The sequence below is a fragment of the Pituophis catenifer genome, unplaced genomic scaffold (assembly GCF_029215685.1).
Source record: "Pituophis catenifer annectens isolate HBS135680 unplaced genomic scaffold, rPitCat1.0.hap2 SCAF_7, whole genome shotgun sequence".
In the NCBI taxonomy this organism is placed as follows: Eukaryota; Metazoa; Chordata; class Lepidosauria; order Squamata; family Colubridae; genus Pituophis; species Pituophis catenifer.
Genome location: NW_027256887.1, coordinates 89316476 through 89386158, shown reverse-complemented (window position 1 = coordinate 89386158; position 69683 = coordinate 89316476). Strand labels below are relative to the sequence as shown.

Sequence of the window (69683 nt, the reverse complement as noted above, 5' to 3'; positions counted from 1 at the left end):
CCTCGTAGTGCGTTTGGCCCCCAACAACCAGGGGCCCAGGGGGTTCACGTGGAGTTGGCCTTAAAGTAGACCCCACTACAGGTTTTAGAAGGCTACTGTAAATTAATTGGTAAGTAAATTGCAACTGCCATAAGTGTGAGGATTGGCCATAAAGATACCTTTCCATCACTGTCATTACTGCGAATGGTTGCTAAGGAGGACACCTGTTAACCCTATGATTGTTGGCCTTGGTCCCACAACATGGATAAGACAAGAGCCAAGTTGCACAACAGGTTAAACCACACAATATCCAATACCACTTAAATGTAGCACTGCGCTGTCTCATTCTACTTCTATTTCCTTTATCAAATTTCACTCAGATATTGAAGTGAAGCCAGCCCATTAAACCCATTCAGATTTATTTTCAAAGTACTAAATGGAAGGAAATTCAACCTAATTAATAAAATATTATATTTCTTTTAGACTTCTATCATTCTTTTAAGGGACAGCAGGCGCTCTTCATGAAAAAAAAATGACACTTGGCATTGTGAAGTCTGGAAAAACTCTGGGCCAGATGAAGGGCATTCTTCCTGCTCAGGTGAGTTACCTCAGGTGAGTTACCTCAGGGTAGTTACCTCAGCCTCTTGAAAGGTGAAGACATCTTCATAGAATTTGTAGCAATACCACTGGCTTTGCTCTTTATTGGCAAAGCTGCCAGAAGGACAGGCAGTCCGAGCCTTTGGATCCTCTGGGGAAACAGAATGAGAAAGCAAAGGGAATGAGAGCAAAGGTGAAGGACACAGCAATGGCTCTTGGTGTCAGCCCTGAAGTTGGCCCAGTGTTGGCCATTTTCTGCTCTGTAGCCTTTCCTATGAGGGTTTAGTCTTCACATTGTTTCAGGGCTGACGCAGCCTGGAGCTGAGGGGCAGGGAGGGAGGTGGGGTATAGAGATAGCTGGGGTTCTGTAGCCAAAATAAAATTCTTTCCCCTGGGAATCAAGGACATTTCTGCAGGTTTTTGGAAGGTGGAGGTCACCTAGCAATTGGACTGTATGCTGATTGGACCATGTGACTGGAGACTCTGGGAGGAAGTGACAAAGTTTTACTTTTAATTGGGTGTAAAACCAGTGAGAATGTAGAGCCGGTTTTTCACCAGGAACGTGCCAATTTGCTCTGCTCACAACAAAATACCTTATGCTACCAGACTCGGAATTTTGGGCTTAGACAACTTAGAACTTCACCGTCTTCGGTCTACATAAAATCTTCTGCTACAATGTCCTACCAGCCAATGACTACTTCAGCTTCAACCAAAACAATACAAGAGCAAACAATAGATACAAACTCATGGTAAACCAATCCAAACTAGATTGCAGAAAATACAACTTCAGCAACAGAGTGGTCAATGCCTGGAATGCACTTCCTGACTCTGTGGTTTCTTCCCCAAACCCCCAAAACTTTAACCTTAGACTGTCTACTGTTGACCTCACCCCATTCCTAAGAGGCCTGTAAGGGGCGTGCATAAGCGCACCAGCGTTCCTATCGTCCCTGTCCTAATGTTTTCTTTTATTCGTATCCTTTTCATGTATATATAATTATGTTTACACTTATACCTGTCATAAAATACATGAAATAAAATAAAAAAAAATAAAAAAAATGATATGTTCCAATAAAATGTTCTTTCAGGAAATTGCCTGCCTCAGAGTTCTTATTGAATGGGATATATTACTTGGAATCCTTCTCTTAAGCTCACTTGATCCATTGCTCTTCTTGTTTGTCCTACGGTCTGTCTAAGGCATTGAAGGTTGCAGCTCTAGATCTCTGTGCTACCCTGAAGACTGTGAGCCTCTCTAGACTTCTTACCTTCTTCACTGAGCGAGAATCCTCAGACTAAGGCATTATCCACCTCCCTCCCATTGAACTGACCGCTGACGTTCCCCGGGCTGTTCACTGCTTAAAATCTTCAAGTCCCTCTAGAAATTAATGATTAATCATCACAGCTGCTGCTTGTACTTATTTATTCTGTGGATGTTGTTACTGTTTTAATTATTTTATAACCTTAGAATTGCAAGCCGCCCAGAGTCAACTGGTTGAGTTGGGTGGCTACAGAAATTGAATAAATAAATAAATTATACCAAGTAATCCTTTGATTGTTTTGCGTGTCATTAGCCTCTCTCTTAAAATGTATTTATTGGTTATTAAGAACAATTTTACTTTTGGACTTCTTCCATAATGAAAAGTTCCAATAGAAGAGAACATTTGTAGCTCAGGGTTGAACGGTGGGATCTTGAATGCTCTCTGAGCTTGGTGGTTTTCTTGACCCAACAAAGGAACATTGTCAGTGCTAGAAGGGAGTGGGGTTTGTGGAAAGGAGGAGAAAGAGGAGGACTGTGGGGTCCTTGGTGCTCTCTGAGCTTGACTGTGTCTTTGCAGATGGTCCTAGAAGGGGGTGGGGTTTGTAGTGAGGAAGAGGAGGAGGAGGAGGAAGACTATGGGGTCCTTGGTGCTCTCTGAGCTTGGTGGAGGGAGATTCACCAACTCCCACAGGAGCACAGAGCTCTTCCCTTTCTAAATCATAGCCCCCAAAGCACCCACAACCCAACAAAAATTCAAACTTGATATTCCAAGGTTGCAGGGACATCACCACTATCCCCATTTCATGAAATGTTCTTGGCAAGGAAATATTTATTTATTAACTTCGTGTGCTGCCCATCTCACTGTCAGTCAAGCTTACAACAATATTAAAAAACATAATCTAAAATGACAGGAGCATGAAAAACATTTATCTATTCAATTTCCACCCATCACGAGGTGTCCCTGAGAAGCTTACTATGTTAAAAAGGATAAAACAATCCAATCCAATACAGAGGAAGAATAAAACACTAAAAATCCCACATTTTTATTAAGAATTAAGGGATTAAAATTAATCAAGGACTAGATATATGGGGAGCACTTGCCTATAAAGTCACCAAGAGTTGAATATGGTTAAAACAACAATAAATATATGGTGACCCAGGGGGAAACAGGATGGAGGTGGGATATATCAACTTTGCTGGCAACAATTTACCTGCCCAGGTAAGGCTGCCCAAAAGGCCAAAGATGAAGCAAGTGATGAGAAGCATCTCCAGACCTGAGGAGGGAAACAGAAGTTGAGAAGAACCTTGAATGTCCTCCCACAATGCCTTTCGGGCATCCCTCCCCAGAAGGAAGAACCGAACACTCGTCTCAACCATGAAACCTGCCTGTTCATCTCTGGATTGCAGCCCCCTCCCCTCCCCAATACTACCCTGAGCAATTGGTAGAGACCCCCGTTCTGCCAAGAACCACAGCCTGTAATTCTCAAAATGTTGGTTCTGAGCTTCTGGCCCTCATAGTTGGTTTTCCCCCATTGTGACCATTAAGATCTGGGTCACAGCAGGGGTGATCCAGGATGTATGGATGGTGTAAAGTCAGAGCAGGCTACCTGGTAGAAGAATTTGGAGAAGGGACCTTTAGCTAATCCTCAACCCCAATGAACTCAATGCCTAAATGGAAGGGATTCAAGTTTTAAGGCCCCCGTCTTGATTTATCCTCTTCTGTTTCTCTTCATCTCTACTGTGGACAAGAAAAGCAATCCTCCCCTTTCACCCACCCACCCTTTTAATCCTGTGAACCACCTTGGCTGCCAAAAATGGACAAAGAAAGACATAAACACACACAATGCCAACCATCGATCTCTTATGAGAGATACAGGACTTTCAGTTGCTTTATAACACAGATCCTATGATGCCTCATCAGTCAAATAAATTATCTCTTATACCTTTTTTTCCTACAGGAATTCTTGCAAAGGAGATTGAAAGAATTCAAGTGATGGGGATTTTTTAAAAGGGCAGCGGGTGCTGCATCGGAATATTTCCTGATTTTGTTGAAACACCTTTCGGTCAGAGCAAGATTCATATGTACATGGGATCTGTGGGATCAGAAGTATCCCTGAAGCTATTGCATATAGTTTTTATTAAAACTTTCAAACAGGAACATTGAAAACTAATATAAACAAATATAAAGTAAGAAGGAAGGAAGGAAGGAAGGAAGGAAGGAAGGAAGGAAGGAAGGAAGGAAGGAAGGAAGGAAGGAAAAGAAAGAAAGAAAGAAAGAAAGAAAGAAAGAAAGAAAGAAAGAAAGAAAGAAAGAAAGAGGGAGGGAGGGAGGGAGGGAGGGAGAAAGGAAGGAAGGAAGGAAGGAAGGAAGGAAGGAAGGAAGGAAGGAAGGAAGAGGAAGGAAGAAAGAAAGAAAGAAAGAAAGAGAGAGGGAGGGAGGGAAGGAGGGAGAAAGAAGAAAGGAAGGAAGGAAGGAAGGAAGGAAGGAAGGAAGGAAGGAAGGAAGGAAGGAAGGAAGGGGAAAAGACTAAAGAAAAACAGAAAAGAAAAGAAGATAGGAGTTAGCAGTTTCTGATATTCTTCACAGCAGTTTTAAGTACAAATACGTCATAAACTCTCTTTCTCTAAAGTTACATCATGTTCCTCGTCTTTCTATAACGGGTCTTACCTTCAAAGGGTAATCCAGTCCGAGAGAAGAAGATTTAGACCCTCTAAATCACACCCATGGTCTGTTTTCCAGTTTATATACCAGAGCTCACATGTTCACACCCTGCAATGCAAGATAAGATGATACAAAACAGGTGTTAATATCCGGAAAGCAGGTAGAAACTCCCTCTCTCCCTGTAATGTGCTTGTATCCTGCTTCACACTGTAAGATATCCAGAACTGCTCTCAAGCCAGGTAACCCCAAAATCAAATCAATAAATAATAAATCAAGAATGACCAATAAAGGCGAGAGCTTACTATGAGGTCCCACTGGGCGAAGAACTCAAGGGGGGGCCATCACATACGTGACCCAGTTGAGAAACAGGATATGCTCACCCAAGGAAGAAGCTCCTTCTATGACGGGACCCACACCTGACCCATCACAAGACCCTCACCTGACATGACTCCCCATCACAAGGCCCACTGACCACACGAAGCCCTTTTAAGCAGAAGAACACCACCAACATTGACATTCCCTACATTCTGCTGAAGATGTTACCTAGCCTGGTAATGAAATATTTGGAAATCAACCCACAAGCTTGGAGAATGCACCCCCCTCTGCCTCTGCCCCCACCCTTGTCCTCCACCCACGCTACAGATATTCGCCACTATCGCAAACTCCTTCTATCTTTCTGGGCAGCTCGTGCTTGGCAAGAAGCCAACAGACTTCCTTAGAACTTAACAAGATAAGCTTTCAACATACCAATTAACAAATAATCCTGTGGTTATGTGGTTGTAGCAGCCACATGGACTGTTGTGACCCTGCTGGAGATCGTGTGAAGAAATCAAAATGAGTGAAGGAGGAAGGAAAGGAAGGAGGAGAGCGGAGAGATTGTCTGGTGGGTTGTGGGGGGAATGCACTCTGGCGTAGCAGGATGGAGGGGCCCTTTTCCAGGGCTCAAAGAGAAAGCAGAACTTGGAATGTCTGGTAGGCAGAAACAGAGCAAGTGGGACCCTCACTAGCACTTCACAGAGTAAATCTGTAGTCATGGCAGGGATTTGCTTTAGTCTCGCAAGAGTTTGTCTAAAGCAGGGGTCCTCAAACTTGGCAACTTTAAGACTTGTGGACTTCAACTTTCAGAATTCTCCAGCCAGCTGGAGAATTCTGGGAGTTGAAGTCCACAAGTCTTAAAGTTGCCAAGTTTGAAGACCTCTGGTCTATAGGCAAACAACAATAAAGGGACTTTTCAGAAGTAACTCCATGTGTGATTCTCAGTTCTTCGGGCCTGCCTTGGGTTCACATCAAAGAAAGAAAATAGCTCAAGAAAAATCGCCCGCAGGAACTTTAATGGCTCCAGCTAGACAGTGTGATTGGTTACACACCTGAAAAAGCTGAAGTTCAATTAACCAAATGCATCTTGCACTATACCCACCAACCTACTATACCTTCCTACCCCGCATGGGTGTTTTAGGAAAAGACTTGGTCCACAGCTGATCCCAGATTCAAATAATCCAGTCATCTCAGTCTAGGCTTCTTTGTTGTGTGAAGCCTATCTTGCCAAGAGTGGACTGATTGAAGCAGGTGGAAGGAATTTATCTGTTTATACATAGCGTAGATGACATGGCAATTAGGGGATACTTAATAAGTCCCAAGTGAAGACCATTCTGTTGTCATCTCTCTGAAGTGGTATTTCCGAGAGGGTTTGCTGCTTGGACAGAGGGTAAGGGTCTCAGGGTGGGCAATCAATCAATCAAAATAGAGCTGGAAGTGACCTTGGAGGTCTTCTACTCCAACCCCCTGCTCAAACAGGAGACCCTCTACCATTTCAGACAGGTGGCTGTCCAATCTCTTCTTAAAAACCTCCAATGATGGAGCACCCACAACTTCTGGAGGCAAATCATTCCACTCATTAATTGTTCTAATTGTCAAGAAATTTCTCCTTAATTCCAGGTTGCTTCTCTCTTTGATGAGTTTCCATCCGTTGCTTCTTGTCTTGCCTTCTGGTGCTTTGGAGAATAATTTGACCCCCCTCCCTTCTTTGGGGCAGCCCCTTTAATACTAGAATACTGCTATCATGTCCCTCCCCCCAGTCCATCTTTTCTCTAGACTGGCCATACCCAGTTCCTGCAACCTTTCCTCATATGTTTTATTCTCCATGCCTTTGATCATCTTAGTTGCTCTTCCTGCACTTTTTGATGGTGTGCTTTCATACAGTTTCAACTATTGTTGATTTTTGCTTGTGTTTGAACTGCACAATGGCTGCAATAAAGTTTTTTGTTTTTTGTTTGCAGATCAATTTCTGCACAGGACTGAACTTCTCTGCGTGGAAGAAAACACACCTGCCATCTCTGGCCAAATCTTGGGGGAAGTCCTTATGGCTTTCTGCACCTTCTATGCACACACACACACACACACACACAGACAAAAACACAGGCAGGCATCCTTTCTGTTTCAATACATATACCCTTTATATCTCTTAGCTTTTCATAAAGCTTTAGACTCTGTTGTATCTTCCTTGCTTTTTGGCCGTACCCCATCCTCCTTACACTGTTCTATACATTTAATTTAATCTACTTCATCATTGGTGACTTCCCAAAATAAAATGAAAATGACTTTCATACCACAAAGAGTCACAAGGTGTTCCATCACATTCAAATGTCCCCCCTCTCCAAGACTGTTATCCTGGCAAATTCTTCTGCGGGCTTGCAATGTAGCTCTGATTCGGCCCCCCAGATCTGAATTCTGCTCCAAGGAACCCAGTTATTCAATGGGACAATCAACTAGAACATCAAGACAGGTGGAAATCATGGTCTTTTTTTGGACTTTTGAGAAGCCTGGGAAGTTCCCGGTTCCTAAATTGGACAACTAGAGCTGGCTAAAGACTATGTCCTCATTGGACGTCTCATCCTAGTTACTTTCATATGCTTTGGATGATTATCCCTAGCCAGATCTTCACGTCATCTGTATCAAAGCCTAAGCATGAAGACCAACATCTTAAAGACTTTATAGATAACGTCTTTGTGGCAGAAGCATGACATGTTTTATCTCTGGGCAAACCTGAGAGGACCTCAAGAGATCAGATGGCTTGTAGAGAAGTACAATGTAGTGTTAGATGTCATGATCCAGAAATATGTAATTGAACAGCCTAACACCTGAGGGCTGATTGATTGATTGATTGTGTGCCTTCAACACTTAGCCATGAGATAGATCTCCTCCTTGATGATCTGTCCCCAACCAGATCCTTCAGGTCTTCCAATATCCACTCTCTGCTAGTATAACAGAGTCCATCCACTTGGCTGCTGTTCATCCTCTTCTTCTACCTGAATTGAAGCCTTGTCTGGAGAGGTAGATTTTTGCATAATGCCTACAAAGTAGAATAATTTGACCCTGGACCTCAACCCCTTATTCCATATAGCACACTGATGCCTTGGGGATTTCCTTAGGACCTTGATCTCTGATCTAAGAGTTCTTGGAGCTGACCTGTCCCACCAATGGGAAGAGGGAACCTTTTCAGGAAAGTAGTGTCCTTGCTCTGCAGCTCAAACACCCCGACAGAGACATGACCTCTGGCTCCCCAGAGGTGCCAATGAACCAGAATATGAGCATCATGAATGCATTTCTTTCTTTCCACTTTTGCTAGTTCATGTTTTGGTTTGGTTTGGTTCAGCAGTTCTCCAGCTACCCACCCTGCATGGATCTTTTTCTCTCCAGGGGGACATTATTCCCACAAATCCCTATTTCTCCTCTCATTAATCTCATATTTCTCTCTGAGAGAAAAGGTGGAAGAGAAAGGAGCTGATAAGGTTGCATTGTGTGTTTTGTGACCAGAAAGTCATCTGCAGAGACAACACCCTCTTCCCTCTGAGACTCATTCAGGGAGGGGCCCTGGACCCCCTGGGAGAGAAAAGCCAAACTCAAGACAAGGGCAGAGCAATAGACTTTATTATCAAGGGGGGGCCAAGTTCTTCAGAAAGAGGGGAAGAGAAGTAAGTCTAGAGAACAGAGAGGAACCAACTGCTTGACCTTCAGATGGTCTTTGTGGAAAAGAAGTTTTGCACATGAAGAAGATGGAACTGCAAGATCTCAGCTCAGCTTTCCAATCAAGGGGGAGCCCCCAACTCCATCTGCAGACTTGGCTTAAGAGGGTCTCCATTTGCAGAGAAAAGGAAGTTTGAGGCCACAATTTAGATCATTCCAAGTCAAGTGCCCTGAAAGGAAGGAACACAGGTGGTGATCATCTTAAGAGCCTGACGTGGCTTAGGATTCGGCTGCGTGCAGAGTATCTTTTCTCAAATACACCTGCCTGTCCACTCACGGGTGGTGTCAAGTACAACTAGCTCCAACACGCAAGAATCTAGTCAACTAACAGTCAGAGGTAAATTGGCTCTGGATAAGGGCCAGCAGACCTCCAGAGGACTGGACTGAGGTCTCCTGTGGTGACACAAAGACTCTAAAGAGATGACAAGCTTAACTCCACCTTCCAGCTCAGCTACAGGTGGGGTGGGGACATGCTGCAGCTCCCCTCATCTAAGCATTGCCACCTGATGGGAAGGGCAGGAAGCTGCCTCCCTACTCTAGAACGATGTTCCTGCTGAGCTACAACGGACTCGACTCTTTCATGAAGGCAGTTAAGACCAGGGTCTTCCCTCAAGCATTTGGGTCTCTGCTTGGGGAATTCTAGGAGTTAAAGGCCACACTTCTTAAAGTGACTCGTCTTGAAAAACATTATATTAATCTATTCTTTTTAGATTGCAGTTTTGGCACATCTGGATTACTTTTTAAGATGAAATACAATTGATGGTTTAGGTTGTATGTTTATTTTTGTTGCCACCCAGAGTCCCCTTGGTTGAACTGGGTGGCCATGGAAATATCAATGTCTGAAAGAAAATCAGGCATTCACAAACCTCTCCAGCTTTGAAATGGCAGAAAGAAGCAGTTAGACTAGGTTGCCTCTGCGACAAATGCTGAGATGAGGAAGTACCATTTTGTGAGACTCTAGAAATGTCTAACTTTTGCCTCTTAAGGTTCTCCAATAAGTACTTTAAATCAGCCACACCAAAAATTATCCTTCAATAGGAGCATTATTCCCAGGATGTGTATGGATATCTCCCTTTCCTTCCCTGTCTTCCCTTCCCATCTTCCCTTCCCGTCTTCTCTTCCCTTCCTTTTCTTTCCCTTACCTTTCCCATCTTCCCTCCCTTCCCCATCTTTCCATCCCTTCCCTTCCCATCCCTTCCCTTCCTTGTCTTCCCATCCCTTCCCTGTCCACCCATCCCTTCCATTCTCTGTCTTCCCTTCCCTTCTTCCTTTCCCGTCTTCCCTTCCCTTCCCTTCCTTTCCCTTCCCTTTCCAATCTTCCCTCCCTTCCCCATCTTCCCATCCCTTCCTTTCCTTGTCTACCCACCTCTTCCCTTCTCTATCTTCCCTTCCCTTTCCCATCTTTCCCTTCCCTTCCCCACATTCCCTTCCTTTTCCCCTTCCCTTTCCTTTCCTTCCCTTCCCTTTCCTGTCTTCCCACCCTTCATCTCCCCTCCCCTGCTTTCCTGGAATTACAGATGCAAACTCCAACCACCCTAAGGAATGAAGGCTTTTCATACTGACCAGATGAAGGATAGAGACCTACGCAAGCTTCATTGCAAGACAGTTTGTTGGGTTCACCAGAGCTCCACTTGGTGTACGTGGATCGTGATCCATCCATCCAGTACCATCCAGTAGTCTGTGCCATGCAGAAAAAAGCATGATGAGGTGGGTGAGTGGGGGACAGGGGAGGAGGGAGATAGAAAATTTTATTTTCCAATTCTAAATTTAGCTTAATTTAATTCAAAGGGGGAAGTCCTGTTAAATAGGTTTTTCTGAAAGCATGCACCATATGCCTATTACAGAGGCTCAGTTAGACTCTTTGGGTGCATGAAGCGGTATATAAGTCCAAGCGCTATCGCTATCGCTCTTGCTATGCCCAGAATCCAAGGTCTCTGGGGCCCCAAGGACACCTGAGCCTTTGAGTCATGACCCAGCTAGGAAACATTATCAGTGTTAGAAGGGAGTGTGGGGGGAGGAGGAGGAGGAGGAGGAGAAGGACTGTGGGGTCCTTGGTGCTCTCTGAGCTTGGTTTTTTTCTTGCAGACCTTTCATGACCCAACTAGGAAACATCATCAGTGCTAAAAGGGATTGGGGTTTGCTGACTTTACAATCAAGAAATAAACAATAGCCCAATCAAGGAACTCCCACCTCAGACAAACAAAGTAAACAACAGCCTAATCAAGGAACCACCAAATCCACTCCCACCAACCCTGGCAGAGTAATCCACTTGTACATAAACAGAGAGCAAATCCCCCACCCTTCTAGCACTGAAGTTATGATCTAGTTGGGTCATGAAACTTTTGCAAGAAAGGAGAGAGAGAGAGAGAGAGAGAGAGAGAGAGAGAGAGAGAGGGAGAGAGAGAGAGAGAGAGAGAGGGGGGAGATTCATCTCTGCTTGATGAATTAGACAAACAGTCAGCTAGACCGTTTAACTCATCAAGATCCTTTGAGTGCTAGTTCTGTCCCTAGGGAAGACTTTCTCAGCCTTGATCATCTTAAGATGTGTGGACTTTGACTCACAACTTCTAGGGAATTTTGAGAGTTGAAGTCTATGGTTCTTAAAATGGGTACGGTTGGGAAACACCACTCTAAGGTATTACCTTTGGGGAGGTAGACAGTGGAAGATGGGGGGAGGGGGCTAACATGCTATGGTCTGTGGGGTGGCAAAGTGATGGGCATGACTTAACAAGAGCAAGAAGGGTATTGTCTATGCCAGTTTAGCACTCTTTCCCCTTCTTCATTCACAGCAACAATGAAAATATTGATAAGCCAAAGATCCAGGATTAATTCTTGTGGTATCAGCTAGGATATTGTGCCCACTTCTGGCTATTGTATTTTAGGAAGGACACTGACAAATTGAAGGGTCTCCAGAGGAGAACAATCAAGATGATAAGAGCTTAGAAAGAAAAATTTAGGAGACACATGTTTATCTTTGAGAAGAGAAGAAAAAGTTGTAATGAAATATGATAGGTCTCTCAAAGAGGAAAAGACTGAAAGAAATATTTCCAAATCTCTTCCAATTTTATTTTCTGGGAGTATGATTGTCAAGATAACGATGAGTTTCCCATAATTCTTAAGATGCTGTGACACACAATTAGCTTGCTGGTTGGCAATTACTGGAGTACTGTATGCTTTTAAATGCTTTACTGAAATCAAGATATATTACGTCTGCAGCATGACCATAATCCACTAAACTGTCTGAGGAAACAGTGAGATGAAGACAATTGGGCAGGATTTATTCCTGACAAATGCATACAGATATCTGGGACTTATGACATTGTCTTCAAAGGGCTTATTGTGATCGATCTCTTTATTATAGCTCCTCAAGAATCTCCCCAGGTATCAACAGCAGGTATCAACATCAGACGGTCTACAACTGCATTTCTGCATCGTGCCTTCCCCCCTTTTAAAGACAAGGACGTCTTTTTTCCTCCTCCAAGTCTGCTGGCAGTTCCACCCATCTCCAGGATTTCTCAAATTCACAAAAGTTCATCCCAACCATCAACTAGTTCCTTCAAAACCTGAGGACTTGAAGTCCTTCATTGGATGAAGGTGTTTCCTGACCATATTTCCTTCCATTTCAGTTTTCAACCCTTCCCCTTCCTCCTACTCTTCATACTTCCCTGGTAGAAAACATGGTTTCCTTATTGAAAAACACGGAGCCAATCCATCTTAATTTAGAATAAATCCTATGAGCTATTAAAAAGCTCTAGAGAGAGAAATCCCTTGCTGACTATAGATCTGCTTCTTTGTGATCTGAAGGGGAATTGGAATACGAGGAGAGTGAACTGCTGGCTTTGGGATCTTTTGTCCTTGTGTTTCCTTGTGTCAGGAGCGGCAATGGGATGGTGTTGCATTTAAACTGACATTGGGACAACACCAACATCAGGGAATGGAGATGGAACACGTTCCTGGGCTTTTCAAGGATGACTCAAGAAACATCTATATGGAAAGAGCTGCTAATTGCTCAGAGACAGGAAGACCAAATACTCACCACATTAGAATCTTTATCTCGTAGGAGCCCAATCCAGACGAAACTATTCTCTCTGTTTTGTTTACTGACATAGGCACCAACAGTTTTTACCTGCTTGTCTGATTTGAAAGATGCTAAATGGCCTTTCCATTTGAACTGACACTCTTCCTGCAAAGAGAGAAGAACCAAAATTATCTTACCACCAACAAACCATGTTGTCCCTCTCATGTCTGCTACTATCCAGGTCTACCAACCCAGGAGTCCTGCAGTTTGGGCAGACAAGGTCCTCTCAGCTATGTTCCTGCAGTAGAAGTTCTCCTAAGAGGAGCTGCAAATGCGAGCATGACTCTCTTGCCCAACAAGGAAAAATAAAGAGAAATATATATTGGGGAAGATGACTCTCTTGCTTATGAGCAAGGTAGGAGAGTGGTGTCAGTGGTGGGATATCCATGAAAAAGTGGCACATAAAAGCAAGGTGTGGGAGAGAGAGGAGAGGGAAGGAGGTGTGCTTTTGTATGTGGAAAAAACAGTCTTACAGACAAGGGGCCACGTTGAAACAAAATGGCTTGAATTTTTGAGGTCCCTCGTTTAACAAGTACATTTTGACGTTGTGAAGTTTGGAAAAACTGGGCCAGATTAAGGGAATTATTCCGTTCAGGTAAATTACCTCAGCATCATCAAAGTTGAACCGATCTTCATAGAACTTGAAGCAACTCCACTCACTTCTGTCATTATAGGCAAAGGTGCCAGAAGGACAGGCAGTCCGACCACGCGGACCTGCTGGGAAAACAGAATAAAAATGGACTTTTGTCTTCAAGGACAATAACAAGGCTGAGAAATCCTTGAGCAAAAGAGACCTTTAGAACTACTTAATAAACATTCCAGAGAAGAAAAAGATTTTATTCCATGAAGAAAAGTTGGAAGGAGTGACTTAAACTCAATGAGTCATTTGGAATTAGGATGGATTTTTATCGGTCTGAAATTTGTAATTGAAAAAGTCATAATGTAAAGTGGGTTTGAAAATGTATTTTTTTCCCTTTATATTTAATGCTTAAGTCATTCCTAAAGCTTGTAAAATATTACTGAAAGTGTGTTAGAAAGTATCTATGTTAAGAGCCTTCTCTGTGGGGGCACCTACTATCTGGAACGAGCTCCCCCCGGAGATACGGAGGATCCCGGATCTGCGTACCTTCTGTCGCGCGCTTAAGATATTCCTATTTCACCAAGCCGGCCTGACCTAAGTCTTTCCCCTTTTTAAATAGAAATTTTAAATCTGGTTTTAAATTATTGGGGTTTTAACTTTGTTCAGCCAAATTATTTAATTCGTTTTAATCTATTTTAAATTTTGTATTTATATGTTTTATTCCATGGCTGTTCACCGCCCTGAGTCCTTCGGGAGTAGGGCGGTATATAAATTCAATAAATAATAATAAAATAAAAAAGAGAAAATTATAAAGAAAAAATGTATTAGCTTAAAGAAAAGTTTAGAGTTTTAAAATGGATAAAACAGTTTTTCCCCCTTTAAGGTTAAAGAATCTATAAGAATACAGTGAATTTCATGAATATAAATGGTGATAGTTTATAAAGATTATAAAATGCACACAGAAATATATACTATTCCCACTGCAAGGAAGATAAAGCAGAAATGGTTAAATTGAATGCTTTATTCAAAGAAGAGAATATATTTAAGTTTTTTAATCATCATCATCATCATCATCATAATTATTATTATTATTATTATTATTCTTTTATTTCTATACCGCCCTTCTCCCGAAGGACTCAGGGCGGTGTACAGCCTATTTAAAAACAGAATAAACATCAATTTAAAATAATTTTAAAATATTAAATAAATTTGGCTTAATTTAAAACCCCAAAAATTTAAAACATCCAATTTAAAATTATGTTGCTAACCCAGCCTGGCAGAACAACAGGGTCTTGAGTGCGCAGCGAAATACCCGGAGGTCAGAAATCTTACGAATTTCCGGGGGCAGTTCATTCCACAGGGCTGGGGCTCCCACAGAGAAGGCCCTCCCCCTGGGTGTCGCCAGCCGACATGACTTGGCCGATGGCACCCTGATATTTATTTGAATATCACTTCTGGATTTTGTGCTTGTGATTAAATTTTTTGGGGAGTGATTTGATAGATTTGTTGTTATAGAAACGGCTAGTTATATACTAATGCGTAGAAGTTAAAAGCTGAGCATGTAATGTTGCTATTTTGTACTGTGCTAAAAAGAGTCGGAAGTCCACATTTTTTTCGTTTTTCCCTTGCACCCCGTATTTTCTGTCCCCCTCTCTTTTTCCTTCCCCTGATTTCCTATTTTCATTCTTCTTTGTATTTCATACTTTGAGAAAACAATAAAAGTAAAAACTTGAAATAGAAACAGAAACACAGAATGAGAAAGCAAAGAGAACAAGAGCAGAAGTGAGAGACACCGAGATGGCTCTTGGGCTCAGTGGGCAATCAACTTTCCCCAGGGGCCACATAAGAAACTGGGACTGTTCTGGAGGGCCAAACTAACAGGGCTATGAAGGTCTGTAGGCACGCAGGGACCCACATACACAAACTGGAAATAAAAAGCTGCCTTCAAGATGAAAGCAGTGCATTGCATTGTGTGTATGACGTACACTTATTTGCATTTGATTTCCGATTTCCGACTGACCTCACATGGGCCAGACAGAGAGAGCCGAGGGGCCAGATGTGTCCCAGGGGATGTAAAATGCCCAGGTCCTCTTTAGTGGACAGATGCCAGCCTCATCCTGTAGGTACCAATATTTGGGGTCCATATAATGAGACCCGGAGGCCTTCTGGAACTCCATGCCTTTCTGGGTTGGTCTAAATGGATCATGGCTAGAAGTAGAGGCTCCCCCATTAAGAATAAAACATTAAAATAAGCCAAGGACTAGATAAATGGGGACCCAGGGGGAAACAGGATGGAGGTGGGATATATCAACTTTGCTTGCAACAACTTACCTGCCCAGGTAAGGCTGCCCAAAAGGCCAAAGATGAAGCAAGTGATGAGAAACATCTTCAAACCTGAGGAGGGAAACAGAAGTTGAGAAGAACCTTGAATGTCCTCCAACAATGCCAGGCCACCCCCTTTCGGGCGTCCCTCCCCAGAAGGAAGAACCGAGCACTCGTCTCAACCGTGAAATCTGCCTGTTCATCTCTGGATTGCAGCCCCCTCCCCTCCCCTCCCCAATACTACCCTGAGCAATTGGTAGAGACCCCCGTTCTGCCAGGAACCACAGCCTGTAATTCTCAAAATCTTGGTTCTGAACTTCTGGCCCTCATAGTTGGTTTTCCCCCATTGTGACCATTAAGATCTGGGTCATAGATGGTGTGGCTCATGTCTGGTATATGTTTGCCTGATCTTCTTAGGTGCCACTTTATAATGCCTTAATAAGACCACACCGGGAATATTGCATCCAGTTTTGGTCAGCATGATGTTTAAAAAGATGTCTTAACTCTAAGAAAGAGTGCAGAGAAAAGCAACCAGTATGATTAGGGGACCGGAGGCTAAAACACACCAAGAACGGTTGCAGGAATTGGGCAGGTCTAGTTTAATAAATAGAAGTAGTGTTCCAATATTTGAGGGGGTGCCACAAAGAAGATTCTCCAAAGTACCTGAGGTCAGGATAAGAAGAAATGGATGGAAACCAATCAAGGAGAGAAGCAACCTAAAACAAAGGAGAAATTTCCTGACAGTGAGGACAATTAACCAGTGGAACTGCTTGCCTCCAGAAACTGTGGGTGCTCCATCACTGGAGGTTTTAAAGAAGAGATGGGGCAGCCATTTGTCTGGAATGGTCTAGAGACTCCTGCTTGAGCAGGGGGCTGGACTAGGAGACCTCTAAGATCCCTTCCAATTCTGTTATTCATAGAAGAATTTGGAAAGGGGACCCTTAGCTAATCCCCAGCCGGAATGAACTCAATGCCTAAATGAAAAAGATTATTTTTTTAAGGCTCCTGTCTTGCTGTTCTTCTTCTGTATCACTTCTGTGGACAAGAAAAGCAATCCTCCCCATCCCCTTTTAATCCTGTGAATCACCTTGGCTGCCAACAAATGAACCAAAAAAAAAAAAAAAATCATAAACACACAAAATGCAAACCACCAACCTCTTATGAGAAATACAGGACTTTTTGTCATTTTATAACACAGATGCTATGCTGCCTCATCCATCAAGTAAAATACCCTTTTGACCTGGGATTCTTACAAAGGAGGTTGAGGAATTTCAACCTACAGGCCTTTTTAAAAAGAGGAGGGGGTGCTGCTGTCAGGATATTTCCTGATTTTGTTGAAACCCCTTTTGATCAGAGCAAGAGACGTACATGACAGTGAGAACCGACTGAGGTATCCCTGAAGCTATTGCATATAGGGGAAAAAAGAAAAAAGTTAAAGACAAAATAGAAAAGAAAAAATGCCTAGAAGTAGTATTCTTCACAGCAGTTATATATACAAATATGCTATAATCTTTCTCACTAAAGTTACATTAAACTTCTTTCTATAATCTATGGCTCTCACCTTCAAAGAGGGATCCAATCTGAAGGAGAAATCTTCTGAGCCACCAATGGTCTCTTTTCCAGCTTATATATCCAGCTCATAAGATCACCCCCTGAACGGCAAGACAACGTGATCCAAAGCAGGTGATCCAGAAAGCAGGTTGAAACTCCCTCCTTCCCTCCCTCCCTCCCCTCCCTCATTGTGTTTTCTTCCTGATTTATATTGCAAGGTGTCAAGAGTTGCTCTAGAAACAGGCAACAACAAAATCAAATCAAATCAAATCAAATCAAATAAATAAATAAATATTTAAGAAAGGCCAATACTTTTGAGTGCAGATCACCCATATCCTCTTGGCTTTGCAACTGGGACATTGAAACAGGTTCTACCAGATTTTTCTCCTTCTCCTTCTCCTTCTCCTTCTCCTTCTCCTTCTCCTTTTCCTTCTCCTTCTCCTTCTCCTTCTCCTTCTCCTTCTCCTTCTCCTTCTCCCTCTCCTTCTCCTTCTTTTCCTTCGCCTTCTCTTCCTTTTTTATTTATTTTTTATTTTTTTATTTTATTTGATTTATATGTCGCCCTTCGCCCTTTTGATCAGAGCAAGAGACATACATGACAGTGAGAACCGACTGAGGTATCCCTGAAGCTATTGCATATAGTTTTTTTTTTTTTTATTAAAACCTTCAAGTAAGAACAATGAAAACGAATGCAAACAAATATAAAATAAGAAAGAAAGAAGAAAGAAATCAAATCAGGGCGGCTTACAATGCGTTAAGCAATAGCCTTCATACTTTTGTATATTTATACAAAGTCAGCTTATTGCCCCCACAATCCGGGTCCTCATTTTACCTACTTCGAAAGGATGGAAGGCTGAGTCAACCTTGAGCCTGGTGAGATTTGAACTCGCAGTAATTTCAGGCAGCTGGTGCTACTTAACAGCACTTTAGTCTGCTGCGCCACCAAGGCTCAAAGTTGGCTTTGGGGTTCTTAATCTGCACTTATCTTTGCCCTTTTCCTTAAGCTTTATTTGTGCAGCAGATCAGTGTCAATAAGCTCTGATTCTCAGGGACAGTGATGAATGACGAATTGCCCAATAAATGAAGGAAACTGGCAAAATTTCCACCACCAACTAAGCTACCCAAATAAGAAATAAGGTTAACTCAAAGCAAGATGGGGAAGACTTCTGGAAGAAGGTTTTTAAAAAAAGAATAATATTGTAAGCTGCCCAGGGTTGCCCTGTGGGAAGATGGGCAGCCAATAAATGGCTTATACAAGACATGTTACACAACACGGAAAATTCAAACAATTAGAAATCAGTTCCTAGGAAAAGAGTTAAGGGACCAATCAAAACAATAAAAGAAAAGGCTAATTAGATGCTAACAATCATCTCCACAATTAATGTGCAAAGGACATTACAATATTTTTTTAATTTGATTTATATGCCGCCCTTCTCCGGAGACTCAGGGCGGCTTACAATGCGTTAAGCAATAGCCTTCATTCTTTTGTATATATATACAAAGTCAGCTTATTGCCCCCACAAACTGGGTCCTGATTTAACCTACCTTAGAAAGGATGGAAGGCTGAGTCGACCTTGAGCCTGGGGAGATTCGAACTTACAGTAAAGCAGACAGCTGGTGTTAATCACAATGCTATCAGTCTGCTGAGCCACCAGGCCCTTCCTTCTCCTCCTTTTCTCTGTCTCCACAGGGATAGGAGGGGAAGAGTCAGCAAGAATGGGGGGGGGAAGGGCAGGCAGGAACATCATGAGTATGATGGGTCTTAAGAAGACGAAGTGGCTGGTAAGTGGTGGACCACTCTGGGAAGGGGACCTGGTGTTAAGTCCTGGTGCCAGTCAGCAGTCCCTGCACTCATTCCCACTGCCTGGCCATCAGAGCTTTGAGTCTCCAGATTTCAACCTGTGGTTGCTGAATGCCAGTGAGTCTGCAATAAAGCTCCTTATCCACATTATTGTGAAAGAGAGAGCCATCATGGCGTGTTAACAGAAGAACATGTTTTGTGGTTCCTTCTCCTCTTCCTGTGGAAAGCAATTAACCCCACCAATTCTATAATGCTCTGAGCCTCTGAGCCTGTGATTCCAGGTGAGGGATGGGGGTGGGGAGCAAGTCCAAGGTCCCACTGAATGTTTGGGTTACTATTGCTCATCCTCTCTTGCATGGAGAACGTTTAACAACTGGGTTGACCCTGAGGGACATATTCCAGGGATGGGCTGCTGGGGGTTCACAGGGGTTTGGGAGAAACTCTAACTAAGATTCTGTGCAGTTCGGAGAACCCCAAAGTCCAGTCCTTGCTGGCCCTGCCCACCCCACCCCACCCTTCCCAGGAGTCCCCACGTGGCCCGTTTTGGATGCAGCTAAATGCAGGGTGTGCATGGAGGTTTGGGGAGGGCAAAAAACAGGCCTACCGGAAGTTCAGGAAGGCCAGAAATGGGCCCGTTTCCAGCCTCCAGAGAGCCTCCAGAGCCTGAGGAGGTTGTTTTCACCCTCGCGGAGGCTCAAGGAAAGCGTACGGAGCCTGGGGAGGGCAAAAACACCCCCTACCACCACCATGGTGCAGGAGGCCGACTAGGCCATGCCCACCCAGCAACCGGGCAGAGAACCCCTTGCTAAAATTTTTGAAGCCCACCCCTGACATATTCATGCGTGTGACAGATCAGCATCCAGCTGTGAGGTCCCCCTGGGCCAAGGACTCAAGGCATATCTGCCCAAGTTGAGAAACAGGACAAGCTCCCTCAAGGAAGAAACTCCATTTTTCTAGGCAGTTCATGCTTGGCTGGAAACGAATATGCTTAAAAAAACAACAACAAACATTTGAAAAGTTAAACAAGAAAGCAATTCTGTGGTTATGTGGCTATAGTTTCCATGTAGACTGGTTTGACCCTGCTGGAGATGGTGTGAAGAAGGCACAAATCAAAGGAGGAAAGGAAGAAGGACAGCGGAGGGATTGTGTGGTGAAATGCAGTTTAGGGTCACAGGAGGGAGGGTTTCTTTTCCAGGGGCAAAGAGAAAGTGGAGCTTGGAATGTCTGGAAGGCAGAAACAGAGCAAGTTGGATCCTCCCTAGCAGTTCACAGAGTAAATCTATAGTTATGGCAGGTATTTGCTTTAGTCCGGCAAGATTCTGTCTGTAGGGGAACAACAAAAAAGGAACTTTTCAGAAGTAACTCCATGTGTGATTCTTGGTTCTTTGGGCCTGACACGGGTTCAGATCAAAGGAAGGAAGCGGGCCAAGAAAGAAATGCTGGCAGGAACATTAATGGGCCCCAGATAAGCGGCCATATCTAAAGATTCATGATGGCACGCAAGCAGAGTGGACAAAGGCTAGGAAGGGACCAAGTTGTTAAGGAAACAAACAAACAAACAAAAGTCACCTGAATGAAAAAAAGGAAGTTGGGACTGAGCACCTGGGAAACCCCACCCCAAGTCCCTTCAGTCTGTCTGTGTGGAAAAGCAAATAAATATACACTGTAACCAGGAAAGTTTGCTGTTATTTTAAATTCACTAGGTCTCCATGTATTCTAAATAACTTTTTGTGCCCCAGGGTTGGTTGAAAATGATCTGAGCAATTTTCCAGGGCCGTGAGTGACCAAAAGCTGAAACCAGAAGCACATGTGTAACGCCATCTCCTCCAGCCAGATAGAGCAGCTACTTGCTTTAGGAAAGGGCCTGGTTCCCCACCACATCCCAATGTTCCACACATCTCAGACAAGGGTTCTATTAGTTGTGTGAACACAATTACGCAGCCTATTTTACTTGTTTTTTATGTAGCATAGATGCCAGGACAACTATGGGATTCTTAATAGGTGCCAAGTGGGGACCATTCTGTTTTCAGTTGTTCATTTGTCTGAAATGGGAGAGGGTCTCCTGCTTGGGCAGGGGGTTGGACTAGAAGACCTCCAAGGTCCCTTCTGTTATTTTATTATTGTGTAAATTTCCCATGCTTTTAATTATGTTTTCATTCACATTGTTTTAGATTTTGAATGACTATCTTGCAACTGCCTAATTTAAATTGTGTTTCCCATTTGCATTAGATTTTACTGCGTTGTGTATGTTTTTATTCAAATGGTATTTTTATTGATTGATTGATTGATTGTAAACTCTCCATCCAGAATCATTGGACTGTTTGAAAAGGTAAGAAACAAAATAGTAATGTTTCCATGAAGGTTTTGAGAAGAAGATAAACCTTGATAAATGAGTATACCACGAGTATATATTCTATTCTATTCTATTCTATTCTATTCTATTCTATTCTATTCTATTCTATTCTATTCTATTCTATTCTATTCCATTCCATTCCAAATAGATTCTTGATCAGCTCTAAGGAATATCTGTTTTTAACATAACTCACACTGCTTGGTTAGTTATTCTGTGGCTTAGTGTGTCACCCAAAACTAGCCAGGATTTGGGGGGGGGTTTCAGATTGCTGCAGCTGAACAAATTCAGAAAGGGGAGTCCAAAAGGGGAGATGTGAAAAAAAGTCATTGGAATAAGGAGGGGAAATTGCAGACAAGACTACCTAAAAACAGAATTAATCGATTTGTGATTCACCGTTCCTTCAAAACCCAGCTGTCAATTTAGCAGATTGTGTGAACAAACCCTCCACCCTTTTCTTAAGAGCAGCAATTCCTTTTTCTTAACTTGGTTTGTGGTCCTGGCATATTGTAGGAACCCAGATACTCCATTGCAACTTCAATTAATGTCTTGTGTGTTTTGGGAACCCAGCGAAATCCTTTTAACCAAAACATGAGAATGGGGGTTTATTAAACCCTTCAATTAATCTACTCCAAAGTTTTCATTGCCCTAATCAACATGTAAAAACCGAAACTATTTAGTGTTGATAATGTCTACATTACATGCCTGTACAGGCACAGTAAATATCTCATGGCCTGCAATGGTTGCATTGCTTTCAGGTGGTTTCAATTACTGTTGGTTTTTCAATTACTGTTGTGTTTGAGCTGCACCTTAGTGGAGATGTGCAATGAAAGTTTTTCTTTGTTTGCCTATCAATTTCTGTCCGGAAATTGTGCAGAAGAAAGCCCACCTGCCATTATCCCTGGGTAAACTCTGAGGGAAGCCCTTGTGGCTTTCTGCACATTTGTTAAGATATTTAATTTAATAGCGGGAAGAGTAAATTGAATGATGGGCCAGAACACACAGTTGAAGTTGATTGACTGGAGAGTGTGGGCTCCCGCGTGAAGCAATCTGTATTATGATTGGCTGATGGGTGTAAAGGGGGAGTTTCCTTGTTTTCCCGCCTTTTTTCTTTTATGTTTGCTCCGAATGCTGTTCTCTGATTTACCTGAGGATTTACCTCATGATGTAGCAGTGCTGTAAACAGAGATGTAAAATATATTTATTTGTATAAAACCACAAGTTTGTGTCAGTGTTTCTGATTTCATTTGCACAGTTGCTCTGCAATTCCCTGACAACCTTCTTAATTAATTCTTCTTATTTAATTCTTAATCCAAGACTTAATCCAAAACAATTTGCACTACAAATTAAGGGAACTGGCAGAACAGAGCCCATATGTGGAGGAGCAACAATGATGCAGGGAAGCCTGCAGAACAGCTTTGGGATCTACTTGGGATCTCTTAGGGAAGGAAGATGGAGGCATCTTGGAGTGGAAGACTGCAAGTTTGAACCAATGGAGCCTCAACAGGGGGAGCTGATGGCTCAATCTGGCTCTAGGCTCTGTCTCAGTTTACCTTTTCCAATAAGCAACCGAGTCGGAAGATCTTTTAAAAGCAATTTATTAGAGTAGATTAATTAAAGTGGGGCCTCCCTATGAAAAAAGAGAACCTCGAGACCCATCTTACATTCCCTTAAGAAAAGACTGTAATGCCTGGACAACCATTTGTCTGAAATGGTGTAAGGTCTCCTGCTTGTGCTGGGGGTTGGACTAGAAGACCTCCAAGGTCCCTTCCAACTCTGTTATTCTGTATTCCGATTCCTTTTATAATTTAACAGATTAACAGAGTTGGAAGGGACCTTGTGGATCATCTAGTCCAATCCCCAGCCCAAGCAGGAGACCCTACGCCATTTCTGACAGATGGCAGTCCAGTCTCTTCTTGAAAGCTTCCAGGGATGAAGTTCCCACAACTTCTGAAGACTCCCTTCCTCTCTGTGGCAGCCCCTCAAATATTGGAAGACTGCTGTCATGTCTCCCCTGGCCCTTCTCTTCATGAGACTAGCCATGCCCAGTTCCTGTAACCCTTCTTCATATGTTTTAGCCTCCAGTCCCCTCATCATCCTGGTTGCTCTTCTCTGCACTCTTAGTTAGAGTGAAGACATCAAAGAAAATGCAAGAGAAAAAGTGATTGGATAGGAAAAAAGTAACTTTGCCTTTGTGTAAGAAATCAGTTATATGTGGTCAAACCTGTTACTTATTTGCATCCCATAATACCACACATGTTCATTAAAATGAAGTGTGATAACAGAAGGGGCGTACAGTAGATTTTAGGATTTTAATAAGGAAAAAAGGTTGTTTGGAGTTCACGAAGGGACAGACCAGATGCCAATTAAGGCTAGCCAAGCTTTCTGTTATCGGGAGACATTGTCCAAACATTTCCTCCTCTAACTGAGCTTTTCAGTTTAGAAATGCTACAACCATACAGTGATAGGATAAAAAGTTTTCCTACATTCCAGTCTGTACTGGTTAGGTAAACCCTTATTACCATTTAAAAAGAGAGAAAAATACATCAAATTAAAATACAAAATAACTATTTGGCAAAGGGAGACACCTATTAGCCAGGTGATTAATGCCAGATTGACCTGCCCTACACTCACAGGTCAAGATCAGGTGCCTCCAGGTTGTGGCATCATGATCTCGATTTGGGGGACATTAACATGAGTCCCCTATTATGGATGGGCCACTCTCTGCTGGCCCTTGTGCTCTCCCACTCTCTCTCTCTTACACAGACACATAATGGTGGTTTAGTAGGTTTATTAATATTCCCCAGCAATTCCCTTCATCAGAAACCCAGAACCCAGAAACCCACTAAATCCAGCCAAAAGCAGACCGATGCTAGTCCACAGAGCAATGGCCAGTGAGTCCACAAGGCACTTGAAAGGTTCCCAAACAAGATAAACCCACCAAGCAAAATTAAATCCACTACACAAGAAACTTCACGAGGCAAGAAAAGTCCAGAGTTCACAAGGCATGATCCACAGTGTCAATCCAAACAAGGCAGGAATCACCATGACCAGAAAACACCCAGCTAGGAAACAAACACATTGCTCCCAGCATTATCTCCATCTATCTGTTGTGCTAAATAGCTTCTGGTGCAACTCACTAAGAGGGATGAAGCTGCCTCCGCATGAGCAGTTGGGTCGACCTTCGCTGCTGCTCCTGCCTTTTCTCTGCCCTATATGTTCTCAGATCAGGTACAGAAAAATTCTTTTAAAAAATCAAACTTGGGTACTCTATCAACAATTGAGATCTTCATCAATATAATCTATCAAATTGTTTACACCACACACCCAATAGATCCTAAAGTACAGAATTGCAAGGAAGATGACACCACAGAGAGAGTGCCTTATCCTTGCATTGTTGGGACTAAAAATTATTTCTGCTGAATTATGACTTTGTTTCCAGTAGCTATAGCTAGATACAAACCCATAAATTTGTTATTTGTGGAATGTTATTTAGAATCCATGTTTTCTATTTTTCGAGTCTCACGTGTCATCAATGTCTTTTATTTTTTGATCACAAGGCCATTATTTCATGGCAGTTGGGATCTCATTCCAAACCACAAAAAAATTGACAATTATCACTGTTCATGCATGTTCATGAAATGATTAGCGTTGGAGTGGCTCAGGGGGCTGCACGTCAACCCAGACAGAAAAGAAATGATTACATTTCCTATAATGTTTTGCGTGATATTTGTAGCTGCAACTACAGCTGGAAGGAAGGAAGACACAGCAGGAAAAGACAAGTGAAAAAACACAAGCTGCAAATGATGAAATTTGGAGACCCAAAGGGAAAGTAATTATTCCAAGTTGGCAATAAAACAAAATTATTAGCCTTCGTGTGGTACGGAAGACAATACCAGAGCAATAACAACACAGCAGGGAGTGATCTGGGCAGAAGCTGTCGCAATGACTCCGTTGGGTGTTGTGGGGAGAGAAAGGACAGGCGGAAACATCATGGGGATGACTGGTCTATGGTGATGAGGTGGGAGACATAGGGTGGGGGCCGAATCTGAAGAAGTGGGGCCCCGGCGTTAAGTTCTGTTCTGGTGCCACCTTCCAATCCCTGCAACTCACTCAAACTGCCTGGGCACTAGTCCCAAAGGTGCCTTTTTCTAACCACTTGTGCCACCATGGCTCTTCTGTGGTGATGTCTGCGTGATGAGCCGGTACTCCTGAGTATGTGGAACTTGTGTCTTGCAAGCAAGGCAGCTGCTTCGCTGGAACAATGTGGTAGGCTAAGATTGTGGAAAAAGAGGAATTTAAATTGTTCGCATATATACAAATACATTTATATGTTGTGACAGTTAGGCTGAAGGAACTAGCAGCTGCCCCTGTTGCTATGGCAAATGTGATGTGGCCTTCTGGTTCTAAGGTATAAAAGGACTGGGATGAGTTGTGAAAGGTTGTCAATCAGCCTCAAGCCGTCCCCTTGACTGCTTCTCAGATTGACCCTCATTGCAATGGGATCAATGACAGTGTTTTACGTTTACTACGCTTGAAATTCTCATAAACCTCTGGATGCTAAAGTGAGACTTCTTGTGGTGTTCAATTGTTATTAAAGGCAGCTATGCTCAATAACTAGGTTTTCCCCCTGACATCATAATCATAATCAGCCATGGACCTGCCCTAACATATTCATCTTCCTATTCACACAGGGCAATCTGGGGTTTGCCAGCAGGTAGCGGCATCCTGATCTGGATTTGGGGGACATTAACAACAGTCCCTGCCATGGAGGAACCTCTCACGGTTGGCCCTGGAGTTCTCCACAGCTGCCCCCCAAATGAACCTATCCAATTGGCGCACCCCAAAACCTGATGGACCCCATGCAGCTTCCATGGGAGCTCAGCATCTTTCCTGAGACTCTGCTACACAGTGGCTCCGATCCCAGCTTGGACGGAGCAGATGATGAGGGCCATGAACCCAACCTCACCTGTGCAGAGTCTCTATGTACCTGGACTCAGAGAGATAAAATGACATATAAAATGCCCAAATGCTGATGCAGGAGCACAAAGAGTGAGGCTACACCCTACAGCTATGTGGGCAAACTGTGAGTTTAAATATTAAATATAATATTTAATACTTAAATATTGCATCTTATCAGATCTTGAAAGTGAGCCTTTCTGGTGGCACCCCTGCCCTGTGGAACAACCTTCTCCTTGGGGTCCTGTAGGCCTCTGCCCTCCTAACCATCAGAAAAGCACTTAAGCCTGTTTTCTTCCCCAAGTGATGGGCTAGGATAGGGTGGGCGAGAGGGGCTAAGAGGAGCTAAGGAGGGCTTTCTTTTCTCTCTTTTCTTTTATTGGATTTGTATACCGCCCTACTCCCGAAGGACTCAGGGCGGTGAACAGCCACAGAATAAAACACATAAATACAAAAATTTTAAATAGAATAAAAACGAATTAAATAATTTGGCTGAGACAAATTTAAAATACCCAATAATTTAAAAACAAATTAAAATTTACATTTAAAAGGGGGAAAGAATTAGGCCAGGCCAGCTTGATGAAATAAGAAAATCTTGCATGAGGAAGTTCACTTTAGTGCCAGGTTGTCAATGTTTATTGTGTTAAAGGATGTATGTTTGGTGTTGCTTAACTTTTGACTGAGAATTCAACGTGAGGTGGGCAGCTATATAAAAGGTTTAAAGAAAATAAATAAATCAGGAAGTCCAATTCATTGCCAGGAAGTCAATTTTTGTCTTTTTATCTTTGCTAAATCTTTAGTGCAAACAAGCTACGTCCTGGGGAAAAAAGTCCCTTCTGAAGCAAAGACATTTCCCTTCCCCTTTGACCCCCCCCCCCTAAAAAGACCAACCCCATGTCTTATCTTGTATATAAATGCCTCCATTCCTGTTGCTGGAAGGAAGTCTGGAGTTGCCACTGAGCAGATTTGCTATCCCAGAAGGCAAAAGGACAGGTGAGTGGGGCTCTCCCACCTGTGGACACCTGACAGGTGAGCCCCTGCAGCAGATCTCTCTCTCCATCTGAAGGGACCTCTTGCAGGGGCTGCTGTCAACGTCCAGGTTGCAGCAGGGGGTCTGCAGGAGGCAGGGAGCAAGGGTTTTCTTGGGAAGAGAAAGAGATGCAAGGGAGATCCTTTCCAGGCAATGCAGGATCCACTGTGACCCACCAAGGCTGCTGGATGACCAAGGAGGGAGAAACGGGGTCCAGTGAAAGAGTGCAAACCAAAGTGTGGGACTCCCAGGTTGGTCACAGACTGGACTTCCCACCCATCTCACTCTCCTTTCCTCCCCGATCCTCTCTGCAGGGAAGGAAGGGAGACCATGGGGCGATTCATCTTTGTGACCCTCGGCTTGCTGGTCGTGGCTTTCTCCATAAATGGTGAGTTTGAACAGGGTCTCTCGTGTCCGGAGAGGCCAATTCTCTTGCCTCTGAACCCCTTCCTGATTCGACCCTCCCAGCATCCTTCCTCTCCCTGAAGTTGCTTTTATCCCTCTTTGGCTTTCTGTGCAATTTAGACCCCACCTTCCCTCTCTGCTCCAAGACTCGGGACTTTTGCCATCCCAGAAAATGAATTTATATTCCTTGCAGACAGCTGGTCATTTGCATCCTTCCCTTCTACACCACTCCTTTTGTCACACATTAAACTCGGCTACACGCTGGCCTTTCCCTTTTTGTTCCTTATATCCTGGTAAAACCTCTGAAAAGATAAGCCTACAACCTATACTACTAAGTTCATACCCCAAGCTCTGGAAATCCTTCTGCACAGAAAGTACAGCCTTTTGGGACAGATCATTTGTGCCAAGATGTATAATAGCATCAACCTCACAGTCCTTACTGGCATTCTTGACTATCTTAAGAATACGCTCCTTGTCTCTGCTGGCAGTAGCACCTGGAAGACACCTGACCTCTTTCAAAACCTCCATATCTTTTCCTAAATTTACATCCCTTACCATTGAATCACCAACCAGAAGGTGGCTTCTCTTTTTGGATACCGTGCTCTTCTTGATGTATAATACCTGATTCACACTTTCCCCTTTCCAAAGTAGAAATTCTCAGTCATCCAGATCATGGTGGTCCCAAAGCTGCTTTTTTTCCCAAAAGGAAAAAACAAGAAAGTCCAGTTGCCTCCTGAAAAAGCACCTTTGGGACAACCATGGTGCTGAGCCCTGGTGGCGCAGCAGACTAAAGCACTGTTATTAACATCAGCTGCCTGCAATTACTGTAAGTTCGAATCTCCCCAGGATCAAGGTTGACTCAGCCTTCCATCCTTTCTAAGGTAGGTTAAATCAGGACCCAGTTGTGGGGGCAATAAGCTGACTTTGTATAAAATATACAAAAGGATGAAGGCTATTGCTGAGCACATTGTAAGCCGCCCTGAGTCTTCGGAGAAGGGCGGCATATAAATCAAATAAAAAAAATAAAAAAAATAAAAAAGTAATACAATCGAAATTCAGACTTGGGAACCTAATGAATGGTTAAAGGTTTAATGAAAGACGTATCCTTTTCTCATTAAGAAGTCAGTTTAATAGTGAGAAGGGCAGCCTAAAAATTGATTAAATAAATCGGTAAAATGTTTAAAAAAATTAACAGTAGAGTGCCGCTCTCTACCCCACCATTGCTCTCCGAGGGACGCACGGAAGGCCTTGGAGCCATTCCCAGGGAGCTAAGAGCTGAGCATCTAGCAAGGGCATCTTCAGAAGGGCCTCTCCTGGGCAGGGGGCGGCAGGGGGACAGACCCCAATACACTCAGCTGTCATCCTGTTATAGTTCAGCACTTTTGGGGCATCGAGGGGTCCAGTGGAGACCCTTTAGGACAGAACCACCTGATCCCCCTGCTTTGGAGCCACCTGGCTGCTGCCTTCTGCAGGAATTCCCATCTCAGGAGGCTTTCAAGGGCAGCCCCACAGAAAGCACATTGCAGCGTTCTGGATGGATTACAACCAAAGTAAGGATAATTGTTGCTAAGTCTGACTGACTCAGGGAGGTTCACATTTGGCACCAGACTTCCAAGTGTGCAAAAGTTAAACCGGGTTAATTTGGTTCTTGAAGGAACCCATTTTCTGGTTTTGCATGGTTCGCTGAATAATAAACCAACTCAAGTTGATTGATTCACACCAGACATGCAGCTTCCAGAAAATTGACCAAGGCTAACCCTAACCAAGTTTTGGACCTTCTGCAAATGCAGCTGAAAGTCAGTTTCAATTTTTTGTCCTCAAAGATGTTTGCAACTCAGCAGATTCAGAATGGTCTGCAGACCCAGCTCTGTCTCCTCCTCCTCCTCCTCCTCCTCCTCCTCCTCCTCCTCCTCCTCCTCCTCCTCCTCTTTTTCTCTTGGCCATCTTCTCACTGAGCTTCTTCTCTTCCCACACAGGAGCCAAAGGCTGTTGTTGCCCCCATGATTGGCTCACCATGAAGAGGTTTTGTTACAAGGTCTTCAATGAGCACAAGAACTGGAATGATGCTGAGGTTAGAAGTGCTGAGTATTTGTGAATCTCCTATTTTAGGAAGAGGAGAAGCCTAGGCAGAGCCTTGAATAGCCCCCAAGTCCCTCTGGTTGGGCTGAAGTGCAGGGCCACTAGGCTGTGTGTGCAGAAGAAGTGGACTGGCAGATACATGGGCTCCTGCTGCACATGGCTGCTGGTGCTGCCACCACAAGGTGGGTATCAGGGTGCGGATGGCCTGGCTGTGGGGGTCCTGAGGTAAGCTGGTGTGGAACACATGGGGCAGCTCCACCATCACCACCGAGGCACCGTGAGCAACCAGACGGAACGGGCAAGTGGCTGGCTGCACAGGCTCTTAAGTAGGGCTTATTTTGGGGGTAGGGGTTATATTAGGCGCACACATAAAAACCATGCTAGGTCTTATTTTCAGGGAAATAGGGTAGCAAGGACCATTATCTTAGGACAGTCTGAAACACAAGTATTCTCTGGACGATATATTGGTCTGGACTTTCATGGCCGGCATCTGTTGGGCAGTGCTGAGCCTCAGGGCTGAGTGACCATAATCCAGACAACAGATTTCCTGATGTTTCCCTGGCAACCCTGGTGACATCTTCAGACCTCCTTGCCTCTGAAGTGATGGGATCAGAGAGTTTATCTCCTGAATCTAGAAATGTTCAAGAGCTGCAGAATCTAGCAGAGGCATCTGAAGGGAGTCAACACAATCATGACAGTGTCTAGGACCATGCAATTAGATTCCCTGGCTCTTCTCTCACTTTCACAAACTAACACACACATGCACACAAATTTGCTTGTCTCCTTAACAAGTGCCTTTCTCTCTTGTCCCTCTTTCCCAGATGTTCTGCAGGAAATACAAGCCAGGCTGCCACCTTGCCTCCATCCATGGCATTGATGAGTCACTTGAAGTGGCCGAATACATCTCCGACTATCTCAAAAGTGGTGGACATGTTTGGATTGGACTGAATGACCCACAGAAAGTAGGTGCCTTTCTATTGCTAACGTTCGTCAATTCATTTCTACGGTTTCTAAGGAGGGGTTTTTTTTTGAAGGATCCTCCAACAGGAATCAGAGTAGAATAGAGCTGGGAGGGACCTTGGAGATCTTCTAGTCCAACCCTCTGCTCAAGCAGGAGACTGTAAAACTTTTCAGACAAGTGGCTGTCCAGTCTCTTCTTACGAAGTTCCAGGGATGGAGCACCCACAACTTCTGGTGGCAAGCAGTTCCACTGGTTGATTGTCCTCACTGTTAGGAAGTTTCTCCTTCATTCCAGGTTGCTTCTCTCCTTGATCAGTTTCCATCCATTGCTTCTTGTCCGGCCTTCTGGTGCTTTGGAAAATAAATTGACCCCCTCCTCCTTGTGGCAGCCCCTCAAATACTGGAATGCTGCTATCATGTCGTCCCCCCCCCCAGAAGAGTCCTTCTTTTCTCTAGGATAGCCAGACCCAGTTCCTGCAACCATTCTTCAAATGTTTTTGTCTCATCATTATCATCATCATCAATTCATTTTCCAAGTGTTTTGCTGGTGGTCTCCTATCCAAAAAATCATTAATTTTTATTCATTAATTTCTTCTGAGAAGTTTTTTCTTGGATCATCGCCTATCCAAGAGTTCATCAGCTTTAACCCTGCTTAGTTGTTCCAGATCAACTAGATAGATAAAGAGAGAGGGAGAGGGGGATAGAGAGAGAGCCTCTAGCAGCATCAAAGTCCCCTCCTCAGTTGATTAATGTGGCTTCCCTGTCATTACAGAAACGCAATTGGGAGTGGACAGACAGATCCAGTAACAGCTCCCTAATGTGGAAACAAGGAGAGCCCAACAACCAAGGGAACAATGAAAATTGCGTTGAACTTTGGAGCCCATCAGGTAAGCCAAGGTGGAGAGAAGGGAGCCGAGTGTCAGCATTCCAGAAAAAAACCCAACTCCAAATAAAAACTTTGAAGCAAGCATTTTTCAAAGTTCTCTTTACTAGAATAGGTAAACTGGCACATCTGGGAAAACCCGAATCTGAGAGGTCCATATTTTCCCTCAGTAAATCAAAAAACCCCAAAACATCCCCTCTCTGCTCAGTCAATCACATGCTCCAATCAACGTCCGTCCCATCTCGAGACAGCACTCCCACCACTCCTTCTCCAGATGCAGGGATTGGCGTGACCTTGACCGAGAGGAAGAATGCTATTATGTCTACAGACAACCCCTCTACTAAATCCCCCCTCCTACTTTCCCACACATGAGAAGGTGGCAGCATGGAAGCTTCCGGCCTAATATGTCTTCCAAAGCTGACACCAAGGATGCGCTTCAAAGAGTGAGGCTTTGAGCCTTCTTGGAACAGTCACTCTTTGGCAACTGTGTACAAGGAAAAAATTAGCACCTGCCTAAGTTAATTAAAAATCAATCACAATCACAACCCTAAAACTTAATACACAAGGGATAATTATTAGAATACAGAATAACCATTTTCCTGAAAACTAGTCTAACGTCTGGAGAAGTCATGGGGGACCTAAGGAAGACGTGTTGTGTTTATATTTAATGACAAAGGAATAAAGGCAGAGTAGTAGAGATCTCTTTCAAGCCATTTATCCTGATTTCTTGGCTACCTTGGTTACAACAATCGGCTGAACCACAAGCCCATTTTAGCCAGTGAGGTCCTTCACCTGTGGGACCTTCAGGTCCACCTGCAAAGGAGGGAGGAGCCATGAAAATGCTCTTCTAGGACTCTGAGGGAATCCCTGCGAAATGTCTCCTTTTTCTGCCCAGGTTATAAGAACTGGAATGACGAGAGCTGTGCGTCCACCCGTGCGTACCTCTGCCAGTGCAGATTCTAGTGCAACTCCTTCTTCTCCTGCTCTGGAGTGGCAGAAGCGCCTGGTGAAGCCTGGAGAAGCAAGGAAGCCTTCCCAAAACTTCTGCTCTGCGTCCTTTCACTTAATGGTTGATTTCTGTAGCTTGGATCTGATTTTGCTCATCCTGATGGGCCAGAAGTTCAAATAAATTCGGTCTTGGCATGACTAGCTCCGTTTATTTTTGGCAGAGCCAGAGGGATCGTTTCATGTCTTATGGGTTTTGTGAGCATAAAGGGCTGGAAGGGGCTTCTCTCACCAGTAATGATCGATGAAAAACTGGGAGGATCCATCAGGGAAGGTGGCAATTGCAACAAAAAGGCCACGCTATTCATCTGCTCCAGGACCCTAAAAGGCCCCACAAACTTTGCATCAGGCTTCTTAGAGAGTCTAGTAGAAACCAGGAAATTGGTAGAAAATCACACCTTGTCCCCTTCAGCCATTGGTGGCCCTTGCTATCTACGGAGGTCTGCAGGTCTCTTGTGAGATATAGTGGGTACCTTGGTACTCGACTGCTCTGAAACTCATCAAATTTGTACTCAACACATCTTGACTTTAGAAGGTCCCACAAAGCTTGCATGAAGCTTCTCAGAGGACCTAAGAAAGCAGGTGCAGTAACATCTCATATTCTACTGCAGCATCTGGTTGGCTTTCTCAGCCTGATCATTTTTGGCAGAGTCGGGGGGGGGGTTGTCGGACTGAACAGGACCTTTAAAAGATATGTAGATAGTTAGCACCCACCCTTCTCCTAGGAGAATGAAATATTCTAGGAAATATTAAAAAGGCAGAATATTATACCTCCCTGGATGAGAAAAGGAGAAACATGTTCTTGGAAAGCAGCCCCTCACCTTTGTTAATAGCCCCAGAAAGACTGGACCAGTCTATCTACAAGACAAAAGACTTTCACCCTCAGGACATGATAGGATTAGTCCTCACTCAAGATCCAAACCAGGACAAAGCATTAAGCCATAATAGGAATTGCCCAACACCCTTTCAGAACACAACCCTCTTCATGACATCATCACCCAGCAAGATTCAACCAAGCCTGGGACTCAAGACAACCTACAAAGATATCCCTTCATGGCCCCATGGGAGTCTGACAACCAATCAGAATACCTGCCCTTACACAGGAACTGGAAGGTCTCAGGTGGGCGCCAGAAGCAGATCTCTCTCTCTCCCTCTTACATGTGATCATTTTTGCCCAGGACCCAAAAACCCCTTGTGATCCTGTCCACCATTAAACTATCTTTCCAAACAGCCTCCCTGTTTCCAGTGTCTTCCTCGCCACTTGGAACTGAACTCACTTATTTTGATCATGTCATGTGGTAGAATTTACTGGAGAAAGCAAAGATGAGATGAGATGGGATGGGATGGGATGGGATGGGATGGGATGGGATGGGTAGGAGAGGAGAGGAGAGGAGAGGAGAGGAGGGAAGGGAAGGGAAGGGAAGGGAAGGGAAGGGAAGGGAAGGGAAGGGAAGGGAAGGGAAGGGAAGAGGAGAAGGGGGTTAAACTCAATTTCGTTGAGGGCCACATCAGGGTTATGTTTGACCTTGGGGGCACGGGGGGGGTGGCCAGGGTAGGCGTGGCCAGCTCAATGTCACTCATGTCAGGGGCCTGAGCGAACTACTAGTGAAAATGCTTCTGAGCTCCATTATTGGCTGCTTCCTGCAACCCCCTACCAGCGAAAATGGAGCTTGGGGTGGGGCTGTGTGTGGCCATCCCGAGCTCCATTTTCCTGGCAGAGGCACCATTGACTGGTCCTCCGCTGTTTCCAGGGTGGCCCAGCGAGTACCCCTCAGGTTATAATTAGCCTGCAGGCCTTGAGTTCCACACCCCTCCTATATGGAATAAAGCTGTGACAGAATCCATTGTTCTGCTTCGGGTAGCACGAAGGCTCCTCCCAGAAGGTAGCAAAGAAAACCGGTCATGGAGAGGATGGGACAATACTCCGGACTCTGGTCAAGGAGCGATCCTATGCCATAGGTGGAGAAGAAGTAGCAGTGAAAGGGAACCAGGCTGCCAAAGCACAGAGTGGCTGGGCATCACCAAAGCTGACCCCGGCCAGAGCACAGAGCAACTCAAAGAAGCAGTGCAAGAGCAGAAGATTCTCTCGGCCACAGAATCGCCAGGGGTCGAACCCAAATGGATGGATAAGATCTTGATCATTGTGGGAAGCTTATAAAAAGGGGTCTTTACCTTTCCGCTTTGCTACGGATGCTCCTCCTACCCAGCTCCTTCAGATACGGATACTCAGGGAACCTGGGCTGGGTCCAGCTTTGATATGAATATGCCTGCATATGGCGCTCAAAAGAATAATAAAGGATCTATATTCCATCTATCATGTATTATAATCAACGGGTAAACATTTGTGGGGATCTGGGGGGGTCTCAGGTAAGCACACAGGTCAGCATGGATTAAATTGTGCAAAAAATCAGTGATGATGAGCTTGTGCCCCTGAGTACGTGGAAATTAGGCCTTGTAAACAAGACAGCTACTTCGCTGGAACAATGTGGCGAGATAAGACCATGGGAAAAGAGGAACTTAAGTTGGTCACTGATATAAAAACAATAATGTTGTGAGAGTTAGGTGGAAGGGGCTAGCAACTGCCCCTGGTGCCATGGCAGAATGGCAAATTCCAGAAAGTCATGTGGCCTTGTGGTTCTCAGGTATAAACCATTGTATATAATCCCAGTTTTAAACCTCAAAAATTTCCAGAAAAAAATAAAATCAAAATTGTATTCAGAGCAGAAAAGTTTTCATATGCAAATTAAAGAGACCAGCAGCAAAACCGCATTAGCTGGTCACACACTTCCCCCTCCTTTCTCTGCTCTTTCAGCAGAGAGAGATGCTGTCAGCTGAAAAACCCCTGCTTCTCTCCTCCAAAGGAAGGGGAGGGAGAGGGAAAAAACGTTTTACAGCAGGCAACCAAGCCTCACTTCCTGCTTCATTCAGCATTCTTCCAACAAAGCAACACGTTCTGCATTTCTCTCTAACCTCCATAATTCACAGACATTTCCCACAAATTATATGAAGGGGAATTAAAGTGCCTTCACAGGAACTTTTACACTCAACACACATTCGCGCTGCAATCAAACTGCTTGCGTACACCTGAGCCAGGCTAAGATTCGATATTGGGATAAAACTCAAATATTAGAAATCCAAATCTTTGGTCAAGACAGAAGTGCCTCTCCCGTGCCAAGGTGCTGAGATGACAAACGGTATTTGACGTAGGTACAGAATTGTAAAAGGGCAAACTGACCCTAAACAGATGCATCCTGTTGTTTAATGTTTATTGCATCCCAAATGTCATGCATATCCCTGGATAAGGGGTGCTGCTTCCTTATTGCCCTTGAGGCGTCTCCTAGCCTCTTATCTCCTTTTGTTATGTCTTGAGCGCCGGAGCAGAGAACCTGAGTATGTGAGAAGAAGATTGTTATTGTCAGCCTCAGCTTGCCTGCTTCAGCTGCCATAAGAAATGGGGAGGGATTAGTTATGGAGCAAAGGGGGGGAAGAGAGCAGGAGGTGGTTTTGTCTTTGTAGGAGGGGACTTCGTGAGAAACGAAACTGAATCTTCAAAAGGGGATGGCTGACCAACTGTCCGACATTCCTGATGAATGACGCTGCCAGACGTGTTGCCACCTGACCTTTGGAAGACCTTTGGATTGGCTGATGATTTATAAACACGAGGGGGGGAAGAAGTTTAGTAGATGCATTTCGCGCGTTTTGTTCACTTCCAGCTTTAACTGGGTTGTTAATCATTTCATATTCAGTAAAAGTACCAAATTCTTCAAAATGCTTGAGTTTGGGGTTTTCTTTCCTGGATATTGAAGGAGGCATACCTGACAGTTATTTCCTTTCCCAGAGATAGATGAAAGGGCAGCTTCTACGTGTGAAATGCATCACTCTCTGTAATAATTTTGCCTTTAAACTGTATAAATACATGGCCAGAAGAAACCATCGGCATTCAGACCTTTTGGACTGTTTGAACCTTGCACAATAAACTCTTTCCTGCATTGAAGAGCTTGGCCTGGTCTGTTTTTCCTACAACACACCAATCTCACAAGCAAAAATCTCACTTCATGCAAACCAATCATTACAATTATTCAAGCACAAGTTTACTTAATTTGCTGGCCAGCCAAACATATCACAATCAATTCAATTCCATTCAATTTTACACACTATCATATATATATAAACAGAAATCACATCAAATTGATCAAGTCAAATTATCTGACTCTTCCCATTTAGACAGGCTTTACCTCTTTACTGCCTGCTAAACCCCGGGTGGGAAGAACAGTAAACAATGACTTCTTTATTCTTAGTTCTTTCAGAGTTCTCTGGCTTTTTAAGAACGGCAATTTATCAGAAAATTTATAACACTGCAATTAGTTCTTTTCTCTTACCACACATTCTAACAACACTATCCCTGGCTCACGACGCTGGACATTCCGACAGTCGTCTATGAGAACCGCAGAGGTTTAACCACCCGCACAATCCCCCACAATACTTAATTCCTTAATTCCAATACTTAAATACTTAATTCCAGAGACCTCAGGACGCCACAGGGTCTCCTAGGGGGGTGATCAGCCTCCCTCTTCCACCCCTTAATGGGTGTGTACCTCTAAACAGAGAGACTTTAACTCTCTGATTTATACTTACCTTTTCCTTTTTCTTTCTTTCTTTCTTTTCTTTACGTTAAGGTCTCTGTGTCTGGCTAACCTTTAAGGATCCTTGACTAGCCTGTTTCACCAGCGGGTTTACGGCACCTCCTCACCGAAAGGTTCTGTGGACTTCAAAGGAGTCCTAATGGCCGGCCAGTGGATTTTCCTTGGGGAGGTGTCGGTTCCACCGGGGCAGGCTGTCTGGCAGAACAAAAGTTCTTTGTTCCTTAGTCCCATCTGCCAGGGTGCCATAAATGTTGTGGAATGGAAGGACTAAAAAACATTCCCAGGTCAGTCAGAGACAGCTTTATTGCGCAAGGTTCAGAGCCAGATTTGTACCTGAAGCTTTGAACAAAGAAAGAACTCTGATACAATGGTTTTTATACATTTCTAAGACAAAGGATTCAGTGAGATCATACATCTTCCATATATGGTTAATCATGAGATCATACATCCGATTTTCCTTATATGGTTACATACACTGGATAATAAGTTCATCTAATTACTTAAAGCATTAATCTTAGTTTACAAAATTATCTTAGCCGCACAACTTTTCTTAAGTACTCAGAGTTGCTAATGGGAGAGTTACTACTGTCCTTGGGTAAATTTATTGGATTAAGTAACTCTTTGTAACATATAGGTCTTTGTGTCATTCACAGTGAGGTCACTCAGATGTTTTTCCATATGGCAGTCCTTTCCGTGACATCTAGGTCTCAGAAGATATATTACCACTTAAAGGGGTTTAACTGTTTGTTAATGTAATTTCCAACAAGCACTTTCCTCTCTTATAATAATGTGAATAGATAGGGTCTCTCAGAGTTCATGTATCCAAGCACGTCTTCCCCTTATAATAATGTGAATAGAGAGGGTCCCCCAGAGCCCATATATCTGACTCTGTATGATTCCTATTTTATTCACATTATTTCTTTTATCTACATTATTCTTTATTTGCTATATTTACCTCAAAACGGACTAGGATGGGTTGCTTCTCAGATTGACCCTCATTGCAATGGGATCAATGAAAGTGTTTTACGTTTACTATGCTTGAAATTCTCATAAACCTCTGGATGCTAAAGTGAGACTTCTTGTGGTGTTCAATTGTTATTAAAGGCAGCTATGCTCAATAACTAGGTTTCATAATCATAATCAGCCATGGACCTGCCCTAACATATTCATCCTCCTACTCACACAGAGCAATCTGGGGTTTGCCAGCAGGCAGCAGCATCCTGATCTGGATTTGGGGGACATTAACAGCAGTCCCTGCCATGGAGGAACCTCTCACGGTTGGCCCTGGAGTTCTCCACAGCTGCCCCCGGTAGGGTAATGGATAGTTGTCTGCCACAACTATTCATCTCTGCCCCCTGCCTCTTATCCCCAGAGCTAGGGTCCATTCCCTCTTCCTCCTCGGAGCTCTCAGGTTGCCCTGACTCCCATGCCGCCTCTTCCTCTGAGTTGATTGCTAGACGGGCTGACAGGCCACTACACCTCTCCAAGCAGTTTACAGAGTCATCCGATTTCCCCAACAATTGGGGTTCTTATTTTACGGACCTGCAAAGGATGGGAGGCTGAGTCAACCTTGAGCCGGTCAGGATCGAACTGCTGAAGTGCTGGCAGCTGGCAGTCAGCAGAAGTAGCCCGCAGTACTACATTGTCACCACTGGGCCACCACACCTCTTATTCATCTAGTACGCGAATTGTTCCCCTTCGGCCATTGGTCACTTCCCATTTAGATGATTGCAAGGTAGGAAGCTCCCTGTCTAGCACAGGAAATCAGGAGCCAAGGCGGATCAAATACCTGCACTTTTACTGCATGCAGAATCTGAGCTGCTAACGATCAAAGCGAGTTGGCGGTAGAAAAGAGTCCGTGGAATTCAAGGTGGACTGGACTTAGATCTGTGGGTGCTGAGGGACTTGAGATGGATGATGTGCTTGACCCCTCCCTCCCTCGGACTCACCTGGTCACCTCCTATCCTTCCCTTATAGACCACTGGGAAGCTACAGCTGTTCTAGAATTTGGAGGCACATGCAGTAATTGGCTGCCGAGGTTGACCCATGTGACCCCCACATGACCCTGCCTTCTGGTTTCCTTCCAGGCCCGACTCAAGGTGCTTGTTATTACCTTTCAAGCATCAGATGGCAGGGGGCCAGGTTACCTGTGGACCACCCATCCTACAGTTCTGTGAGCAAACTGGGAGTCTCTTCCCTTAAATATGGCATCTGATGGGACCTTGGAAGTGAGCCTCTCTGGTGGCACCTCTGCCCTGTGGACCAACCTTCCCCTTGGGCTCCTGCAGGCCTCTGCCCTCCTCACCATCAGAGAAGCTCTTAAACCTGTCTTCTTCCCCAGGCGATGGGCTAGGATAGGATGGGCGAGCGGATTGAAGGAGGGGCTGCGTGTGGAAGTTCACTTGGGTGCCCGGTTGTTAAGGTTTGTGGTTTTCAATGATGCATGTTCCAGGAGCACGAAGGCGAGAACACCAGCCTGAAGATGACGAATGAGACTTCGTCGAAACATCACCAAGACACAGGATTTTTCAAAATGACCATCAGAGCATTAGTATTTCCAATATTATTATAAGACACTCTGATGCTAATTAGTAAGATGTTCTACTTCCCCTCCCAACTTGAAAATAACTGGAGAGAAGGGAATAGCATAGGACGGGCTTCTGTGGGGTGAGGCTGAGGGAGAGAAGGGGATAGGAGAGGATCTATGGGGCCAGCCTGAGGGAGAGAAGGGGGATAGGAAGGGATTTATGGGGGAGCCTGAGGGAGAGAAGGGGGATAGGAGAGGCTTCTGTGGGGCCAGCCTGAGGGAGGGAAGAGGATAGGATAGGAGATGTTTATGTGGGGCAAAGCTGAGGGAGACAAGGGGATAGGAGGGGACCTATGGGGCCAGCCTGAGGAAGAGAAAGGGATAAGAGAAGATCTATGGGACCAGCCTGAGGGAGAAGAGAGGAGAGGCTTTTGTCGGGCCAGCCTGAAGGAGAGAAGGGGATAGGAGAGACTTCTGTGGAGCTAGACTGAGGGAGAGAAGGGGAGAGGAGAGGACGATTCTAACTACTCATTAATTTTCAAACTCTAAGTGTCAATTTATCAAGCCCGATAACATAGTTTTGTAGTGGAGCACGGGTATTCAGGGAAAAACTCAGGAAAAGATTTATAGATGTGATTAGGAAAGCACAAGTAATGGAAGCTGCAAAAAAGTATCATCAAAGTCATTCCGAAATCAATAGAGAGGCTGCAGAAAAGTATGCATATAATAACCCCTACATTAATCAGGCACCTACCACTAAATATGTCCAAAACACTCAGAGTGCAGGGGCAGGTCTACCACAGGATAGGGGGTATCATGGGGGGGATTGGGGGGGGGGCTCATCAGCAGCCTTCATTTCTCCAGGCATCCTTTGTTGGTGATGATGACAATGAGAGGGACATCCATGGTGGAATCTACCCAGGTGTTATTCCAGAACTGGTTAGTTCCATCGATCATGCCCTGTTAAGGATATTGTTGTTGTGTTACCAACCAGCAGAGTAAATGCACAAGGAAACGTTGCTGAGAGCAATGAATAAGAGATATGCAAACTGGTTTATCAAAAGCTTACTTTATAGTAGAAAAACAGTCTCATAGTCTTTAAACAAATTCCAAGTCTTTGCCAGTAAATCAGTCCAGTAGTTACAGAATCTTCTTACCCAACAAACAGTAGTTGGTTAGAATAACAAACTCACTTTGGTTCACAAACCACGATGATTGCAGATTCCATCAAACAATGATTAGCAGATAGCAACTCCTCTCAATGGTAGCTTATCATAGCAGCTTCATCATCAATGGCAGCATATCATAGCAGCAACTGAACATGTTACAATACCTTGCTTAAATACTCTCACAACCAGTCATTATGTAATTACAGCATGACTCAGCATTAAAGTCACATAATACATTATCAGATTAAAGTAACAGTACACATATATTGCCTGGACAACTGTTAGGCTCAAACCATATCCTAACATGCCCAACCACATAGTTTCATAGCGAAGGAAGGGTATCCAGCTGGTAAATGTATAAGTCCAAGTCATTGCCAGGAAGTCAATGTTGGTGTTTTTAATCTATTGCTAAATCTTTAGTGCAAACGAGTTCTTTCCTGGGGAAAAAAGTCCTTTCTGAAGCAAAATTTCCTTCCCCTTTGACCGCCCTAAAAAGACCAACCCCATGTCTTATCTTGTATATAAATGCCTCCATTCCTGTTGCTGGAGGGAAGCCTGGAGTTGCCACTGAGCAGACTTGCTACCCAAGGAAGCAAAGGGACAAGTGAGTTGTGGCCCTCCCACCTGTGGACACGTGACAGGTGAGGCCCCTGCAGCAGATCTCTCTCTCCATCTGAAGGGACCTCTTGCAGGGGGCTACTGGCACTGTCCAGGTTGCAGCAGGGGGTCTGCAGGAGGCAGGGAGAAAGGGGCCTCTGGGGAAGAGAAAGAGATGCAAGGGAGATCCTTTCCAGGCAATGCAGGATCCACTGTGACCCACCAAGGCTGCTGGATGACCAAGGAGGGAGAAACGGGGTCCAGTGAAAAAGTGCAAAGTGTGGGACCCCCCAGGTTGGTCACAGGCTGGACTTCCCACCCACCTCACTTTCCTTTCCTCCCCGATCCTCTCTGCAGGGAAGGAAGGGGGACCATGGGGCGATTCATCTTTGTGACCCTCGGCTTGCTGGTCGTGGCTTTCTCCATAAATGGTGAGTTTGAACAGGGTCTCTCGTGTCCGGAGAGGCCAATTCTCTTGCCTCTGAACCCCTTCCTGATTCGAGCCTCCCAGCATCCTTCCTCTCCCTGAAGTTGCTTTTATCCCTCTTTGGCTTTCTGTGCAATTTAGACCCCACCTTCTCTCTCTGCTCCAAGACTCGGGACTTTTGCCATCCTAGAAAATGCATTTATATTCCTTGTAGACAGCTGGTCATTTGCATCCTTTTAGAGGGTCGTTGAAGCACTTGGAAGGTTTCTCTGTGTCCTCCTCACCTGAGTAGTGCTAATGGTTCCTGTAGCCTTCAATTTTTCCTCTGGAAATCCGTTCCTACTCCCACACCATTCAAAGGTTCTCCGTCCCAAATTATACAGCTAAAATTCTGCAGAGATTCTCAGTCATCCCAGTCATGGTGGTCCCAAAGGTGCTTTTTTTTCCCCAGAAGAAAAAACCAAGAAATTCCAGTTGCCTCCTGAAAAAGCACCTTTGGGACAACCATGGCTGAGAATCTCGACAGACTAATAGAAAATGAAGGAAAACTAACACAATCAAAATTCAGACTTGGGAACCTAATGAATAGTTAAAGATTTAATGAAAGACATGTCCTTTTCTCATTAAGAAGTCAGTTCAATAGTATAAATTTATTACATAAATCAGTAAAATGTTTTTAAAAAATTAACAGTAGAGTGCCGCTCTCTACCCCACCATTGCTCTCTGAGGGACGCACGGAAGGCCTTGGAGCCATTCCCAGGGAGCTAAGAGCTGAGCATCTAGCAAGGGCATCTTCAGAAGGGCCTCTCCTGGGCAGGGGGCGGCAGGGGGACAGACCCCAATACACTCAGCTGTCATCCTGTTATAGTTCAGCACTTTTGGGGCATCGAGGGGTCCAGTGGAGACCCTTTAGGACAGAACCACCTGATCCCCCTGCTTTGGACCCGCCTGGCTGCTGCCTTCTGCAGGAATTGCCATCTCAGGAGGCTTTCAAGGGCAGCCCCACAGAAAGCACATTGCAGCAGTCTGGATGGATTACAACCAAAGTAAGGATAATTGTTGCTAAGTCCGACTGGCTCAGGGAGGTTCACAAGGTGAGATAGGGCAGGATGGGGGTGGGGTGGGGCGGGGTGGGATGGGTGGGGCCACCTAGTGGTGGGATTTGATGGTTCGCCAATCTGCGTAGAACCATAACAACCAGTTCACCCAACCAGCCCAAATTGGCAGCAGCCCACCTCTGTCTGGAAGGGACCTTGAAGGTCTTTTAGTCCAGCCCCCTTCTCAAGCAGGAGAACTTCTATCATTTCAGATAATGACTGTCCAATCCCTTCTTAAAACCTCCAGCGCTGAAGCATTCACAGCCTCTGGTGACAAGCTGTTCCACTGGTTGAAAACTTGGCAAAACATTCATGCATTTATCATTAAACGTTGAGTGCCTCCCATTCCCCACAGGGGGCTGCCCCACAAATAATCATAAGCCCCACGAGCAGTTATGGGTCATCCAAGAGGCCACTGCGGAGCCTTCAGGACTGACCCATGCGGGCCCTATACTTTGCCTCAGTCAACAGCCTGGTTCTTGAAGGAGTCCATTTAGTTTAGTTTAGTTTAGTTTAGTTTATTTGTATACCGCCCTACTCCCGAAGGACTCAGGGCGGTGAACAGCCAACCATAAAATACATAAATACACAACATTTAAAAACCCGATAAAATCAAATTAAATCATTTTGGCCCAGACAAATTAAAACACCCCAATAATTTAAAAACAGATTAAAATTTACATATTTAAAAAGGGAAGAGATCAGGCCAAGCCCGCCTGATGGAATAAAAAGGTCTTCACAGCACGGCGGAAGGAGCGCAGATCCGGGATCCTCCGTATCTCCGGGGGGAGCTCATTCCAGACGGTAGGTGCCCCCACAGAGAAGGCTCTCCCCCTGGAGGCCGCCAGTCGACACTGTTTGGCTGACGGCACCCGGAGGAGTCCCTCTCTATGAGAGCGTACTGACCGGTGGGAGGCTATTTACTGGCTTCATAGCACAGTTCAGTGGATGATAGACCAATAGAAGTGGAGACGTTCACACAAGACATGAAGCTTCAAAGAAATTCATCAAGGCTAACTGGAAAGTTTGGACATTCTGTAAATGCAGCTGCTGTGTCTGTAATCCAAATCATTTTCAATTTATTGTTTTGAAAGATGTTTGTAACTCGGCAGACAAAGCCTCTTCTGCAGACCCAGCTGTCTCCTCCTCCTCCTCCTCCTCCTCCTCCTCCTCCTCCTCCTCCTCCTCCTCCTTTTCTCCTGGCCATCTTCCCATTCAGCTTCGTCTCTTCCCACACAGGAGCCAAAGGCTGTTCTTGTCCTCGTGATTGGCTCCCCATGAATGGGTTTTGCTACAAGGTCTTCGAGGAAATAAAGAACTGGAACGATGCAGAGGTTAGAAGTGTTTGTGAACTTGTGAATTTCCTAGTTCAGGCAGAGAAGTGTAGGCAGAGTCAAGGGTGTGTGAAAAATCAGTAAAGAGCATGATTTTAGGATAGCCTGGAATGCAAGTATCTGTGGAAAATATGGGCTTTCAAACAGATATAGTCTTTCATGGACAGTGTGCAGTGTTGAGTGAATGCCGTCCAGACAATAGACTTCCAGAGGTTTTGCCACCAACTCTGGCTGGCCTCCTCAGACATCTTGGGGCCACCTTGCCTCTGAAGTGATGGGGATCTGAGGCTTTAACCAATGAATACATTCACAATTTATCCACAGATGCACACGTAAGGAGCTGCTCAAGAGCTGAAGACTCTAGCAAGGACATCCTCAGGGGTCAACAGAATCAAGATGGGTGTAGGGATGGGCTTCAAAAAATTTAGCAAGGGGTTTTCTGCCTGGTTGCTGTGTGGGCATGGCCAGTTGCCCTCCTGAACCACAGCGGTGTGTGTGTGTGTGTGTGTTTGCCCTCCCTGGGCTCTGGAGGTTTTCTTTGAGCCTCCGGGAGATGGCCTCCAGGCTCCGGAGGCCCTCTGGAAGCTGGAAACGGGCCCATTTCCGGCCTTCCCAAACTTCCAGTAGGCCCATTTTTTTTGCCCTCTCCAAGCCTCCACAGATGCCCTGCACTTACCTGCATTCAAAATGGGCCACATTGGGGCTCCTGGGAGGGACACAGAGAGATTGGCAGGGTCAGCCAGGAGTGGGATTTGGGGTTTCTCTGAACTGCACAGAATCTTAGCTAGAGGTTCTCCCGAACCCCTGTAAACCCCAGCAGCCCACCCCTGGATGGGTAGCTAGGACCCTTTAGTCAGCTCTCTGCTCTTTCCCACATGCCCACAAGTCTGCTTCTCTGCTGAATGAGGGTCTTTTTCTATTCTTCTCCCAGATGGCCTGCAGGAAACACAAGCCAGGCTGCCACCTCGCCTCCATCCACAGCAAGGATCAAGGAGTTGACTTGGCCGAGTACATCACTGACTATCTCACAAGGAAAACCCATGTCTGGATTGGACTGCGTGATCCACGGAAAGTAGGTCTCTTTCTGCTGATAATGTTCCCAGATCCATATTTACCATTTCCAAGGGGCTTTTGGAAGGCTCGTTCAATGGAGCCTTGGTAGTACAGGGGTTTAAGGCACCCTGTTATTAAGCTTATTAAGACCAGCTGCCTGCAATTACTGCAGGGTTCGAATCTCGCCAAGGCTCAAGGTTGACTCAGCCTTCCATCCTTTCTAAGGTAGGTGAAATGAGGACCCAGTTTGTGGGGGCAATAAGCTGACTTTGTATAAATATACAAAAGTATGAAGGCTATTGCTGAGCACATTGTAAGCCGCCCTGAGTCTTCGGAGAAGGGCGGCATATGAATCAAATTTAAAAAAAAAAAAATGGGGGGTAGGGATCTCTCTGATAAAAACTCTTGCCTTGGACTTCTCCTTGGCCCATTGGGTGGCTTCTAAATCTTCTTGAAACTCTTGTGGGCCATTAACTCAGGGACTGCAGGGACTGGCCGGGGAGGATTGTTCCTTCTTCCTCTTTTGGGGGTGTGCAGATTTTGCTGGTTTCTGTTATCAGCAGGCTTTCATCTTGTGCTCTGTTGCATTTTCAATTCCTGAAAAATGCATAATCATACAAATTTTCTATATATATATATATACAAAGTAAAGAACTTTCCCTGAAATTGAGTTTAGTTCCTGGTAAGTTCCTGAGTAGAAATGTCATTTTCTGGCAACAATACAGAAGTAGGAGATGGGGGGGAGGGAGGGAGAGAGGGGGATATATTGTGCTTTCAATGCCTGAAAAATGCTTGATCATAACATGAGCATTTAGATTTCTATACTGCCCCATCGTGCGTTTGCAGCCCCCTCTAAGGGGTTTATGGAGTCAGCATAGTGCCCCCGACCAACCGAGTCCTCATTTTACCAATCTCAGGAGGACGGAAAGCTGAGTCAACCTTGAGCCGGTCAGGATTGAACTGCTGGCAGTGAGCAGAATTAGCCTGCAAATTCTGTATTCTAACCTCTGCGCCACCACGGCTCTTATACTGACCGTGTTAAAGAAAGGAAAACTTCCTTGGAAGTCATCTCATTTCCCAGTGACTTTCTCTAATACAAGGACTATTTACTGTCAATCACACGGAAGTAGGTCCTCCTCCCCGGCCAAATTCCCAGGATGTCTTTCAGCTTCCAAGCATATCCGATAGTCCTGGGATTCTGCTGATACTCTCCCACCCCAGAATTCATGGGTTCTGATCCCATTTATCTCTCTGATCAGTATTGTCCAGGGCTGCCACCAGGCTGGGCATCAGGCACAGTGGCTCTGAAGCTGAGTTGGTGACTCCATGGACATCTAAAGGTGGTTTTCTTCTGGGGTCTTCTTTTTCCGGATCTCATGATTGTCACCTATCCAAATATTCAGTTTCACCAGCTGTTCTAAGCTAAGCTCTTCTTAGCCAAGGGGTGTGTGTGTGTGTGTGTGTGTGTGTGTGTGTGTGTGTGTGTGTGTGAGAGAGAGAGAGAGAGAGAGAGAGAGAGAGAGAGAGAGAGAGAGAGAGAGAGAAGGAGGAGGAGGAGGAGGAGGAGGAGGAGGAGGAGGAGGAGGAGGAGGATAAATGATTAAAGGCGACCAAAGAGACCAAAACATAAGAAGGACAGTTGCAGGACTTGGGTATGGCTAGTCTAGAGAAAAAAAGGACTAGTGGGGACATGATAGAGTATTCCAGTACTTGAGGGACTGCCACAGAGGCAAGGGGATCAACCTATTCTCCAAAGCACCTGAAGGCAGGACAAGAAGCAACGGACGGAAACTCTTCAAGGAGAGAAGCAACCTGGAATTAAGGAGAAACCTCCTAACAGTGAGGACAATTAACCAGTGGAGCAGAAGTTGTGGATATCCAACACTCAAAGGCCCCTTCCATCTCTATTCTGATTGATTGAAGGGTAAGGTCCATTCAGCTGTGGTCACATCTTCAGACCATTCAGACTCTGAAGCGATGGGGATGTCAGGTTGTAGCTGCTGAAATGTGAATTTAAGTCAAGAACTGATCAAAAGCTGCAGACCCCAGCAAGGAAATGTACAGGGTTCAACAAAGTTGAGATCGTGGGCAGAACCATGCAATCTGATCCGTGCTCTTTTCTCACTTGTACAGCACAATGTACAAACTCTGGAACAACTTGCTTCCATGATGAGGTTGTGGGTGCTTCATCACTGAAGGTTTTTGAGAAGAGACTGGACTGCCATTTATCTGAAATGATATAGTGTTTCCTGCCTGAGCAGGGGGTTGGACTAGAAGACTTCCAAGGTCCCTTCCAGCTCTATTCTGAGAGAGAGAGAGAGAGAGAGAGAGAGAGAGAGAGAGAGAGAGAGAGAGAGAGAGAGAGAGAGAGAGAGAGAGAGAGAGAGAGAGAGAGAGATATGATATATTTGATCTGCCTTGAAAACATTCCTCTCTGATCTGGGCTCTGATGTTGGGTAAAGTGTTTCCTCTGTCATTCCAGCAACGCACCTGGGAGTGGTCAGACAGATCCTCCATCAACTACTTGTCCTGGAATTCAGGAGAGCCCAACAACGACTTCAACAAAGAGCACTGTGTCCACCTCTGGAGCCCGGCAGGTATGGCAAGATGGTGGGGACCCACGTGATCCATCTTGGAATGCTCACCCCTTGACAACTGATGATCTTTGTTGATCCCTTGGTTTCCCAGCGGATGAGATAGAATATAGAGAATAATAGAGAAAAGGATAGGAGAAAATAGCATAGCTGAGCGTAGCATAGTATATAGGGATTCTTACTGGCCAAGTGCGATTGGAAACATTACAGGACCATCATCACATAAGCTCCATCTTAACCTTCTTCCCAAAGGCCATTGTTGTCACAGGACATTTAGCTTTTTGTTGTTTCTTTTCTTGCTTGAATATACACCAAACCTCTACCCCATTGCAGCCAGAAGAATCTCAGACGGTTTTAGTGTTTAGTATCCACACGGAGGGCTCAGCATGTAAGCTTTCCTGATGTGCTTTGCGGTGAAGGAGAGACGGTGCAGGTGAGGCTACCAGCCTCACTTGCATCCATGCTACAAGCAGAGTTCCCTGCTGAGAGTCAGGACAGTCCCAGCCAACAATGATACAAATTGCCCAGGGTATCATAGCTGCAACCACAGCATGCCCATGCTCTTCTGTGCAAGCTACGATGTCTACTTGAGGGGCCTCTTTGAAAGCCAGTTCCCACACCCGTTATCCAGGGAAGCCCTCAGCACACAGGGTAAAAAAAGGGGGGAGGGGCAATGTAACAGTCATGTCAGGGAAAGCTCCACCCGCTTTTCACCTGCCAAAGAGATGGACCAAAAACTCAAGCTCTTTGCTGCCCTCTTGTGGCTGAGCAGAACTTGACAGCCAAAGTCTGGTTGCCGTATCCTGGTTTGTTGGCTAGGTAAGCTATCTTGGTTACAGCAACCTGCCGAACCCAAAGCCCACGTTCGTACATGAAGTTCTCCACCTGTGGTATCTTCCTGTCCCCCTGCAGATGAGGAAGGAGCCACTGAAATATTCTTCTGGGACTCTGAGGGAGTCACTGCAAACCTTTTTCTTTTGCTGTCCAGGTTACAAGAACTGGAACGATACGCCCTGCGAGTCCTTGCATCCTTTCCTCTGCCAGTGCAAATTCTAGTGCAAATGGCTCCTTTCCCTGCTCTGCAGTGAGCAAAGCACCTGGTGAGTCTGGAGAAGCAACGAAGCTCTGCCAAAAATATCTGCTCTACACTCCATCCCTTAAGGCAGGGGGTCCCGAACTTTTCTATACCTCGCACTCCTAGAACCCCTCTGATATATTCTCACCCCCCCTTAAAAAAATAATTATATGCATAGAATTTTACATATATGCTTTAATTTTGAAACTTCTAAACCCAAGTTTTCGCATCCCTTGGAATATCGTCTCGCACCCTCTGTTGGGAACCCCTGCCTTAATGGATGCTTTCTGTAGCTTGGATCTGACACTGCTCCTCCTGATGGGCCAGAAAGTCAGATAAAATCTACCTAGCATGACTGCCCTCCTTTATTCTGCAGAACCAGGAGAATGTTGAGGTCCCAAACTCAAGACCCCTGAAGGACTTATTTCATCCATCTTGGGACACCCAACAGTGGGCAACTGATGACCTTTGTTGACCAGTTCCCACACCCATCATCCAGGGAGGTCCTTAGCAAATCGGGAAAATAGGGTCCATGTAACAGTCATATGACAGTGGAATCCATGCTCCACCCAGTTTTGGCCTGCCAAAGAGATGGACCAAAATCTCAGGTCCTTGGCTGCCCCCTTGTGGCTGAGCAGAGCTTGACAGGCAAAGCCTGCTTGTCGTATCCTGATCTGTGTTGTGTTTATATGTACCGACAAAGAAATAAAGGCAGAGTAGTAGAGATCTCTTTCAAGCCATTTATCCTGATTTCTTGGCTATCTTGGTTACAACAATCGGCTGAACCACAAGCCCATTTTAGCCCGTGAGGTCCTTCACCTGTGGGACCTTCAGGTCCACCTGCAAAGGAGGGAGGAGCCATGAAAATGCTCTGCTAGGACTCTGAGGGAATCCCTGCAAAATGTCTCCTTTTTCTGCCCAGGTTATAAGAACTGGAACGACGAGAGCTGTGAGTCCACCCGTGCGTATCTCTGCCAGTGCAGATTCTAGTGCAACTCCTTCTTCTCCTGCTCTGGAGTGGCAGAAGCTCCTGGTGAAGCCTGGAGAAGCAAGGAAGCCTTCCCAAAACCTCTGCTCTGCGTCCTTTCACTTCATGGTTGATTTCTGTAGCTTGGATCTGATTTTGCTCAGATGGGCCAAAAGTTCAAATAAATTCAGTCTTGGCACGACTAGCTCCGTTTATTTTTGTCAGCGAGATCTTTAGCATGGGTTTTCCCTTTGATGCATGCTTACTATCGGCTGCCATAGTAAGGGGCGGGGGGAGGGGTGGCATTGCGGTTTGGGAAGTGAGCTAGTGTGATGAAGGTCCATGGGAATTAAAAGGGAGGTTTGCCCTCTGGAATGACTGCACTGCTGAGCGGAGTTGTTTACAGGCCAACCGTCCTAGAACTCCAGATGGACGAAAATACCTGAGGATTTACTTCATGACACTATACAGGACATGGATTGGACGTTCAGCCTGGGTCCCTGGGAGGAGGGATTTGGGGAAACTTTCAACATGCAACTCTCGTGCCTTTTGGCTCAGATCTTGCTTTGCTTTTGCTGCTATCATTTCAAACTCGCTAAAAGTACCTCTTCCCTACCTCAATGGAGCCGGGGGGGGGGATTTCTTTTTTGGGCTTCCCGAACAGAAGGTCCTGTGCTCTGGAAAATCCCCTCTGCTTCCCCACAGAGCAGAGGTGGGTTTCAGCAGGTTCTGACCAGTTCTGGAGAACCCGTAGGGGAAATTTTGAGTAGTTCGGAGAACCAGTAGTAAAAATTCTGACTGGCCCCGCCCACATCTATTCTCTGCCTCCCGAGTCCCAGCTGATTGGGAGGAAATGGAGATTTTTACAGTATCCTTCCCCTGCCATGTCTGATTTCCTTAACACAACACGGAAAATTCAAACAATTAGAAATCAGTTCCTAGGAAAAGAGTTAAGGGACCAATCAAAACAATAAAAGAAAAGGCTAATTAAATGCTAACAATCATCTCCACGATTAATGTGCAAAGGACATTACAATTTTTTTTAAATTTGATTTATATGCCGCCCTTCTCCGGAGACTCAGGGCAGCTTACAATGCATTAAGCAATAGCCTTCATACTTTTTTGTATATTTATACAAAGTCAGCTTATTGCCTCCACAAACTGGGTCCTGATTTAACCTACCTTTGAAAGGATGGAAGGCTGAGTCGACCTTGAGCCTGGTGAGATTCGAACTTACAGTAATTGCAGACAGCTGGTGTTAATCACAATGCTTTTAGTGTGCTGAGCTACCAGGCCCAGTTATTTAGGTTGTGGGTACAGCTGGGAAAATAAATGGAAGGGGAGAAGGCATTGACTTTTTTCTATGATATTTTTACTTATAATTTATAAGCAGCTGTTTCTCTTCTACTTGGCTTCCTGTATCCTTATGCTGTGTTGCAATTCCAGTTTAAATGATCTGTTTTTGAAATTAAAAAAAGAAACACACACACAGAAGGCTAATAGGAAACAATACAATAAAAGTTAACAGCAGGAGATAAGATGAGCTTAGATTGAACTCCATCACACTTTAACCATTCTGTTGCAATATTTTCAGGATCAGACTCAATAAGATTAGTGAGAGTTAGAGGTTTGAATATATTTTCTTTTATTTACAGCAGGCATTCTATATTCACTGAATATTCTCAGATAGAAGCAAGGAAAAAGATGCAGACAGCTCCTTATATATACAATGGGAGGAGCTAGATGTGGGAGTGGTGAATTATGAATACATTAAGGAGTGAAGAATAAATTAACCCCTGATACCCCGTTCATATACTATTTACACATTGGAGAATAAGGCATTTACATCTGACACATTCATTAGATCTCTTATTTATTTATTTATTTATTTATTTATTTTATTTTATTTTATTTTATTTCTATACCGCCCTACTCCCGAAGGACTCAGGGCGGTGCACAGCCAAACAATAAAACACATACATACAAAATTTAAAAGAAAAATAAAATCAAATTAAATAATTTTGGCTCCGACAAATTTAAAACCCTGAACTATTTAAAACCAATTTTAAAATTGAATGTATAAAATACTAAAAGATATTTAAAAATTAAAAATCTTTTATGAAAGAGGGAGAAAATTAGGCCAGGCCCCTACCATTGTTAATCATCTTGGCTTCCCTGCATTGTCACTAGTTGTTTTATCTGTTCCTGATCTGATTACTATGTTTGATAGAAGTTGCTTTTGGGGCAATACAAATGTGACTATCAAAATATTTACAAGCCATGTTGTTTTACCTACACAGTCCAAAGTCCTGTGTCCCTGCTTATCGGAGGAGTCTAGAATTAGAGAATTATATTTGTTTGCAGGATCCACAAGGTACTTGACTGATCATGGAGTGATGAAATCCATGGCTTCCATTGTCTACAATGCCCAGCTACTCATGTTCTTACAAAACTCCCATCTTGTTTTTCTCAAAGGAAAGTTTTGCAGGCATCTGTGAAATGTTTTTCTCCCAGGTTCTTGTGCACCACTTTCATTTTTCTTGGGGAACACACAAATGTGAGGTTCAAAGAGAAAAGCACCTTAAAATGAAGAGAACGCTGTTCTCCAGCTGTTGAAAACCTTCCTCCTGGCTTCCTTCACCTCCTTGTTGCGGAGGCTGTAGATTAAGGGGTTCAGCATGGGGGTGACAATGCAAAACATTATGGAAATCAGGGCGTCGCTTTCTAGGGAGTAGCCAGAACTTGGCTGGTTGTAGTTCAGAAACCCGTTTCCGATATAAAGAGTTACCACAGCAATGTGTGATGCACAAGTAGAGAAGGCTTTGCGTCTGCCGGTGTTGGAAGGAATCCGGACAATGGAAGCCAAAATACAGAAATAGGACAGGATGATGAAGAGGAAGGGACCGAGGCCAATCAAGAAGCTAGTGATGTGATTGGCCAATTTGTTGACCTGGATATCACTGCAGGCAATTTTCAGTAGTGGAGGAATATCACACCAGATATGAAGAATCTGGTGGTTTCCACAGAAATCCAACTTGGAGGCCAGAGCAGCATAGATAGCTGAGTCCAGGAAGCCCCAGAACCAAATGGCCACAGACAGCTGGACGCACAACTTGCTCCTCATCAGGTGGGCATAGTGCAAAGGTTGGCAGATGGCAGCGTAGCGGTCATAGGCCATGACGGCCAGCAGTGCCGGCTCACATCCTCCAAATCCAATCAGGAAGAAGGCTTGTGCCAGGCACTGTTCGTAGGAGATGGTGTACTGCTGGCGTATGAGGTTCACCAGGATCTTTGGTACCACCACAGAAGAAAGGCAGATATCCAAGCAGGAGAGCTGGCTGAGGAAGAAGTACATGGGGGTGTGGAGACGGGAATCCAGGAGAACCAGAATTATGATCATGAAGTTGCCCAGCAGGGTGACCAAATAGGCAGCCAGGAACACCAAGAAAAAATGGATGTGGTGGCTTTGGAATATGGAGAATGCCAGTAAGACAAACTCCATCTCCTGTGTTTGGTTGTGGGAATCCATGAGGAAAAAAATAGACACCTGGCAAGAGAGAAAATTCTTCTGAAGAAAGCAGTGAGTGGCAACAGACCCTGAAAAATGGATGGAAGACTAACACAGTAATTATTTGAGGACTCAAGCTGGAATTGTGGAGATGGAATTTTAGTGATCTCTTCTACATAAAGAAGAACTGATTGCTTGTGGTATTTTGAATGAGAACTACCTGCAGGGTGAGATGAATTAAAGTGGGGATGCAGAGCTGGAGCAGCAGAGCTTAATTCTCCCCCTGAATTTCTGGGGCATTCAGCATACGAGCCCTGAGGAACAGATCTTCCAAGCTTGACATTGGAAGCATAAAGAGGTCTGGTGGCTCATTTGGAGAAGAAGACACAATACTGGTTCCCGAAACTCTGCTGAGGAGGTAGCAGTCCTTCAGCCCTGCTGTCAGTCTTTCTCGCTAGACCAGACAGAAAACAAGACCAGAGGATCTCATTCAACTTTATTATTACATTAATAGAAGTCTGAAAGTACAAATCTCTTCTGCCTCTTTTTATAGCCTGATAAGTTGGGTTTTTTTTGAGTTTCTTTCTCTGCCCACCATAGAGTTGCAGGCTCTACTCTCTCTTATCTGATTGTTCCCTAGGCTGCATCTCTTCCTCCTATCTCCCACATTCATTCCCACGTACCATTACACCTGCCTCCCCCCAACGTTCGGTTTTAAGGCTCTCAGCTGGACGAGCAGATTTTCCTTCAACCTTTCTTCTTTCAACTGATCTTCTTCCAAAAGGCACCAACCATCAATGCCAAATGCAACTGAGAAGGCTATGAAGCTCCTCCAAACTATTTATGCATTTCCTACACTGTCCAATGCCTTGGATTCTTTTAAAGCATGTTGCTGAAGCTGGGAGCAGCATGAACAAGGAACAAGTTGAATCAAAGGCTGCCATGTTTCCTTTATTTGAGTTCTTTGCCTTCTAAATTTCAGTAAGGACCAGCAATTCTCCCAGTCAATGAGAGAATCATGGATCATTTACAATCCAGCCATATTATCCCTCTGGACATCCTGTGAATCTTCAATGGAGACCCAAGAAAAGGCTTGACTTGCTCTGGACTTCAACACAGAACAGGTCTGTCCACCCTTGCTCTGTAGACCTTCAATGGCATTTGTGCAATGTTCTCCCACCTCACTCATAGGAAGCTCCAATTAGGTCAGTGTATGGTATTACCTGAGATTAATGCAGTTTTAAGGGGGATAATAAGCTTCTACTGTCTTTCAGGATTCCAGAAGATAAGTGATGTCTGCAAATTGGATGAAAAGATGTTGGGATCAGAAGGAGAAGGCAGCCTCAGTTGTAGAGACGTTTTAGAAGATCTGGCTTTACTTGGAAGATTGAGGTTTACAGTGAGGAAGATGGGTCATCTTCCAAATTTCCTCTGACAAGCCTAAAAGCAGCCTTGAATGTTACACTCATATACTGTATATTATCTCTGGAGCTTCTTGCTACCATGGTCAAGAGCCAACAGCAGACCATGGAAACTAATAGCCCTTAATATATATCCATAATTTAGTTATACTGTGTGACAATGTACTTGGATTGACCTGTCCTGAATCTTGTCATCTCTGTTGCCTTCCAGGTAACAAAAAGAGTGAAGAACTATATCTCCATATGTTTCCTGCACCCAGCTTTGATTTGGAGCATGATCAAATTTGCTTAGTCAAAGTCCATCTTTGGAGCAGGATAGATAGGAAGGATAGAAAGATCTGGGTTGTTGATGGTTAAATCTGTTGTCCCCTCAAAGAGGATCCTTGCTATTTCTGAGATCTCCTAAAAGGGTTGAAACTTCCATTCCTGGTCACGCACTTCCTTCTCCCTCCCAACATCAAGCTCTCCTTGCAATGTCTCCTCAAAAGAAGATGCTGGATGGACCACAAAGCAGCTCACCTTGACTGGTTAGCCACCTACCGAAAACCAGCTGTGGTTGAAGCAGAGTCAACCTCTCCCCAGGTTTTCCCACCGTTGGATTCAGATACAATGAGAATGGTGATAGCTGAGCCAAAACTGCCCACAGAGCAGAAAGGAAGGTGTTCAGAAGCTCATCCTCACAACAGAAGTAACACTCCCAGGGTTATCCACGGTAGGCGAGGCTCATGGGGAAAATGTGTCTTGGTGTGTTGAGGATATTCCTGCTCAGGATCCTGCAGGGAGTAAAAGCAGAAGGGATCCACTGGGACCAAACTCTCCCATCTGTGAATTGCCTGGGGACAAACAAAGCCAAACACAATTTGGAAAGGCGAGTGCTTTAAGAAGAACATCCTTTGATATGTGTCTGCAACGCCCTCAGCTTACTATGTTTCAGGAGAAATTAATGGGTTATATAAATAGGATTTTTGTAAATCATTTATTGCATAATCATATTTGTATAACCTAGCTAAAAGGCTAGAAATATTGTCTTGAAATACATCCCTAGTACATGGTGGTTGCAGATACTGAATTTGCAAAAAAAAAAAAATATTTATTTAGAAATTAATCAATCAATTTCTATAGCTACCCATCTCAACCCAGTGACTCTGGGCAGTGAACAATTCTAAAACAAAACAGTTAAAAACTATATAAAATTAATTAATTAATTTTTAAAGTTTATGTGAATTCTTCTTGTCAAAATTCACATATCTAGACTACAGAGAAAGGGGCTGGCTGGATGAGTGGGTGGGTGGGTGGATAAATGGATGGATGGATACATGGATGGATGGATGGATGGATGTGGTGGACTGAAGACTGGTACACAAAAAGTGAAGTTGATAATTTTGGCGGAATGAAGAGCTGGTGAATAGACCAGCTATTCAATATTTCCTCTCTGGACTAAGAGAGGATTAGAGATCACCCACATGCACTCCAGACAAGACCACAATCTCTATTTTTCCCTTTATCTCTTTTCTCTTTTCTCTACTTTCTAATTTCTCTTTCTTTTCCTTGTTTTTAGCTTGCATTAATTTCTATTGTTCTTAAATAAAATTACTCTATAAAAAGGTGCAAGGGCTAGCTACTCATGTTCTTACAATTAATCTCCATTTATTTTATTATGAAAATTGTTTTGCAGGCACCTTCAGAAAGTCCTTCTACCACAGTTCATGTATGCAGCTTTCATTTTTTTTAGGAGGGTTAAGAAAGCACTTTCCTTGAGAAACATACACATTGATTCAAATAAAATTTAAACCAGAGATATATTTTTATTAGGGTTGATGGACAAAATTCTAAGGAAAAAAACATGGTACATTAATCTTATATTTGGTTACAGCAGTAAAATTCCTATATACTCAACGTTGGAAAGATTCCACTATACTGGCGATGGAAGAGTGGTTAGTAAAAGGGGTAGAACTGGAACAGATGAGCCAAAATGAATGGCTCTCATTAGAGAAACGACATTGGCAAAATTTATTTCTAAATGGAAACCATTGGTGGGCTTTTTACAAAAAGTAAAAAATAAATGACATATGGATTTACAGATTAACAGAGTTGGAAGGGACCTTGTAGGTCATCTAGTCCAACCCCCCGCCCAAGCAGGACACCCTGCACCATTTCTGACAGCTGACAGTCCAGCCTCCAGTGATGAAGCTCCCACAACTTCCGAAGGCAACTTCCGTTCCACTGGTTGATTGTTCTCACTGTCAGAAAATTCCTCCTTATTTCTAGGTTGAATCTCTCCTTGGTCAGTTTCCATCCATTATTCCTTGTCTGGACTTCGGGTGCTTTGGAGAATAGCTTGACCCTCTCCTCTCTGTGGCAGCCCCTCAGATATTGGAAGACTGCTATCATGTCTCCCCTGGTCCTTCTCTTCACTAGACTAGCCAGGCCCAGTTCCTGCAACCGTTCATCGTATGTTTTAGCCTCCAGTCCCCTAATCCTCTCGGTTGCTCTTCTCTGCACTTTTTCTCAAGTCTCAACCTCTTTTTTACATCATGGTGACCAAAATTGGATGCAGGATTGTAGGTGTGGCCTTATTAGGGCTTTATAAAGTGGTATTAGGACCTCCCTTGATCTTGATTGTATCCCTCTGTTAATTCAATTTAGGGATTGCGTTGGCTTTTTCAGCTGCCGCTGCACACGGCTGGCTCCTATTTAGATGATTGTCCACTAAGACTCCAAGATCCCTCTCACAATCACTGCTATTTGATGATTAGTAAAAACTATTGACCATTTGGAAAGTGAATGCTGTACTACATGTAATCCTTGACTTACAACAATTCATTTACTGACTGTTTTTCCAGCACTGAAAAAAAGTGACTTATGTTTTTCACCCCTGACCACCATCTCCGGGGTCAGGTGATCAACATTTGGACAGTTTGGTGACTGCCTCATATTTATGACCGATGTCAGTGCCCAGGGGCCATGTGATCTCCTTTTGTGGCTTCTGACAAGCAAAATCAGTGGGGAAGCCAGATTCACTTAACAACCGTGTGACTAACTTAATAATTTCAGTGATTCACTTAACAATTGTGGCAAGAAAAGTCATAAAATGGGGCAAAATTCTCCAACAACTGTCCTTTTGCCTAGCAACAGAAATTTTGAGCTGTGGTTATAAGTCGAGGACTATTTGTATTGTCCCAAACTAAAGGTTGAATAAAAAAACTTTGTAAAAGAAGTAGGAAGTGACTTTATTTTATATTTCTGTTTTTTTCCCCTTATAGTTATTTCTTTCCTGTACTCCTATCTTCCATCTATCTCTTTATTCTTTCTATCCATCCTTCTTACTGGTAATTTCTGTTTGTTAAGTTTTATCTTTATGTTCTATAAAACTGTAATAAAGTTAAAAGTCTGTACAGATTCTCCGTCCTCCAGGTCCTGGTTGTCCCAAAGATGCTTTTTCAGGAGGCAACCGGACTTTCTTGTTTTTTCTTTTGAAGACATTTTGCTTCTCATCCAAGGAGCTTCTTCCACTCTGACTGGATGGTGGGGGAATGGAAGGGTTTATATTCCTTGCAGACAGCTCTTCATTTGCATCCTTTTAGAGGGTCATTGAGGCCACTTGGAGGTTTACCTGTGTCCTCAGGGTGACCTGAGTGGTGCAAATGGTTCTTGTAGTCTGCAATTTTTTTTCCTCTGGAAATCCATTCCTACTCCCGCACCATTCAAAGGGTGTCCATCCCAAAATGTATAGCTAAAGGTCTGTCGACATTTTCAAAGAAAAGTTCAAATTGCAGACTACAGGAACCAGGAGCACAGAGGACATAGACAAACCTCCAAGTGCCTCAGCAACTCTCTAAAAGGATGCAAATGACCAGCTGTCTGCAAGGAATATAAATCCTTCCGTTCCCCACTATCCAGTCAGAGCTGAAGAAGCTTCTTGGATGAGAAGTGAAACGTCTTCAAAGAAAAAACAAGAGAGCCCAGTTGCCTCCTGAAAAAGCACCTTTATGTTTATTCCCTTCCTTCCAAAATGTGGGCTATGCTTTCTTCAAACAGCTGAGAATCTTCCTCAGGGCCCCCTTCACTTCTCTATTATGGAGGGTGTAGATCAAAGGGTTCAGCATGGGGGTCACGATGCAAAACATGGTGGAGATCAGAGCATCAACCTCCAGAGAGTATCCAGCACTGGGCTGGTTGTAATTCATACTCCCATTACCAACAAACAGAGTTACCACACTTAGGTGTGATGCACAAGTGGAGAAGGCTTTGCGCCTGCCGGTGTTGGAGCGAATTCGCAGAATGGAGGCCAGAATATAGACGTAGGACAGGATGATGAAGAGGAAGGGGCTGAGGCCTACAAAGATGCTGGTGATGTGATTGGTCAATTCGTTGACCCAGGTATCACTGCAGGCCATTTTCAGTAACGGGGGAACATCACAAAAGATGTGAGGAATGTTGCTGTTTCCACAAAACTCCAACCTGGAGGCCAAGGCAACATGGATGGCCGAGTGTAGGAAGCCCCAGAGCCAAATGCCCACAGACAGCTGCATACAAACCTTGCCCCTCATCAGGTGGGCATAGTGCAAAGGTTGGCAGATGGCAGCATAGCGGTCATAGGCCATGACGGCCAGCAGTGCCAACTCACATCCAGCAAAGCCAACCAGGAAGAAGGCTTGTGCCAGGCACTGGTTGTAGGAGATGGTGTACTGCTGGCGTAGGAAGTTCACCAGGATCTTTGGTACCATCACAGAAGAAAGGCAGATATCCAAGCAGGAGAGCTGGCTGAGGAAGAAGTACATGGGGGTGTGGAGATGGGAATCCAGGAGAATTAAGATTATGATCATGATGTTGCTCATCAGAGTGGCCAAATAGGCAGCCAGGAACACCAGGAAAAGGTGGGTTTCGTAGCTCAGGAGGTTGGAGAAACCCAGGAAGAGGAATTCTGTGACTTGTGTTCGGTTTTGTGCATTCATGAAGAAAAAATTCTGCAGCTGAGGAGGGAGAGAAAAGAATGTGAAGACACAAAGAGAGTCAATGGTCCTTGGAAAACGCATGGAAGAAGTAAGAGGAGGGGTCCTTCGGGCTCTCTGAGCTTGAGGAATCTTTCACTTCAGTGAAACATCTTCAAGGAAAACCAAAGTCCAGTTGCCTTTTGGGGGGGAAAACGACCTTTGAGACATCTCTGAGCTTGGTTGTTTTCTTGCAGGATGTTTCATGACCCAAACTAAGTACGGTAACATCATCAGCGGTGGACATATCACATCACTAGCACTGAAGTTGTTACCTAGTTTGGGTCATGAAACATCTGCAAGAAAACAACCAAGCTCAGAGAGCACCAAGGACCCCTCATGTCAACCCTGAGCTGCATATATATCATTATCTGAGGTCTCCATGGGACTGTGGAGGATGAAATTTTAGGGATCTCCTTCACTCAGTGAACATCTGATTCCTCAAGAGATTTGGATTAGAATTAGATGCAAGAAAATTTGGGTGTCCAGACTCAGTGGAGCAGAGCTTAATTCTCTCCATTTCAGGAGATTTCGGTATGAAAACTCTGAGGAACAACTCTTCCAAGCTTGATATCAGAACCATATACTAGAAGGATCTAGTAATGGGATAGCTTTGATTTTCCAAAGGGACCTACACTTACTCATTTCCTGGTAAATTATCCACCTCCAAAGGGCAACAGCAACCAAAGAAAAATGCTTTTGAGAAAGCTGTGAAGATCCACCAAGTTAAAGAGCTGACTATCCTTTCCCTACACTGCACCATTCCTTGTTCCTAAACCATGTTGCTGAAGCTGAGGACAGCATGAACAAAGAGCATCTGAATCAAAGGCACATTGAATGGCTGTCATACTTCCTCTACTTCAGAGGTCTTTGTCCTTCCATATTTTCTCTTTATCTCATGTCAATTCTCTCCTTCATTCAGGGTTCAACCCAGCCCAAATTATGCCTCTGGATGTCTTGTCCTGTCCCTGACTTCAACACAGAACTTGCCTGCCCATCTTAAAGCCTTAAAGGTCTTAGTATGATGCTCACCCACCTCCTTTAAATGAAGGTCTTTTTAAATTCAGAATCCCATGATATGTAATGAGATTATCAAAGAAAATGGCCTTGCTAGAAACAGATGTAATACTGTAAGACATTTCTACTGTCCTGCTGGAACCCAGAAAGTGATTGACATGTTGAAATTTGACCCAAAGATTGTGGGATCAGGAAGACGTCGTTTCTCTTGGTTTCTAGAGGTGCTTCAGGAGCACTTGCTTTCCAAGTAGATGGAGATGTTAGAGTAAAGAGGCCCCTTTGAAGACACCTCTTGCAAACCTAAAGCAACACCTTCCTCTTTATCTTCCTCATCAAAATTATTTTGATATACATCATGTCTGGAGGAGGTGTTTCCACCTTCCTACCATGACTAATATCAACATATGATCCACAGCTGACTTGTAGTCCATGAAGATGTTGGTTTAATTATCTTGAATCTAGATCCCCTCAAGTTCCCTTGCCTCTCCTATAACAAAAGGAGCTGCTATATATATATATATAAGTTTCCAGCTCCTAGCTTTTACTCAGGGAACTGTTTTGTCCAGTCAATGTCCACATTTGGAGCAGCAGTTCAACCTAAGAAAAATGGGAGAGGCTGGATCGGTAGCAATTACAAACGGTGATCTATTGTGAGTCTTAAGCAGAAGAAGGACTTGGCCACCCCTACGATTCCCTAAGTGGAGATTCCTGATCCCTCCTTCCTAACACCCAAAATCTCCTTACATTGCCATCCCACCATAAACGGAAAGAGAATCCTTGATGGACCACAAAGCAGCTCACCTTTGCTGGTTATCCCACCTGCAGAAGACCACATGGAGCTGAAACAAGCTCATCCTCTCCCCCAAGTTCTCCCAGAGTTGGGCTCAGATGCAATGAAGTGAGAGCCAACACTCTGCCCACAAAGCAGGAAGGGAGGTGTTTGGAAGTTCATCCTTAGAACAGAGCAAGCCTCATAGTTCCTTGCATTATCCATGGTAGGTGGTGCTCATGGGGGGCAATTATGACTTGGCCTATGGACTTCGGAATATTCCTGCCTGGGATCCTGCAGGGAGTAGATCTGGGAGGGCAGACAGCAGAGACCCTCTGGGGCAAAACTGACTTCTCTGGGACTTGTTAGAAGATGCAGCACAATTTTCTTATGTCAGATTCAGGAGATGGGGGGAAATAGAAAGGAAAAAGCAGAAAAATCATTTCCAGATCTGATCTTGAAACCAACTGTCTCATTTGCTTTTAGCTGGTGCTCTATAAATGACTCCAGAATATATATATATATATATTTAAAGCAAGGCATTTTAAAGTCTTCCTCCCTCTCGTGGAAGACTGCAAAAGTACGACAATGATTTGCTCGGTCAGTCTTTGAAGTTACAGTGGTGCTGATTGATTGATTGATTATATCTGAGAACTGCCCATCTCCCTCACAGATGGACTGTCAACTACCCCACTAGGTTAGACATGAAAAGAAATTCCTGAGACATTTTGTTTTTAACAAGAGTATAACTTTACTGAAGATTCCATGTGGTTACAGAAGTAGAAAAACCAGCTCTAACAATTTCCCGCGAAAACAGCAGAGGTAAACTTTCTCTTTGCCCACTGGACCTCCTGCTGTCCATTGTCCACCAATCATGTGCATTCCCTTTGTTTTGGGAAGGATCTGACTTCCCAGTCGAATGACCTTGTAATATCAGGTCTGTCTCAGGCTTTCAGCCGGCTGACATGCATTCCTCATTTCCCTTACATTCCAATGCCTTCCCTCCCCCCTCCTGTAAAAAACTACAAGCGTAGAAACAGTGTGTAAACTTTTAAAAAGGCAACAAATTTTAAAATCGATTAAGTGGCTCGATTTCAGGGCGTTAACCACCCCCATGGCTGGGTGCTCATCTTTGCACCCTAAGCAAGGCTGCAGAACCATGTTTTAAACCTTTCTGCAATTCCAGGACAACGGGGGCAAGCCTCACCTCTGGGGGGAGAATATTCCACAGGGGGGGGCAACAACAGAGAAGGGTCTCTTGCTGGAGCCCACCAATCAGCACTGCTATGCACCTCTCAGTTTTCCTACCTTGCTATTTTATCAACTAAGCTTGTTTTATATTTTGTTTTTTCTTGGAATGTTTTGGAATTCAGCCAGAGGTGGGTTTCAGCAGGTTCTGACCAGTTCTGGAGAATCTGTAGCAGAAGTTTTGAGTAGTTCGGAGAACCGGTAGTAAAAATTCTGACTGGACCCACCCCCATCTATTCTCTGCCTCCCAAGTCCCAGCTGATCGGGAGGAAATGGGGATTTTGCAGTAACCTTCCCCTGGAGTGGGGTGGGAATGGAGATTTTATAGTATCCCTCCCCTGCCATGCCCACCAAGCCACACCCACAGGACCGGTAGTAAAAAAAATTGAAACCAATCACTGAATTCAGCTATGACACTTCATTAGAGCCGTGGTGGCGCAGTGGTTAGACTGCAATATTGCAAGCTAACTCTGCCCACTGTCAGCAGTTAAATCCTGACTGATTCAAGCTTAACTCAGCCTTCCATTATTTCCGACATGGGCAAAATGAGGACCCAGATTGTTGCGGGGCAATAAACTGACTCTGTAAACTGCTTAGAGTGGGCTGTAACACACTGTGAAGTGGTATATAAGTCTAAGTGCTAAAGAAGGAAGGCAGGAAAGGAAAGGAAAGGAAAGGAAAGGAAAGGAAAGGAAAGGAAAGGAAAGGAAAGGAAAGGAAAGGAAAGGAAAGGAAAGGAAAGGAAAGGAAAGGAAAGGAAAGGAAAGGAACGGAGGGAGGGAGGGAGGGAGTTAGGGAGGGAGGGAGGGAGGGAGTTAGGGAGGGAGGGAGGGAGGGAGGAAGGAAGGAAGGAAGGAAGGAAGGAAGGAAGGAAGGAAGGAAGGAAGGAAGGAAGGAAGGAATCCGTGATGGCACAGTGGTTGCAGGCTAACTCTGCCCACTGCCAGGAGTTCGATCCTTACTGGCTCAAAGTTGACTCAGCCTTCCATCCTTCCGAGGTTGGGGGCAAGAGGCTGACTCTGTAAACCGCTTAGAGAGGGCTTGAAAGCACTGTGAAGTGGCATATAAGTCTATGGGGTATTGCTATGATGATGAGATTTAATGATGCCTAGGTAGACCTATGTGGTAACCAGACTTCATGGCTGCTTATTTGTGCACCCAAGAATAAGGCTAGTTTAGTGAAATGCATTTCCTGGGAAGGATCCTGCTCTACCCAGCATGGAGACCTTGTGCAGTGCCTGGAAAGACTTCGGGCTGAGCGAAGATTCTGAAGGGAACACAGGAACCAGTCACACAGGGATTTCAACATTACAGACATACTTATACACTATTTATGTCCTATTATTTATTTGTTTGTTTGTTTACTTATTTGTTTACTTATTTGTTTATTTGAAACATTTACATAACCCCCCATCTTCTAACCAACTTTGTGCAGCTGCCAATCAAAAGTTTAAAAAATACATGAAACTGTATTAAAACTATAAAACTGAACACATTAAAATTTTAAAAGCAACAAGATCTGATGCCCAGTCAAATGTCTGATGTTCAATTATCCAACTTTGTCTCAGCTCTTGTGGGAAAATGTCTTCAAAGCTTTATGGATGGTTAAACATCTAATGGACCTGGATCTTGGGGGGAAATCCATGTCTTCCAAGTTTTATAGAATGAAATTCATTGTAGAAAAAAGTAAAGTTTTCCACTTAGGCAAGAAAAACCAAATGTACAGATGCATATTATGGGAAACCTGGCTTAATAGTAGTAACTGCAAGAGGGATCTAGTAGTCCTAGTGGACAATCACTTAAATATCACATTTTGCATCATTTTTAACTGAAAATTGAGTAAACCACATGCATGGTGTTAATATCTATTTCAGCACTGCTGTTCGAATCTTGGTTTTCCATTTTATCACTTAAATTTGTTTTATGCTTTGTGCTCTCCGTTGTCCTTTTGGGACACAGCTATGTCAGTTGCAAACCAGCAGACTCACAGGTGAAGAGTTCAATTAAATGTTTCGTTGCTCTCGTCTACTTGCCTACAAAGTCAACAAGAGTCGGACGTGGCTGAATGGTTAAAAACAGCAACCCACAAGTATCTTCTCAGTCTGATGGTTTGGGGTGGGACTAGACAACGTTCAACAGCATTCAAGGGACGATAGGTCTTTGTGACCACATTGGGACTCCAGATCAATTCCACATTTGACTCCTTCCACTGACTTGACCAGTCTCTCTCACACAGCTAGGACACCTTCTTAAGATGACATTTAATGATGCCCAGCTGGACTTTGTGATAATTAGACTCCATGGCTACTTATGCAGTACCCGAGTATGAAGCTAGTTTTGTGAAATGCATCACCTGGGGGAAATATTCTTCTACCCTGCCTGAGGGTGGAGAACTTGTGAAGGGGCCTGAAAGGACTTCAGAATCAGCAGAGATTGTGAAGGGAATACAGGAAAAAGTCACACAGGGATTTCAGCTTCCAGAAGACTTACTTGTACATTGTTTGTACTATTTATTTATTTATTTATTTATTCATTTATTCATTTATTCATTTATTCATTTATTCATTTATTCATTTATTCATTTATTCATTTATTCATTTATTCATTTATTTATTCATTTGTGTGGAATTGGGATTGTAGAAAACACCCAGGAGTGTAGAAGAGTTCAGAGGCAGATGCATAAATAAATGTCTTAAACGTATTTATTCATATGATAAATCATATTAACTATGTACAACAGAGATCAAGTCTCATGAGGAACGAACATGAAAAGAGAGAGATGGAGAGAGCAAGAGCGAGGTGGAAAAGGTTGGAGGGGGTTTTATACTCAGGGTAAGCCCCTCCTTTCCACATAGGGGTGGAGACACACTCTGCCTCCACTGGCATCTATATGACACATGTGCCAATGGCTTGCAAATGCTTGACAATTTGAAACATGTATATAGCCACCCATCTTCCAACCAACTCTGGAAGGCCCTCAGTTAAGCTTAAAATAATGTGTAAAACCATATCAAAACTAGAAAACTGAACCCATTAAAACATTGGAAATAACAAAGACCTGGCACCAAGTCAACCGATTTATGTTCAATTATCCAACTTTATCTCAGCCCTTGGGGGGAAAGGTCTTCAAAGCTTTTAGGATGGCTAAGAGGGTAAAACCTGATGAAGGTCACAGGGAAGAGCATTCCATAGCACATGAAAAAGGTACACTTCAGTGGTGGGTTGCTCCCGGTTCACACCGGTTCACAAGAACCGGGAGTAAAAATTTGTAGTAGTTCGGAGAACCGGTAATAACGTTGGCTGGCCATGCCCCCGATCCGGTCCATGGCCCAGTCACCGCTCACTTACCCCGCCCATCTCATCAGAGGCTTTTTTTTTTTAACTTTTAAAAGCATTTTTTCTACAACCCCTTCAGCCGAAAAAATGCTTTTAAAAGTAAAAAAAAAAAAAAAAGCCTCTGATAATCCCGCGGCTCAGCTGGGATTGTCAGAAGCTTTTAAAAGCATTTTTTCTATAATCTCTTCAGCTGAAGAGGTGGTTTAAAAAATGCTTCGAAAAGCCTCTGACGATCCCAGCTGAGTTGCCCGATCGGCAGAGGCTTTTCAAAGCATTGTTTTCTGCAACCTCTTAAGGTTGTAGAAAAAAAGCTTTTAAAAGTAAAAAAAAAAAGTTGGCCACACCCACCCAGTCACATTACCCCCCATCAAGCCACACCCACAAAATAAGCCACACCCACAGAACCAGTAGTAAAAAAAATTAGAACCCACCCCTGGTACACTTCCTAGCATCCATTAGATGACAATATTTGGGAGAAGGGACTAGGACCATGCTGACCCTAATTTGTAGGACAGGTTGATGTCCTTTAGGAAAAGGTGATTGTGTGACCACTTGGCCCCTGTAGGGCTTTAAAGGTGATGACCAGCCTCTTGAATTGCACCCGGAAGAAACTAGAAGTTGGTGCCAGAAGCTCACGCAACCAACGAGTGACATGGACCACCCGGGGGCAGCCATCACGGCGCAGGCTGCTGCATTCTGGAGCTGTTGAAGTTGATGGGTGCTCTTCAAGGGCAGCCCTGGGTAAGATGTCTTGCAGTCATCCAAACAGGAAGGAAGGAAGATTTCAGAGCAAGGATCATTATGTAACATGCAGAGAACCAATAGGAAAGAGACAAAGAAGGTATTAAAGGTTGGAAATAAGACAAACAGGAGCATGTAATTCAATCCAATATAGACTTTTGTCAGTCGTAATTATACTCCCCACAATTTCTTTTTAACATTGCAGTCTTCCTGGGCTTCTACCATGCCCGTACTTTGTTTCCTACACCGGTGCTTCTCCCCTGACTATTCAACGGTTGTTCCCACTCCGCATCTGAATCCTGAATCTTACCATGAGCTGTCTCTTGGCTTTGGGGCGGTGGAATCTAGGATAGGAGAAAAATGTTGTATTGGCTTGCAGGTTCCTTAACAAACTAAATTGGCCAGGAGGAACACCAAATGCTGGAACCACGGAGTTTTCATTAAGGCTTAAGGTCCAGTTTCTCATGTTCCTACAACTGTAAGAGTTTTTTCTCATGGAAACAACATCAATATTGAGAAAGTACTTCTGTTTGGGTTCTCTTTTATCCTTCCTGGGGGCTCAGAGACACGAAGTTCAGCATTCCCTCTCTCCCCACCCAAAAAATCAGTACCACGCTGTCTTCCAGCAGCTGAGAACCTTCCTCAGGGCCCCCTTCACCTCCTTGTTGCGGAGGCTGTAGATCAAGGGGTTCAGCATGGGGGTGACGATGCAAAATGATGTGGAAATTAGCGTGTCAGTCTGTATGGAGTAGCCAGCACTGGGCTGGTTGTAGTTCAAGTATCCATTTCCAACGCAGAGAGTTACCACAGCAATGTGTGATGCACAAGTAGAGAAGGCTTTGTGCCTGCCGGTGTTAGAACGAATCTTCAAAATAGAGATCAAAATTAAAAAATAGGACAGGATGATGAAGAGGAAGGGACCGAGGCCCACAAAGATGCTGGTGATGTGATTGGTCAATTCGTTGACCCAGATATCACTGCAGGCAATTTTTAGTAAAGGGGGAACATCACAAAAGATATGAGGAACATTGTTGTTTCCACAAAACTCCAACCTGGAGGCCAGAGCAACATGGATGGCTGAGTCCAGGAAGCCCCAGAACCAAATGGCCACAGACAGCTGGACACACAACTTGCTCCTCATCAGGTGGGCATAGTGCAAAGGTTGGCAGATGGCAGCGTAGCGGTCATAGGCCATGACGGCCAGCAGTGCAGGCTCACATCCCGCAAATCCAATCAGGAAGAAGGCTTGTGCCAGGCACTGGTTGTAGGAGATGGTGTACTGCTGGCGTAGGAAGTTCACCAAGATCTTTGGTACCACCACAGAAGAAAGGCAGATATCCAGGCAGGAGAGCTGGCTGAGGAAGAAGTACATGGGGGTGTGGAGACGGGAATCCAGGAGAATTAAGATTATGATCATGAAGTTGCCCAACAGAGTGACCAAATAGGCAGCTAAGAACACCAAGAAAAGGTGGACCTGGTGGCTCCGAAGGCTGGAGAATGGCAGGAAGATAAATTCTGTCCTCTGTGTTTGGTTGTTGAAATCCATGAGGATCTCTATCTAACAAAATGAAATTCAGTGGTGAGAAAAGCCAGATTCTACATTTAGGCAAGAAAAACTGAATGCAGAGGTGTGGAATAGCTGGTACCTGGTTTAAGAAGTGACTGGACAGTCACTTTCTGGAATGGTATAAGATCTCCTGCTTGAATATGGGGTTGGACTAGAAGACCTCCAAGGTCCCTTCCAACTTATTCTGTTATTCTATCCTTGCCCTTTGCCCTTCAGTAAGGACCTTCAATTTTCTCACTAACTCAAGGTTCAACCCAGCCCAAATTATACCTTTGAATTTTCTCCTCCAAAATGCTTGTATTACTCTTAGCTTCAATGCAGAAGAAGGCTGCCATCTCTTGATCTTGACAGACCTAAAGCTCTTGGTAGAACCCTTACCTACCTCCTCTAAATGAAGGTCTATTTAAATTCTGAACCATGTCAAGATATGATATTAGCAAAGGATTGCATGATAAAATGGGCACAAAACATTCAGGAACCAATAATGATGGAAACTTGGGAAAAAACAGGGGTTAGAAATGTAAAATTTACCCAAGCACAAAATTTAAGAGAAAATTTTTATAAAATGTTTTACAGATGGCATTTGGATCCTAAAAAGTTGGCTTGTATGTATCCGAATTTGCAATCTAAGTGTTGGAGATGTGATTGTGACGATGCTACTTATTATCACATATGGTGAACTTGTAAAAAAGTTAAAGCATTTTGGATTAAAATATGGTGGATTATCCAAAATATTCTTAAAAAGAAGATAAAGTTTATTCCACAATTGTTTTTGTTGGGTATAATCACAGATTGTACGGTTATAGAGACTAAATTGATTTTAAATTTAATAACTGCAGCTAGACTTTTGGTGGCGCAATACTGGAAGAAGGAAGAATTGCCTACTATTGAAGAATGGACATTAAAAGTGGCAAATTTGGCAGAAATGGCGAAAATTTCAGCATACTTGAAAGATCATTCACAAGAAAGATATATATCGGAATAGAGAAGATGGATTGATTACATTCAAAACAAATATCGAACTAAAAAGTTTCAAATAGCTTATGAACGAATAGAAAAGTTAAGAGTATGTATATTTAGTTA

General features: G+C 44.2%; 7 protein-coding genes across 8 annotated transcripts in view; 2 read left to right on the top strand and 5 right to left on the bottom strand.

Moving 5' to 3' along the window:
- Window positions 1-3097, bottom strand: part of LOC139319442 (lithostathine-1-alpha-like) — a 7571-nt gene extending 4474 nt beyond the window's left edge. The window contains 2 exon segments of the mRNA XM_070947322.1: window positions 615-727; window positions 3043-3097. Coding sequence (XP_070803423.1) covers window positions 615-727; window positions 3043-3097 — 168 coding nt within the window.
- Window positions 3098-8434: 5337 nt separating this feature from the next.
- LOC139319440 (C-type lectin-like) lies at window positions 8435-17069 on the bottom strand. Of its 2 annotated transcripts, none has more exons than XM_070947320.1 (7): window positions 17058-17069; window positions 16160-16212; window positions 15506-15568; window positions 13199-13311; window positions 12553-12699; window positions 10080-10194; window positions 8435-8686 (listed from the first exon to the last, which is right to left on the bottom strand). In XM_070947320.1, exons 3-7 carry the CDS (start codon window positions 15558-15560, stop codon window positions 8616-8618), a joined length of 501 nt encoding a protein of 166 aa, XP_070803421.1. In that variant the 5' UTR covers window positions 15561-15568; window positions 16160-16212; window positions 17058-17069; the 3' UTR covers window positions 8435-8615. The 2 variants fall into 2 exon arrangements, with proteins under 2 accessions (XP_070803421.1, XP_070803422.1); XM_070947321.1 differs by having other exon boundaries at window positions 13199-13308.
- Window positions 17070-27517: 10448 nt separating this feature from the next.
- Window positions 27518-32477, top strand: LOC139319445 (C-type lectin lectoxin-Thr1). The gene is made up of 5 exons (XM_070947326.1): window positions 27518-27575; window positions 29569-29663; window positions 30493-30633; window positions 31404-31518; window positions 32410-32477. Exons 1-5 carry the CDS (start codon window positions 27518-27520, stop codon window positions 32475-32477), a joined length of 477 nt encoding a protein of 158 aa, XP_070803427.1.
- Window positions 32478-41828: 9351 nt separating this feature from the next.
- On the top strand, window positions 41829-49016 carry LOC139319446 (C-type lectin mannose-binding isoform-like). Its single transcript, XM_070947327.1, has 5 exons — window positions 41829-41886; window positions 44219-44313; window positions 45245-45385; window positions 47849-47963; window positions 48949-49016. Exons 1-5 carry the CDS (start codon window positions 41829-41831, stop codon window positions 49014-49016), a joined length of 477 nt encoding a protein of 158 aa, XP_070803428.1.
- Window positions 49017-52583: 3567 nt separating this feature from the next.
- LOC139319880 (olfactory receptor 5V1-like) lies at window positions 52584-53531 on the bottom strand. The gene has a single exon (XM_070947931.1). It carries the CDS (start codon window positions 53529-53531, stop codon window positions 52584-52586), a length of 948 nt encoding a protein of 315 aa, XP_070804032.1.
- A 5419-nt stretch (window positions 53532-58950) lies between these two features.
- LOC139319879 (olfactory receptor 5V1-like) lies at window positions 58951-59886 on the bottom strand. The gene has a single exon (XM_070947930.1). The coding sequence runs from the start codon at window positions 59884-59886 to the stop codon at window positions 58951-58953; it is 936 nt and encodes a 311-aa protein (XP_070804031.1).
- Window positions 59887-67637: 7751 nt separating this feature from the next.
- LOC139319878 (olfactory receptor 5V1-like) lies at window positions 67638-68579 on the bottom strand. Its single transcript, XM_070947929.1, has one exon. It carries the CDS (start codon window positions 68577-68579, stop codon window positions 67638-67640), a length of 942 nt encoding a protein of 313 aa, XP_070804030.1.
- Between the last annotated feature and the right edge of the window lie 1104 nt (window positions 68580-69683).

Bases quoted from the DNA above. Each gene is read 5' to 3' on its own strand.
- LOC139319440 (XM_070947320.1), bottom strand. From the start codon at position 15,560: ATGTTTCTCATCACTTGCTTCATCTTTGGCCTTTTGGGCAGCCTTACC. The intron at 13,312-15,505 runs GTAAGTTGTTGC...CTGTTTTCCCAG, and splicing joins GGGCAGCCTTACCTGGGCAG to CAGGTCCGCGTGGTCGGACT. The intron at 12,700-13,198 runs GTAATTTACCTG...CTCTCTTTGCAG, and splicing joins TCAACTTTGATGATGCTGAG to GAAGAGTGTCAGTTCAAATG.
- LOC139319445 (XM_070947326.1), top strand. From the start codon at position 27,518: ATGGGGCGATTCATCTTTGTGACCCTCGGCTTGCTGGTCGTGGCTTTC. The intron at 27,576-29,568 runs GTGAGTTTGAAC...CTTCCCACACAG, and splicing joins CGTGGCTTTCTCCATAAATG to GAGCCAAAGGCTGTTGTTGC. The intron at 31,519-32,409 runs GTAAGCCAAGGT...TTTTCTGCCCAG, and splicing joins TGAACTTTGGAGCCCATCAG to GTTATAAGAACTGGAATGAC.
- LOC139319446 (XM_070947327.1), top strand. From the start codon at position 41,829: ATGGGGCGATTCATCTTTGTGACCCTCGGCTTGCTGGTCGTGGCTTTC. The intron at 41,887-44,218 runs GTGAGTTTGAAC...CTTCCCACACAG, and splicing joins CGTGGCTTTCTCCATAAATG to GAGCCAAAGGCTGTTCTTGT. The intron at 44,314-45,244 runs GTTAGAAGTGTT...TTCTTCTCCCAG, and splicing joins AGAACTGGAACGATGCAGAG to ATGGCCTGCAGGAAACACAA.
- LOC139319880 (XM_070947931.1), bottom strand. From the start codon at position 53,531: ATGGATTCCCACAACCAAACACAGGAGATGGAGTTTGTCTTACTGGCA.
- LOC139319879 (XM_070947930.1), bottom strand. From the start codon at position 59,886: ATGAATGCACAAAACCGAACACAAGTCACAGAATTCCTCTTCCTGGGT.
- LOC139319878 (XM_070947929.1), bottom strand. From the start codon at position 68,579: ATGGATTTCAACAACCAAACACAGAGGACAGAATTTATCTTCCTGCCA.